We start from the raw sequence: 67,103 nt of genomic DNA, 5'->3' as shown, positions 1-67,103 counted from the left end.
AATGTATTGAAGACCCCTGGCCCCTGTGTGGAAGGGGGCAGTGGGCAGGGGACCCTGCCCAGCCTTGCAGGCTCAGCTTCCTCAACCTGTGCGTTGGGAAACGAGCCAAAAAGCCAAGACCACGCCCTCCGTGGGGTCTCCATCAATACATTTGTGGACAAGCTGGAAGCAACTCTGCCCCTGCCTTGCCCCTTCAGCTGACTTTGTGGCAGGTCCCAGACTTGCAGCAGGTGCTGGAGAGCCAAGAGGGTGGGTGAAACCCACTGGAGGGAGGGGAAATCCTTTCTTTCCCCCTGCTCCTTTGGGAAAGCCTCCTCTCCTGCTGCCTCGCCTGTTCCTGGTGGTTTCTGTGCTGGAGAAACACAGCTGAGGCTCTTGGGGAGGAACAGGTGCCTGCCACAAAAGCCCTGTGTCCCCTCCATCACCCTCTGTCAGCAGCTGGCTGAGCCCTGCCGGCCTGGGGGGCTGGGGAGGGAGCTGGGGGTGTCCCAGCAGCACCTCTGCTTTGCTGGAGGGCCTGGCAAAGCATCCCTTGTCTGTGGCGCCAGCCAAAGCCATCCTTGACTGCATCCCTCTTGGTTGTGCCGGGGGGAGGATGAGGAAGGGGGAGCTTTGCAGCCCAAATGGCTCCGGCACAGGGTCAAATTCTTGCTCTGCTGTGATGAGTGTGCTGGCCTTGTCCCCTGCCTGGGCTGGGGTGCAGGATCTGGCCCCTGGGCTGAGCCTAGCCGAGGATGCCCTCTCCATCCTTTGGCCACCACCCTGAGGGCAGCTGCAGCCCTCAGCATGAGCTGTGCTGTGCGAGTGGGGTGATCCAGCCTTGGCATTTGTGTGGAAAAGCAGAGGGCTGCCCCTCGTGCTGGGACCAGGGGCAGAGGAGGTGCAGAGTGGGGGCTTTGGGGCTGTCCCTGGTCCCCTGGGAATGGCAGACATGATGTTCTCCATCCCTTCTCACTCTCTGTAGGACACAAGGCATTTTTTCCACATCCTAAGGGACAGTGATCACTGTTGCCTGACTTTCCTTTTTGAGTTGTTGTACCAGTTTGTGTAGATCAGGATGTTCCAGCAGTTTTTAACCAGAGTTAACGTGCTATAATGCCCATTCCAGTAGGGTTGGAGACAAAGTGTCATATAACACATCTGACATCCGTTCTGGTGCACGGTTTTTGGTAGGGGATAGCTGAAGTCACACCCTGCTCTACAGGTGAAGTTACAAATACAGATTCAAGTGGTTACACAGCTGGGTCTTGGTGTCATCCACTGTTAAGTTGTCACAAGGGGCTCGTAGACATACAGACCCTTGTCCTATGGATACTGAGATGGATTCGGGGTCATTATCAGGAGACGTTTCGAAATGATAGACACAGCTCTGTGTCCAAACACAGCTTGGGCTGGCCAAGTATTGCTTTCACATATAAACTCCTGTCATTCTCTCACCACACAACCATCTACAGCATGTGTATGCTGTTCATGCATTGCCATGCATGTGTATGGTTGTTCTGAGCCCATGCTCAGTGCTCCAATGGATCTAATCTGATTGCTACCACAAGGATTTGGTGCCTGGTATGTACAGGAGCACTATGTATTGCTAAGACAAAAGCTGTGACCTTACTAGTGATGGGGACATAAGAAAATTTGATTAAAACCTGCCAGGATTGAAATGTCCTTTCAAATTTCAATGAATAAAAGTCCCTTTTCCCATTCTATGATTATCCCAGCACTGTAGAGGTAGCCACAACTGAGCTGGAATACAGCTGAGTGCTGAAGACACTTTGCTTTGAGCAATTCCCAGAGCATCAGCCAGCTGGTCATTAGCATTTGGATATTTTTGATATTTGAAGCTGACCACTGTGTGTTTCCAGGAGCGGCTAAGGAAGGCTTTAAAGGTTGATCTGTAGTGTCCAAGTTATTAATGGTTGCACCCAATTGATCAGTTAGAGTTTCAAGACTGATACTGTTCAATACCCCCATTCCAGTTCCCAATATATCAGTTAAATGTGCGAGGTAACAGCCTCTGGTTTAGCCAGGAAAACCACCTGGTGGAGGAGGTACCTGTAAAAGGTGAATGTTTTGGTCTGATAGCAGAAACATTGGTCTGCATCTCTTTAAGGACTAGGATTAAGCAATATTTGTTATTGTTCAACCAATTTGACCTTGAAATGTTCAGAGTTGATTTTATAGGTTTTTGAGAAGTTTTTGGAGCAGTTGTGGGGGGGTGTGCTGGGCACCCTTAAACCCTCTAGGGTATAGTCAGCTTCTATATCATAAGGAGTTCAGATCAGTTTTGTGTCTTTAAATTTACAGTCATTTAGGCTCATGGTGAGACAGACTGGGGGTATTCCATGTTTTGTGGGTTTGTTTTGGCTGTATCATTCTTAAAATTTCTAAAGGCCTGTACCCAGTGTGTGACAGCCCTGTTCACTGATTGCAGGGAAGGCAGTTGCATGCTGGCCCTTGAGATCTGTGGTGTTCAAGAGTCCACATCTAGGACAGTCTCCAAGCTGGTGACATTTGATAATGATGTTTTTGTCCTCTCTGTAATGGACAAAGGTGCAGGACGTGGTTCCTCAAAGCTTCTTTTGAAATCTCTGCAGATTTCAATCTGATGGGAAAGAGCTTTGGGAGGAGGCAAAAGGCCACATGCCAGGGATTTTAGGACACGAGGTTTAACTAAAACCTATAGATCTGTGTCCCTGTGTGGATCCTGCAGAGGGTTGCAGGGGCTGTCCCCAGGGCTCAGAGCATCCTCTGGCCACAGCCACAGCCTCTGCTGGGGGCAGCGTGGCAAAAGCAGCTTTGGGAAGAGAAACTGGGGAAAGGCATCTGCCAGAAAAGCTGGCACCAAGGGGGGAGGGCTGGGGAGCTGCTGTAGAAAACCTGAAAGCAGGGCTCTTGCTGGTTTAAAGCCGCAGATGCTCCAAGCTGTGAGCAGTGGGCTGGGCGAGCCGGTTGGGTTTCACCAGCATGGAGTCTGGGAGCTGCTCTGCCCAGGGCAGGTCTGCCAGCTGCTGACAGCAGGGCAGACCCCTCCAGCAGCACAAGGGGATGGGAGGTGGGTAGGTACAGGGCTGGTACCCTGCTCCAGGACCAGAGTATGTCCTGCTGCCCCAGCCCTGCTCCTCGGCAGCCTCGCAAGGGTGCACTGAGCAGAGCTGGGTCTCTGCACTGGGGCATTGCAGTGACTTAGGCAATATCAGGCTCTTAATGGGATTTCTGTGTGCATGTACACGCGGTCCTGTTTAATTATCCATCCCCTCCGGGATCTGCAGACTTAACATGCCTCGCTCTCCAGCCTGAGCTCGCCATGAAAAGCCAGTCGAAATGGCAGCTGTCACCTCCCATAAATCAGCAGGCAGCAGGATTTTGTTGCTCCCCCTCTGAGAAAGCCTCAGCCCTTGGCCTTGGCATGCCCTCACACAGTCCCTCTGGCTCCGGACACAGGGCTTAACCTCGCTGGAGGGTGCAGCCAAGCTGCCTTAGGGGTGCACCCCCTTCCTAAGGGCAGCACGCAGCCTCTGATGGGTTTGGTGGTGGGACACAAGCCACAGGCCGAGCTCTGCCATCACCCTGCCCCAGCTGGAGGGTGCTGCCTGAACTGGGAGCCTGCAGCCGGAGAGGAGGCATGGGGGACCCAGCTGCCCCAGCACCACAAGCATGTCCACCCCTCGGTTCCCCTTGGCACGAAACCCTGGGAGGCTCCACGCATGGGGACCCCTCGCCCTGTGCCCGGCAGCAGCTCCCCGGCCCCCTCCCGGACCCGTTCGCAGGCGGCGAGACCCGCAGGCCCCCCGGTCACCCCGTTTGCTCGCTCGTGTGCATGTCCCTGTGTCCCCGCGCCGCCTCCGCTCCCGCCTTCACCATGTGCCTTCTGGTCTCTCCTGCCTCGCAGCCGCCGTGCCGGACTCCTGCCCCATTAACATTGAGGAATAGGTGAGACCCTGAGCCCCCCAGAGCTGCGCCCACCTCGTGCCCCGTCCCCCGGGGGGGTTGGCGCTGGGTTGTCACCCCTTGCTCCGGCGTTGCTGGCGGTCCCCTCACTGCCCAGGCCAGGGGGACATCGCTTTGTGCCTGGCCTGCAGCCCCCACAGGGCACCCTCGCCGGGCAGAGGGGGCACAGGCAGCCCCCCCTTCGTTTGGGTTATTGGAACCCAGCAATGGTCGCGCTGTGCTTGCCGTTCGGCCCTCAGCGTTCCTGAGAAACTGGGGGTTTAAGGGGCTCCCCCAGCCTGGAGAGGTAAGAGCAGGCACCCCCCAGCCCTCGCTGCAGCCAAAACCCAACGGGGGGAGCTGGGGAGTGGGAGTTACTTTGGGACAGTAAATCGCATCCCCCATGGAAAAATGAGCCGAGCGCAGCAGTGGGCTTTGGGAGCCCCTAACTCCCGTTTTCTGCCCCCAGGCCCAGAGGCAGCCAACAACAACGTGGGGCTGCAGCAGACCTGGCCCCGCCGCCTCCCCGGCCCCCGGGACCCGGAGCAGGCAGCGGCCGCCCTGCCCGTGTGAGGGCTCAGCCCCGGCGGGGGCACAGACCCCCTGCCCACCCAGAGGGACCCTGGTGTCCGGGCACCGTGGGCATCGCCACCGCCACCCCTCGGCTGTACCGGGACTGATTTTCAAAAGAAAAGACGGTAACCTCGACTTTTCCGTGGGGGCTGAAAGCCATGTCACTTTGGAGCCCCCCCCCCCCCATTAGCACCTTCCCATTCTCCAGCCCTAACGGGGACAGGCTGGGGTCCCCTCGTGCCCCCCGGTCATCTTACACCCCCAGGCTCCTCTCCTCCAACGTGTGGAGCAGACGGGACAGGGTCACCTCACTCAGGGGGTTCTGGGATGTGGGTGGGTGGGGACAATGGGAGGATGGTGTTCAGGGGTGTGGGTTAAAGGATGAGTGTTGGGATTGGCATCCTCGGTGCATGAGCTGGTGACTTTCATGGGGGCCAACCCCTGCCCCCCCAAGTTTGCTGGCCCATGCCCCTGCCCTGCCGTGGGCTGTCCCCATGCCGTGGGATGTCCCCGTTAATGCACTGGCAGTGATGGTGCCCTCAGAGCTCCCCTCCCTCTGCTCTCCCCCTGAGCAGCACCTGGGCTCCCGGCCCTGGCCCCGAGGTTGTTTTTCCCCAGGGCATGGAGCAGGGTGGCAGGGGTGGGCAGGAGACCTGGTACCGCCCCCAGCCCGGTCACCAGCCCCTGGGGCATTGATAATTTTTCCTCTCTGTCTTCCGCCCTGCTGTGAGCTCAGGGCTCTGGGCTGCGCCCTCTCTCTGGAACAAGTGCCAAAAGTGTCCCCCCCATCCCACCCATCCTGCCCTCCCCATAACACTTTGTAGCAAGGGGTGGATGAGGGTGTGGGAGCTGCCCCCCATCTCCATCCCCATCCCTCTGGCCAGCATTGGGCTGAGAACATAAGCGGGTTTTGTTCCAGGGGCAGACACACAGGGATTGTAAAGGAGTAGGGATAAAGCCACAGACCTTGGGGGCCACTGGCAGAGGCCAAGCTCCACTCCAGAGAGCATCAGGGACAGTAAGAAACCACTTTGAGGAGCATCAGACCCTGCATCCCAATCTACCGGGCTCTGGAGCTGTTTGGGGCAGCCCAGGGTGGGAAGCTGAGCCTCCCTTTTCCCCACCTGGTTTTGTCACACGGCTGTGGTAGCAAAGGCCACCTCCTCTTTGCAGGAGGCAGCTGCGTTTCAGAGCCACCTTAGCACAGAGATGTTCATGCACTGAAGGCAGCGTCCCTGGAGGGGTGTGTGTGGGAAGCAGGTTGCCACTGCCATCCCCACGACAGAGCACGGGCTATGCTGATGATGGCTGTGGCTCCTAAAGAGGGCTGAAGCCCTTTTAGGGGCTGGGGGGGTGTGTTCTCTGCCTGGCTCACAGCCAGGGCCATGGTGGCTGCTTGCTCTGTGGCCCCAGTGTGGGTCCTGCCAGAGATGGGTTTGGAGCCGGCCGTCCCACTGCTCTCTCTTCTGGGCTGGCTGTGCCTCCTGTAAGCTCAGCAGCTCCCAAATTCCTCCCTGGGAACCCAGTGCTGGGTGCTTGATGTGAGGGGGTGGCAACTCCAAAACGCCATCCTGGGGCATGTGAGGTGGGAGCTGCAAGCAGCAGGGAGGGCTGATGTGGCGGGGACAAGCCTTGCGCCCTGTTTGGGGACGTGCTGAGTGTCCCAGCCCCAAGGAGCCACCAGCACCGCACAGGGAGAGCTTTGGAGGTTCCCCATCATGCTGAGCTGAGAAAACCACGGCAGCCATCTCTTCCCTATGTCTCCAGCCTGGGCAGGGGAGAGAAAATCGGGCTGATGCTCCAGGGTCACCTGGTCTACCAAAGCCCAACGTTCCTCATGGTTTCGAAGGGGACAAGGACAGCTGGCCTGGCACCCTGGCACAAGGTGCAACGGTGCTTGTGGCTGCCAGCAGAACGAGGAGGTCCTAGGAGTGACCCTGAGGGTTTTCTGGCTTCTCTGAGCGGTGTCCCCACGGCTACAGGAGCAGGCAGACAAGGTCACGGCGCTGCCCCTCGCTCATAGCACCCGCAGCTGCGATGGAGAGGAGCCGGGAGGATGCTGTGGCCGAGCAGTGCTGCTGCCTGGCTGTGAGCAAAGAATCCATCCTCTGGGTGGCACAGGAGAGACGGGATTTGGGCATGGGTGACACCAGTGCCGTCCTCGGCCACCCAGAAGGGACAAGGGGCAGGCAGGAGCATGGGGTGGAAGGTGACAGCCCTTTGTCTCACGGGGCAGCCCCTTGTTCCAGTGACCCTCGTGTCAGGGATTTAAGGAAGGAAACCAGATTGCTGCTTATGATTTTGCTTTGAGCATGTTTTGGATTTTAAGAGTATGTTTAATAAAGGGTATCTTATGTCGACAAAGTGTCCAGAGTCATTTCGTGATTGCAGGGTGAGGGCAGTCGGGGTTTGGGGGGCTTGGTGTGTAAAGACCCTTTTTGGCTGGGAGCACCCACTCACCTGTCACCCAGGTACCTTCTCCAAACCAGCCCAGCTGCTTCAAATGTCCTAAAACACTTCCCAAGGTCCCTTCCAACCTACATTCCCAACCATCCTAAATCCTGCCAGGATGGAGAAAGGACAAATGCAAACTAAACCTCTGCAGGAAGAGTCTGGCCTGGGGTAGAGGTATCTTCCTGGTGTGTGGTGTGGGTGGCCTCTGTCACTGCTGGGATGGATGAGGACACCCAGAGGGAACTTTTCCTGGGGCAGAAGAGGAGCAACAAGGAGCTGGGAGCTCATGCAAGAGAAATCCCTCCAGTGGTGGGGAAGAAAATATGTGCTGGGAGCTGAAGTCTTAAAGGTGAGGAGGGCTGTAAGGGGGGTTATAATTTGGGTTTAGTTGAGGGGGCTGATGATGGTGGGGGGAAGGAACTTGCAGCTGAGTCAAAAGCAGAATCAATCAGATTGGAAAAGACCTCTGAGATCATCGAATCCAACCCATGACTGAAAAAGCTGGGGGGGGATGGCTTGCACATGGTCAGATCCTTCAAAGGATCCCTCCCTGGCCTCTGTTAAAGCCCTCGGCATGGCAGTGAGGGGGGCAGGGATTTCTTAGAGAAGCCTGTGGCTGTAAAGTTTTGAATTAAATAAAGGCAGACTCCATCCTTTCTTTTTGGAGTCTCCCAGCCCCGCTTCAGCTGTGCCCTCATTGCTGTGGGTGCCTCAGGAGCAAGAAACGGGATGGGGGCACAGGTAGGAGGAAAAGGGCTGGGGTTGCCCCTGGAGGGGCAGGACTCAGGTTTGCATAGACTCACAGAACGGTTTGGGTTGGAAGGAACATTGAAGATCATCCAGTTCCAACACCCCCCACACCACAGGCAGGGACACCTTCCACTATCCCAGGTTGCTCCAAGCCCCATCCAACCTGGCCTTGAACTATTCCAGGGATGGGGCAGCCACGGCCTCTCTGGGCCACCTGTTCCGCCACCCTCACAATAATTTCTTCCTAAAATCCGATCTAAACCCACCCTCTTTCAGTTGGAAGCCATTCCCCTTTGTGCTATCACCACACCCCCGTGCCAAAAGTCCCCCTCCAGCTTCCTTACGGCTCCCTTGAGGCACTGAACAGCCGCGATAAGGTCACCCTGGAGTCCCCTCATCTCTCCGGGGCTGGGTTGGGGGGGTCCCGCAGCATCCCTGGGTACCACCCCCGTCCCCATGGCAACGCGCGGGCCAATGGCGAGCCCGGAGGATGTTTACGGGGCGCGGCGTCGCCGCGGCAACGCGCGAAGCCTCTCGGAGCCGCTACTTAACCCCGCGCCGGGGCGGCCGCGGCTCACGGCGGCTCGGCGGGCACGGCCCGGCCCGGGCACACCGCAGGCGGCCGGCACGGGGCACCCGGACACCCACGGGGCTTCTCTTTCCTCTTATCTTTTTTCTTTTCTTTTTTTTTTTTTTTTTTAATTTATTTTTGTATTTTTTTACCCTACCCCCCTCCCCCCCCCGCCCCCTCCGTCTCCTGTTTTTCCAGAAGCTTCTTACTCTGCCGTGAACTTTGGCTGTCGGGGGCCGACACCGGGACGGGGTAAGGGCATGCGGCGGAGCCGGGAGGGCGCTGGGATGGGAAGCGCTGTTAGGGGCGGTGGGTCTGCGCGGGGAGCGGCTCCTGCCATGCGCCCTCCCGGCGCTCTCTCCTGGCCCAGACACTCGGGATTTCGGGTTTACATCCACATCCCCGACACAGGACTCCCCGAAGTCTGAAGCTGTCGTCTTGCTCTGACTGAGAATGTGCTTGGGGTGGGACCCCGCCAGCTCCCCCACCCCACCCCTGAGTTGTTTCTGGGTACCAGGGGAAGGTAAAAGCAGAAATCAAACTGAGAGAAGCTGCCTGCGAGGGGGGAAACTTTAAAGTATTTTGTCCTGGTGTTGAATGCTGAGCATTAGTCCTGCGAGTGCCAGGTATCCAGAGATGTGTGTCCCCAAGAAACAACCTTGCTTATTGGGATGGCAGGGCTGGATTTTGGTTGTTTGAGGGGGTTTTTGTTGGTTTTTAAAAATTCTTTGTTCAGCCAAGAGCTTGCTGGGCAGCAGCTCAGTGGGTGACACTGAGGTGTAGGAGTTTGAGGGAATTTCCCCAAGGTTCAAGGGTGCTAAAGCCCCTTGGGGGAGGTGTTGCAGGTCCCTTGCACAGCACGCCAGGGATGGGTCTCACCCAGCAGCTCCAGGAGCACCCAGGGCTGTCAGAGAGAGACTGCACCTTGGGGAACCTCACCCCTGTCCCTGTTGTTATTGCAGGATCTGCCTCATCCCTCCCCTTCACGTGCAGCCCGGGGAGCACTGAGGGAGGCATGGCGTGGCCGAGCCGAGCGCTGAAAGCCAAGGGCAAATTGAAGTGCGTGGAGGAAGACCTGGATGACAGCCTGCCAGACCTCATGTGGCTGAGGGACTTCACAGTGGCCCAGACTGGCCTCCCCCAGTTATACTCTGGCTCGGACCCCCAGGACTGTTACATGATGAGTGAGAGTCTGTTCAGCCTGGTTGATTTTGAGTCCCCGTGCTCGCCCCTGGCTGCTGACCCGGCCTGCAAGGGCACACGCCACACTCCCTGCACGCCCGTCTCCTCCTCCACCTCCTCCACCACTCACCACGACGTGGCCATGCCCCCTCATCTCACAGGGGACATCGACTACAAGACCAACCCCCACGTCAAGCCACCCTACTCCTACGCCACTCTCATCTGCATGGCCATGGAAGCCAGCAATAAACCCAAAATCACCCTCTCTGCCATCTACAAGTGGATTACTGACAACTTCTGCTACTTCCGACACGCCGATCCCACCTGGCAGGTAGGAGATGTGGAGCCTTGGCCGCTCTCCCTGCAGGGCTGAGCAGGGCTTTCCACAGCCTCCACCCTGCAAAACAAGATCCTGCAGGGATGCTGGATCCCACCAGGAAAAGAGCGGCACAGGCCGCCAGTGGGGAAGGGACAGAATGGGAAAGAACTTGGCTGGGCACAAATGCCACAGCCACAGGGGTGGCAGAGGGAAGGAGCCGTTCTGGGCGAGAGCCCAGGACCATTTTGGGAGCAGGTTGGTACTGGTTGGGCTCCTGGCACCTGAGACTCCTCTTGGCTTCAAGGCAAAGGCCTCTCTGTCCCTACATTCCTGGAGCTCTTGTGGGGTCCTGAGTCCCTCGGGGTTGAGCACACATGGAGAAGTTGCCAGGTCGAGTGTGCCTGGGTGCTGAGGATGAGGAACAGGAGAGGGATGGAGATGCCACTTGTTGGACAAGTCTCTCACTGGGGAGGTTCTGAGCAGAAATGCTGCTGCTCTCCAAGCAGGGCAGAGCACTGGGCTCCTGGCCCCAGGGACAGGCCACGGAGGCTCCATCACTGGGATGAGCTGGTGACATCTGCAGAGGGAAGACCAAGAGTGGTTAACTTGGGCTGCTGTCCCCAGCTAGCAGGAGCATGTCCCTGGCGGGGATGGGACAGCCCCCAGGCTCACCAGCTTGGGAGCAGCCTGGAGCCCAGGGGCTTTTCCCAGCCACCTTGGCTCGCCACCCTCCTCCATCACGCGAGGGGACCTCTGGCACGTGAGGTTTTCTAGGATGTGGCAGGGCTGGAGGGCCCTGCGGGGCTCAACCCTCTGCTGGGGTCGTTCCCATCCCAAATCCGAAGTGTGTCACTAATCCTGATGGCAGTGCCCATCCAAGCAGGGCTGGAGAGCCCCACTGCAAAGCCCAGGCATTGCCCACCTTCTCCCCAGGCAGGTGGGTCTCCAGTGGCTCTTGAAACCCATCACAGGGAAGGGAACCTTTCCTGGTCCCCCTCCAAGGCCATCTTGGTCCCCCTCTTACACTCAGGGGACCTATGAAAGTGATTTGGAAGCAGGAGCTGGGCGCCAGCAGGTTGACTTTCTCCTGCACACTTCATGGCTGGGCATTCACACCATTTTTAATTAAATGTGTTCATTAAAAAAAGAAAGAAGGTTTTCAATCCCTCTCTGCAGAGATGCAGGGGGTACCCTGGACTGTTGCAGGGAGGAATGATAAATATGTTGACCGGCTGAGTAATAATTCAGCCTGGGCTGAGTGAAGTTTGGGATGAGGAGGAGAGATGGGGAGCAGAGAATTCAGCTTTCAAGTCTCTGATCCTTGTAAAATTTCATTACACAGTAAAACTGGAGTTACCACAGCCTGGATTGTGTGGGGGAATATCTGTGTTCCTCCTTCTTCTTTCTTCTCTTTTTTCTTCTTCCTTTTAAAAAATCTTTTGTTTCTTTTCACTTTTTTTTTTCCCTTCCTTTCTTTTTCTTTTTTTTCCCCCTTTTCTTTCTTTTCGAGGCTGTGCTCTCATCCCCTATCCCGATTCCCGTACGTGAAGACAGCCTGGAAAGGTCATGCCACCCATAGTCTGGGGGGGGAGATGGATATATTCCTGTGGGAGCTGAGTGCTTTGGAGAGGAGCCAACAAACCCAAGGAGCTTCAGCCCAGAGGAGGGTTTTGTTGTGTGTGTGCGTGTGTGTGTGTGCATGTCAACAGCTCTAAGCAATTGAGCCTTGTTTTTCCTATTCGGCACTACGGATTATGGATGAATAAGCATAAAGATATCCAGGCAACATTAAAAAAAACCCACCACCTCTACCATATCCAATCTCTTAGTACAGTCCTGGCTTTGTGGAGTCCAACGCTGGGTTATTTACCCAATAACTGAGTTTCCTTTCTGATTATTCACATCACTCCAGGCACATTCAGGGTTTCAGAACAGCTCGACGGGAGCAGAAACTCCGCCTTTTCTTTTTTTCCCCTCCTCCCCTTTTTTTTTTCCCCCTCATCTTATTTGAGCAGTGGCTGATGAAGATGCAGTGATTTCACACTGAGCTTCCCTGGGCCAGGAGGCACCTCTGGAGACACACAGGGTGGAACAGCCCACGTGTCTTTCTGGGTTCTCCCGTCGGATTTGTGCCAGTGTGGCTGGGGGAAGGCACGGTGCTTATGTTTTGGCCAAATATTTTCCTCTCAACACTAACAATAGACACAGATGAACTCAGGGGTGCCAGCAGGGCCCTGATGTTGCCACCACCCCACAGTGCTGCCTTGTAACATGGGCATAGACACCCACATCTTCCTCCTTGGAATGAAGGAGGATCCAACCTCCTCCAGCCTAGCTCCACGCCTAGAGCAATTCAAGCCAGTTTCACCCAGTGCTCTGCATGATCCAAGGCCCCATGGCCCAAATTTCCAGCCAAGGAGAGTTGCCCAAAAGCTTCCCCCTGGGTGGCAAGTCCTACCTTGAACCCCTTGGCTCCTGCCACCTTTGGCTGGATGAGACAGGAGGCAGGAAAACTCTGCTGGAGACTCAGGGGGGAAAACTCAGGGGTTTGAGGGATTTCCTGCTGGGCATGTAGCCTTGGATGTCTGGATGTTGCCAGTTCTGCTTTGTTCCAAGGTCCTGGCTGAAAACCTCCAGCAGCCTCCCCACGCAGGTAGGTCCCGCAGCAGCAGACAAGCATTCAGCCTTGGTTTCTTTCTCTTTTGGCTCCAGAACTCCATCCGGCACAACCTCTCCTTGAACAAGTCCTTCATCAAGGTTCCTCGGGAGAAAGACGAGCCAGGGAAAGGTGGATTTTGGAAGCTGGACCCCTACTATGCCAACCGGCTCAAGTACGGGACTTACAAAAAGCGGAGGATGTCTCCTGTGCAGATCCACCCGGCCTTCTCTGGAAGAGTCCAGAAAGAAGCACAGCACGTTGGCAGCCCGGCCGCTTCTTGCTGCAGCTCCAACAACGTCCTCGAGGCCAACGTGGCATCGCAGCAGCTGCTCAAGGAGTTTGAGGAAACCACCAGCAGCCAGAGCTGGAACCCGGGGGGTACCAAAGCGGGGCAGAAGCGCAAGCAGTCCTCGCCCCTGCCCACGGCCAAGGCGTCCCGGCTTCCCAGCTCGGCCCTGATGACCCAGGAGGAGCAGACTGAGCTGGGATCGCTGAAAGGGGTCTTTGATTGGGAAACTGTCTTTAACACCAACCTCAACGGAGATTTCTCCACTCTGGTGGATATGGAGCTCCCAGCTTCCATCAACCCTGTCACATGCGAGCCAGACTGGACAGGACAAGGGCAACACATGGAGTGTCCCCAGGGGCAGGAACAGATCGTCACCGAATCCAACCAGTACAGCCTGGACTTTAATGAAACCCTTATGGCCACGACTTTCTTGGAGCACCCCTGGGATGAAGGGACAAGCGATTACCTCTCCAACTGTGTCAACATTGATCAGGTGTTTGAAGACATCGATGCCTCTTTGCTGGCAGATGTCATCAATCTGAGCAGTCTGGCACGCCTCTTGTAAGACTTTTGTAGGATGCTCTCCCCAAGCTGGGACTTACAAGGGACAAGATTTCCTAGAGATGCCCATGGTGACTTTTACCATGAGCTTCATTGTAAGGTTATTCCCAGAAACACCAGAGAAAAAACCCACCACCCCAGGAACTGCCTGCTGTGTCTCTAAAGGGCACCTCAGAAGTCTCTAGTTTTCTCAAGAGGAGGAAGTTAACACTACTTATTTTTTTACATTTTACTTTAATAAAAGAAATGTGAATTACGATGGGTTCTTTTCCATCAGGGCTAAAATTACCTGCAAAATCCCATCTAAGACCTGAGATTCCTGGTGGCTTAGACTTGATAGACTTAAGTGCAATTTCCACACCTCTTTGTCTCTCTGTTTCTCTCTGTCTTTCCTTTTTCTGTCTCAGTGCAGTTGGTAGGTACAGTATGATAATTAGCTGGTAAGAAAATACAGGTCCCTTCTGGATTCTCCAAGTTCAACATCCCAGCTGACTTGTGCCTAGGGAAGAAGAAAAGGTTTATAAATTCAGCAAGTGTGCCTCTTTAGATGTTTTTATATAATCTATTATATATTATATATTCAAAGAAATCTATATTTTTTAGCACTAGAATTTCTTAAGGGGGGAGGGGAAGACTGGAAATGCAGTTTGAGAGTTGTTTTATATTTTCACTGTTTAAAGGTTTTGTGTTCACTGTTCTGTAAAACAAGACCACACAAGGGAGGACTCCTGCACCAACAGGTTTTGTGAAGAATCCAGGAACTGGCCCTGGCAGGAGAGGAGGAGCAGCAGGGACCGGGGTGCTCCCAAAACTGGCTTTTGTATTTTTTGTACCCAAAAAATCCTTGCTGCAGTTGCCAAAGGGTCTGGAGCACCATGAACCCTCTCTTTCACCCGCTGACATAGCCCCTCTCCGCTTTTTTGGTCTGAGGCTGTTGCTCTTCACTTCTCCAGCTCTCCCATCAGGCTCCGAGCGTAAGGAAAACCCCACGGCCTGGCCCTCAGCTGGTGGCGATGGAGCCGCTCCACACTGAACGCTCCCAGGTGGGACCGAGGAGGAAAGAAATCCACATTCAGGCTCCATCCAGGAGCGCAGGCCAAAGACTGTGCGTGCAACAGGCTCTGGGGACAGCAGTGGAAATGAAGTCCCATCCAGCCAAGAGAGACATCAGGATTGACACCAAGAGAAGCTTCGGCCCTTTGGCTCAGTGTGTGGCGAGAGCGTGGCAGGGTCAGTGCAAGGTAACCTGGAAATATTTTGGGAGCTGCTGAAATTTGACTTGAAGCTCTCAAGAACCGGATTCTTTGCCTCTCCTTTGCTGTAGGCTGTGAGAGGTAGAGCAGCCATTAGGTAGGAGCGAGTAGAAGCTGGAATTGTAGTGGTGTGTCTTAGACTTGGCAAAAGAAATGGAAGATTGTAAATAGATTCTGTTTTGGTTACAAAAGCACTTAGGAGGGGCTTTGGGGTCGGTGTAGTTGTTTGTATTGACAATGTTTCTTTTTACTCACTGTTTTTCTTCTGTTTTCCTGCTTTGGGGATTATGTTGGAGAACTACAGAGATACTTGTGCAATTTAACTTTTTTTCATGCAAAGTTATTTACAAATTAAAAAAAAAAGTAATAATAAATAAAGAAAAATGGAGAAGAAAAAAGCCTTTTTGCCTCCTTGTTTCCTTTCCCCAGCCCAGCCCTGCTTGTACACCAGTACCAGGACACAGGAGTTCTCACCCACTTCCACAGCTGTGCAGCAATTCCCTGTGGGGAAACTGAGGCATGAACCACCCTCAGTGAGACAATGGTTACACACCACCTATGTGACACAAGTATGATAATTAGCTGGTAAGAAAATACAGGTCCCTTCTGGATTCTCCAAGTTCAACCTTGCTCAGCCTTGTGTCCTGAGCCCTGGGAGCTGCTCCCAAACCTGGGAAAAGCCTTTCCTGGCCCTGCAGGGAGCTCCTGGGGTGGACAGGGAGGATGCCTCTGGTTGTGCCATGTCTCCACCTGGCCCTGTAGATGCTCCAAGATGCCCAAGTGGCTTCAGAGTCCTTCTGGGTACAGGCTGGGGACAGGAGCAGCACAGAGATCCCCCTCCAGACCCTGCCTGGGGCTCCTCCAGCTTGGTGCTTTGGGTGCACCCACTCCTGCCTATCCCATCCCTCTTGCCCCGAGGACACAGCCCTGGCCTTCTCCCCAGCACATGAGGAGCACCCTATCAGCTTCCCAGTGAGCTCCTGGATCCCCTCAGCACCAGGCACTCCAGCAGCCAGTCCTGATCCAGCCAATCTCAACCCAAAATAAGGCCTGGGCTCAGGACAGACACTTGCCTTGGTCTGTGTGTGCTTTGTGCTGGGAAGGGAGGTTGCTGCCCTTGGGAAAATGTAGGGTTACCCCTGGGGGAACAGCTTTGGTGTGTCTGGGTTGGAATTTAGAGGCAGATTAGGGCTTTCCTTTCAGCTTTGGGATATTGGGGGCCACGAATACCAGAAGGCATTAGGGAATTCCTTGTCCTGGCTTCTCCTCCTCTGGGCTCCTTGTTGGAAGCACTGGAAGAGCTGCTCCCTTCTTCCCCCCAGTACTGGTGGCACTTCAGGGCCGGAAAAAGCTGGCACTTCCCCTGCCCCTCAGTCCACTTCTTTAATTTGTTTTGCCAGGCACAAACATGTAGTACAGTTTTCAAACCCCCTGGAAAAGAGAAGCCTCCAGCATCCCCACCCTGCCAGAGGACTGAAATAAGCAACCTTGCCAGGAAAAAATATTCCAGCCTGCCGGAGCCAGTCGAGGGGTTTAAAGTGAGAAAGGGTGAATATAAAGGAGGCACCAGTCGAGGCCTGAAACAACCCCGTTTTGTTCAGCAGCTGAAAGCAACCAAACCGACTTGGACGTGAATTTTCCTTTCTTTCAGCGAGATAGTTTGGAGGGGGCGGTGTTTTTTCAAGCGGCAGCCAGGAGGTGCGGGAGCCGGGGGTGCTCTGGGCGGTGGCATCGCTTCCCGCGGGACGCGGGACACAAAGCGCGGCTGTGCTCGGGGCGAAGCTCGGTGCCAGCAGCGGGGTCGGGACCCGGCAGCCGCGGACCTGCCCGGGCTTGCCGGTGGCAGCGGGGTTGCAGCCGGGGCTGGGGCCGGTCCAGCCCCGCGGGCTGCCCCGGCTCGCCCGGCACAGGGGCGGGGACGGGATGGGGACCCCGCGCTGGCAGTGTCGCCCCTGCTCTGCTCCCAGAGCACTCCAGAGCTGGCTGCGTTTTGGGGCATCCACCAGCACCCACCGAAGAGGGTCTGGGAAGAACCCAGCTCCAAAAACTCTCGGCAAGCTCAGCTCGCTGCCCTAGTGAGGTCCTTCCCCAGCTGGTTATTAAGCACATGGCAATTATTCCTTTATTATTTATTTCTGCTATTTCCCCAGACGTCCCCTCATCCATCATCCCTCCCTGATGGGCAAACATTGACACCTCAAACCAATCTCCCGCTCACAGAGGGAGAAAAAAATATACACATAAGCCCTTCTTTTCTCTCCCTTTCTTGCCGTGTCTTTCTTTTCCCTCCATTGAGTGTGGGGCTGGCATGGAGCCATTCTGGCAACAGCCGGCTTTCACTTGCTAATCATCCTAAATATTGAAAATCAACCCTAGAATAAACAGCTCAAAGATTGGGGCCATCTCTGCTCTGTTTGGAAATGCTAATCTCGCTGCCTTTTGTTTTCCTTGTGTGGATTTGGTGCCTTGAATTTGGAGGAGGTCACAGCTCATGGGTTCTCTCTTCATCCCCAGATTTCTAAAAAATTTTTCCCCTCTCATCGTAAAAAATTCAGCCCATTTTAACATCCTAGGCTGGGATGGTTGGAGTAGTGAGGGGGGGGGGGAGAAGGGGGAAACAGGATGGAGGAGGGTAGGGAATGGACTCGCCTTGCATAGCAATGAATGAACCTCCAAAGTTTGGGAAAAAACCAGGATCCCAAACGTGCATCCAGGAGTTCACATGGATGTGAAATCTCTTGGGAACCACACTCAAACAGAGAGATCTACTTGGTACAGCAGGTCCCTGGTGGGGATGGGATGGGATGGGATGGAGATGGCATCGGGACAGCCTGGCACTCACACAGGGCAGGGCTTGGGGACAGCTCAGGGACTCTCCATCCCTGTGGTGCTGATTTTTTTAGTGTTTCATACCTGATGGGCTGGAGGTGCCATAGCAAAGTCCAGGCAGGCTGTGCTGAGCCCCACGGCTGGACTCTGATGGCTTTGTCTGGAGGGATCAGGCTGGATGCAAACACCTCTCTGCAGGGCTGCTGGGGGAGGTGGCTTTGAGAACAGAGAGGGGGGCAAAGCTCCTGTCCCGCTTTTCCAGCAGTGACCTTGCACTGCCAACAGGGCCCAGCGGGACCTGTGGCACTCACACAGCCCGGATGGCTCTCAGCACCCTCATGGGGAAACTGAGGCAGGGCTGAGGTGGGTCCGAACCTGATTATCTCAGCAGAACTTTTGAAGCACGTCTGCACCTATTTCAGCCCTGTTCTTGTGCGGTGTGTGGAGTGCTGCACCCTCTGGCATGGAGGAGCACATCCAGCTAAAGTCCTCTCGGTTGCCCGCGTCCCTCTGCGCCTCAGGGAGCCCCGGGATGGGTCAGTGGCTGTTGCCAGTCGCTGTTCCCAGTTGGCACAATGTCCCGGCAGGCCAGGGCTTGCCCCGTGGCAGGGAGGGGGGGGAGAGCCAGTGGCCACAATGCAACAGCCCCTGCGTAAGAGCCGTCACATGGACACGCTCGGCTGCCCCTTCCTCCTCCTCATCCTCAGCCCCACCGTCCCCTCGATGCACGCCCGAGTAGGGGGCTGCAGCCCCACAGGGCTCTTGCCCCTCCAGCCTGGCCCATGCTGTGGAAAGGGGTCCCTGTGGGCATGGGGGGACACATCCAACCCCCCAGTGGAGGGGCTGAGCTGCCGGCGCTGTGCCAGCATTGCCTCCTTCTTTGGGAAACCACGTCACTCCGAGGTCGAAACTTGGCCGGTTTGCAAACAAGCGCCGGGGCCACGGGGATTTCTTTACAAAGGGTGTTTTTCCAGGTGATTTATTTCCAGGTTTGGAGCGTTAGGCCATGTCTTGAGATTGTGGGGGTTTTTCACTGCCATCATGACAGTGAGAAAATGGCTTTAGAAATCCAAAGCAAACACACGCCTTTGGTGTCTGACTCCTTGGGATGGGTCTTAAACCCCTCAAAGTAGGTGGAAGCTGGGGCAGGGTACAAGCTGTGCACTCCCTGGACACAGCTCTCCTAGGGGTGCTGCTGTGGGCAGAGCCAGGCATTTGGAGAATTGCAAATTTGGAGCAATGGGGGCCAAATACTTGCGATGGGCCAGCCAGGATGAGCAGTGTCAGGTGTGGATCCTTTGGGACGCTCCTGTCCTGTGCACAGGGACCACTGGGCTGGAGGCTGGCACAGGCAACAGGAGGGCTCAGGGCATTACCATAGGCGGGTGTTGACCTAGAAATTGCAAAGAATTTGGCCTGGCACCGTGCTGGCGGGCAATGTGCCAGCCTGGCAGCCGAGGGAAGTGCAGCTCTGCTCCGAAACGGAGCTCCTTTTCCCCATGCCTGGCTGGGAGAGGTGACTGCTGCCTGCCCCAAGAGCTCTGGGAGCATTTGGGGCTCACTGGTGTCAAGGGGTGGGATGCTCATCGCTCCTACCAGAGGCATCAGGTTTTGCTCCTTTGAGGAGCCCATGCTCCCACCCGGTATGGGGTGGGTGCCAATTCTCAGCTGGGGAACGGGAGGGAGCAGCCTGGCAAGTGCTGGGGGGAGTAATGCTCCATCCTGGCAGCTTTTGGTTACGAGACACATTAACAGGCAGGAATGTGCAAACATCCAAAGGTCGGCTGTGGTGGCTCCGGTCCCTGGGAGTGCAGCAGATAGAGGGAGGACCTCCTTGTCCTGCTGCAGGCAGACAGGGATGACTCTGCACGGGGCTCATTGGACCTGCACCCCTCAGCAAACCCCATGGCCTCGCTGGGCAGCTCCTTGCCATCCCTGAGTGAATTCTTGCTGAGGGGATGAGGCCAGCTGCAGCCCTGCATGGCCTCCCTGTTCCTGTCACGTGGGGGATGTGTGCCCAGCACCAACCCGCATGGCAAACACCCCCCTTCCTTCCCCAGCAACGTGGCGTAGGAAGAAAATGAGCATCATCCCCCAGCCCTGGCCCCCAGCTCACAAAACACTGTGCCCTGGCCTTGCCCTGTCCCCTGCACCAAGGCTCCTGCTACATGCACACGCATCCCACCCATCCCAAACCCATCTGGGAACCTCCTGCTCCAGGGAGGCTCTGCTATGTGCTGGGTGGCACCTTGCTGGTCCCCCAATATGTGTCAGCTCCTTGGTGGCCCAAGGGGCTTGCCCAGAGCAGGGGGTCTCTACCCTGCTCCCCTGACTCTGGCAGAACACTAAGTAAACAGTGACGAGGGGAACCTCGTTAATCCTGGGTTTTCATTTACAAAAAGCCATTTAGAGCTGGCTCTGCAGGCAGTTATCAGAGCACAGGGGAGGTTTTCCCAGCAGGACCTTAATTCCCTCTGCAAATAAAGCCAGAGGGAGGGAGAGCACAGCTTGTGTCTGTGACAGTTGAAGGCTTGGGGGGCACTTCTGGGGCCAGCCTTGAAGGGGCTGATTGCCATGAGCTCCTTCCTGCAAGGAACAGGGAGGGCTGCTGAGGGATTTCCCTGCCAGGCACTGTTTCAGGGCGATTCCTGCCGCGCCACATCCTTCCCTGGAGCAGCAATGCTGTCATGACCCTTCTCAGGGCCACACAGAAATGGCTGGGAAGCTGCTGAAACCCAGGTGCCAGCCCTTGTCCCACACGGACCTGGTTTTCCGGGAGCAGTGCACATCCCTGTGGCACATTGCAGTGCTCTGGATCAAAGCGAAGTCAGAGGGGCTTGAGGCGTTACCAGGGAGGCAAAGTCCTGCGGTGGATTTGGTTCCTGTCTCATCCCTTTGAGTTCATGGACACGTAACAGCCAAGGGCACGTGCCTGGGTGCATCCCATGCCCTGCCTGTGCACACTCACTCCATCTTTCAGGGGTTCCCTGCTTATAACCCTACCTGGAAGGGAAAACTGGGGGCTTGTCAGGCAGCTCAGAGCTATTGGTTTTCTGTCTGAAGATTAATTTGGCTGAAGATTGATCACTTTTTCTGTCCAGCGAACCTGAGGGGAGACAGAACAGGCTGTGTCTGGGGAAGAGGGAACACCAGTGTTCCCGAGTGTTCCTGCAGCCTGGGGCACTGGTGGGTCACACCATGGGGGAACACAGCCCAGAACAGCCCTGCAGCCCAGAATGGAAGGTTTGTAAATTTGTGTTAATCCTGACTCCTCCATGCTCTGATATCTCTCCTCTCCCACATCAAATGCAAAGCTCTCCTGGAGGCTCCTGTCTGCATTAATCTTGTTTTGCCCTCACTACATCCTCGGGCAGCTCCTGTGGCTTGGGAATGCTTTTGCCCTGTTGCATCCCCGCTGTCCCGTCCTCACTGTCCTCACTCTCTTGCAGGAGCAGGATCAACCCTGCCAGTGGGAGCCAAGAGCAGGCATAATTCATTTTTTTTGCAATAAAATGACTATATTTTAATGCAGGAGCTGTTCCTGGGGTGGGCAGTACCAAGCCACCATGCAAGGGGCAGAAAGTCCCTGCTTTAAGAGTTACTATTAATTGAATTTATCCAAATCTTGTCAAGATTACACCTTCGTGCAATGACCTTTGCCACCATAAAGGCAATCAGTAGAAACAGGAATCTGGGGGATATCTGGGTCGATCCAGCAATCCACTGCCAAGCCCTGAGCAGGCAAAGCAAAACCCCTCTCTGCCTCAGTTTCCCCCCCTGTTAATCAGGCTCAGTTCTCTTTCCTGTGGCATTTTGGGTGGCCAACGCCCTGAACACCTTGTCCTCGGAGAGAAGTGACTGTCACGTCCCCGCCAGCAGGTGCCACTTCCTCATGCCTGTGGTGGTGCAAACTCCCGTTGCTGAACAACAGAGCGATGCCGTTGCTGGAACCCCGCAGCCTCCACACCCCGAAGGTGCTGGGCTCCGATCCGAGCCGCTGTCTTGGGGTTCGGAGCGCTGGAACCGGTTTTGCTTAGCAAATACACTAAAAGGGACTCGTTAACTCTCTTATTACCACACCAACCCCCAAGCGAGCCCTGCACTGAGGATGCACATCGCCTGAATTTCCCACCTTCTGCGCCCGTGCTGACAGTGAAAAATCCCTTCTCCAGTGGGGGGGAAAAAAGAGGCTTTTCCTCTCTGTTGTGCCTCACGGAGGGGGGAGCAGAAGGTGACGCGGCATTCCTGGCCACTGCTGTGTCACCAGGGCAGTCCGTGCCGCACCGCGGCATCTGCGGCTCGGAGAGCGCGCCCGGGCCCGCGGGGAGCGCGGCTGGCGGGGACCGGGCGGGAGCAGCGGCGGGAAAGGACCGGGATTGTCCCGGAGCTGCCGCTCCGCCGGCGGCACCCGCTGCTGGGGAAACAGCCAGCCGTGACCTGGCGGCATTGGCAGCCCGGACAGCCGGGTGTGCTTCGCCTTATTTTAACACACGCTCAAACTGCGGCATTTCTACACTTTAATTTTATCCGAAATAACCCCTTGGACTCCTTACATTTGACCAGGATTCTTTTTTTCCCCTGCTGATTCCTCTTGGATGTGGTGCCGCACCTCACGTTTGCACGGGGTCCAGCAGTTTTTACACAGTGCTGTGCATTTATTTCTGTACATTTGTTCACTCCTTATCACCCCACACAGCTGGCATGGGGGGTGGGCGTATCTATCCCACTTTGCTCAAGGGACTGTCACTCCATAAAGGGTGAGGGAACCTTTTCGGTGGGTTTTCAAGAAATAAACAGCATTACTGGGGGAAACACACACAGCTGCTCCCCAAGGAAGGTTCCTTTCGGCTCTGGCTGCCCTTTGAATGAGGGGGTGAGTGCTGGCAGAAAGAGCATGGAACGCTGTGAAGAAAGAGATGGGTCTGCTGTTCAGGGAGAAAAATCTTTCCTGATCACACCAGCCCAGGGTGGGTAAGCACAGAAGGTGCTGGGAGCTGAGCCTAGACAGGGATCTTCTCTCTTATACCCTCAAGATCCCCTTTATCAGGTGTCCCCACAAAACACAGGCAGGCGGTGGTGGCCACACAGGGAAAACCGAGCCAGAGCTTGGGCACATCCGTGAGCAGCAGGACAGGGAGGGTTGTGAAATCCATTGTTGAATGAAAAAAAGAGCTTCTCTCTGAAGCTTGGGGTGGTTTGACAAGGGGAAGACAGATGGGCACACACCGGTCCCTGCGCGTGGCAGGACCCTTGGAGCGGAACAGGACGGCATGAGCTGGGGCTGGAGAACCTGCAGGTGCTGGAGAACCAGCTCCCTGCTCTGGGCTTGCTGTGGTTTAGGGGGATGCAGAGCTTGAAATGGCCATCCCCACCTGCGCTGCAGGAGGGAGTGGGGGCAGCTCCCCTGTGGGATAACCTTTCTTCCCTGTGGGATAACTTTTCTCCCTAGAAAGTGGATGCAGGACAGGGGTGGGTTGACATAATTCACACTCAAATTTCTATAATGTCACTTCCCTGGGCTCAAAGGCCTGGACTCTCCCTCCGCATCTGTTGTGCACAAAAATCAGATTTGTTACCCCCAGTGCAATAAGCCAATCATGACACCCTCGAGAGAGACATTGATTATTTATTTCAGAGCTGCACAAGCCTGGGTGCTCCCTGGGATTCCACAAATCAAGCCATGACAACAATCAAAATCTTTTACTATTTATACATCTTAGCAAAGGAATCTGTGTTAATTGGCTACGAGTTACATAGTTCTCTTATTAATTATTATTCTATCTTCTATTGGGGAATGATTCTCTCGTTTGCCATGCTAATTAGTCCACGTGCTCAGTCTGTCTCCTCTTTGGGGTTGGTGGGTTTCTTGGATCTGCCCCTGCTGGAATTACCTTTTACCCAGTCAGAGCTGCTTCAGCCTAGTTGCTGAGTTGGCTTTATAGGTTTCTTCCTTATCAAGGGGGTTCTGCTGAATGTCCTCGTGGCCCGTAAATTCTGCATTCTTTCTGCTCACTATCAGTAGTACATCTTTCTTCCCAAGCTTTGTTAACCTACCCCTAAGTCTGAGATAATTGAAAAATGTCTAACCCTAAACCTTGACAAGGCAATTCTACCAACAAGCAATCGGTTTTTCTAACACTTGGACATCGCTTAGAGCTTGTTGGCTGTTACCTCTTTCATGGATTAAATCTCCTTTATTGTTGATTCGGCTTGAAAGTACAGAAAGATCAAACATCAAAGAACATCCTTTCTTAAGAAAATTTTACGCAACAGTGCCACGCTCAGGACGAGAGGACATAGTTTCAAGCTGTGCCAGCAGAGGTTTAGGTCGGAGAAGAAGAGGAATTTCTTCACAAGAAGTGTGGTTAGACAGTGGACCAGGCTGCCCAGGGAGGTGGTGGAGTCACCGTCCCTGCAGATGTTTAAGACTGGACATGGCCCTCGGTGCCATGGTCTGCTTTACAAGGTGGTGCTGGGGCGCAGGTTGGGCTCGGTGACCTCACATTCCAAAATAATTCATCCTGCGCTTCTGGGACCCATCACGCCCTCCCAAGATGGCGGCGCAGCCCTGCCGCCACTCCCAACAGGGCCGCCCGCAGGGCAGTGCGCACGCGCCCTCACCCCTGCCCGCCCTTCTCGAACGGCGCCACTCTCAATATGGCAGCAGCGCTTTCTGCGCATGCCCGGTGCGGCCCGCCGCGCCCATCATGGCGGCGCGGCACTGACGGGCCGGGCGCGGTGGGAGCGGGCGGTGGAGCGGCTGCGGCGCGATGATCCCGAGCGAGGAGGTGTCGGCCCGCAGGAGGGAGATCGAGGACAAGCTCAAGCAGGTGGGTCTGGGCTTGGGACTCGCTGCGTGCACTGCCGGGGCCGGGGGCTGGGCCTGGGCCCGCAGCCCCCCTGGCGTTGCCGGGGAGACGAGGCTGGGTCTGGAGGTCCCCACCGGGCCTGGGGGCGTCCCGGGACCCCTCAAGGGCCTCGTCACCCCCCTCCTGGCTTGGGAGCGCCCCCAGGTCCCCTTCAAGGCCTGGTTTGCAGGGTCGGGGCATCTCTGCTCCCCACCTCCCTTCGTTCTTGGGAGCATCAGTGGGCTCTCCCGTCAGGTTCTCGGCTGCAGCCTGTGAGACCAGCCCCGACAGGCTGCCATTCCCCCTCTGCCTGGGGGCTTTGGGGACTTAAAACCGGCCCTTGGTGGCTGCTTTGCATTGGCCACTTGAGTTCTCGGCGGATTTGGAAGGTGCCCGTGCAACACCTGTGTTGTGCTGTGGCAGGGAAATGTGTGTTCTTAATCGTTGTGCCTCAGTGGGAAAGGTGTTAATTTTATGTTGTGCTGAGGCTCGCGGCGTTGAAGGGAAGCGAGTAATCCATAAACCCCTCACTCATTACATGGTGTGTCCCCACCTTGGGTTACTTGCTCTGGTTTCTGTTAAGAGGTGGTAGTGTTAAAATGTGGCCTCAGCATCAGCCCAAACATGACTTGCAGCAGTGTTTACAAGATTGGTAAAAACCTACGTGTAATGTTTAGTGACTTAAACCTTAGTGTTCAGAATTTAAGAGTGTTTTTTCATCTTACTGACAGGAAGAAGAAACTCTGTCCTTTATCAAAGAGAGCCTTGAGAAGAGTGACCAGCTCACCAAGAACATGGTAGGGAGGTCCTAATGTTGGGCCTGGCTTTACTCTTTCTTAGGTTTTTAGGTTTATTTGTTTTCAAGGCTGTTGTTGTGCCCATCTAAGGGGTGTGGAGCAATGAACCTCTGGGGGCTTCAGTGACTGGGCAAAGGGGAAACCTGAGAAATGCTTCAATCCTGAGCTTCTCTCTTGCTCTGCTGAGGGCTCAGATGAGCTGTTGGCCTCATCTCTGCTACAGTCAGTCCTCTCTCTTGGGGAAAAGGTATTAATAGACCTCAGATTAGTTTGTGCAACAGCATCGTGTTGTTGCTTCATAAATTCAGGTTTTGTTTGGAGTTTTATTTTGCGAGTGTTCTGTGTAAAGGTAAAAAATAATTATTGTGCTGTAATTGCTCATAAGCCCTCAGTTTATGTACTGTGTCCAGTTTTGGGCTCAGTGCTTTAAAAAAGTCATAGAGGCAGCACCAGAGAAGTGTGGAAGACATGACACAGCAGTGAATCTCATAGGAATTACCTTTTGGCCTAGAAAAGATGACACTGAGGCACCCTTTGATGAGCTTGCTATGGTTTTCCACCTTTCAGAAGCAATATCACAGTCCTCTTTGAAACCAAATGTCTGTGGTGGAAAAGGCTTTCACTAGACTGGTCCTTGTGCAGCTCCTGTTTGGGTCTCAGTGGTGTGGAGCAAAAGGGCTGCTGGTTTGTGCTCTTGTTGCTCTTTTTACATGGGGCACCTCCAGGCAGTTCCTGGCTTGATTTTCTGCTGGCAAATAAAATTTTGCTTGTCCTTTATACTGTCTTGGAACATTATCTTCGCTCTTCACAAGCATTTAATTTGGGATTGGCCCATCCCTATATAGCAGGTGATCTGTTTTGTGATTGTTAATAAAAATCAGGGCATAGAGGGATGGAAACAGCTGCTAAGGAGCCATGGCAAGTTAGTAGCAGAGCCCAAAAATAAAAGCTGGGCCTTGAAGATCCCAGATTTCCCTGCTCTAACTCCTACCCCACTGCATGGATCCCTAGGAAGGAAACCCTCAGCTGTTGGTTTCTCTCTTGGTGTGCAGGTTTCCATCCTCTCCTCCTTTGAGAGCCGTTTGATGAAGCTGGAGAACTCCATCATCCCTGTCCATAAACAGACAGAGAACCTGCAGCGCCTGCAGGAGAATGTGGAGAAGACCCTGTCCTGCTTGGATCACGTCATCAGTTACTACCATGTGGCCAAGGACACCGAGAAGATCATCAAGGAAGGGTGAGTTGAGCAGGTAGATCTTGCTGGGAGCTTCATCCTATTAGATTTTTGAGATGGAGGTGGGGGAGCTGAATCCACACACCCATGGTGTGCTTGGTACCCTTCCCACACTCTTTCCTCACCCCCAGTCCACACTGACTTGACCTTCAGCCATTTCCAGAGGGCAAAGACAGCTCAGACTCTGCGCTGGGATCTCTTCCAGATCTTGCAGAGGTGCTGCCATAGCAATCTCCATGAGCACTGGTGGCTTCCCTGTTTTCCTCTGCCCTTTTCCCAAAGGTTTTCCCTGCCCACTGAGATTGTCACCGCATCCAGGATGAACCAGAGCTGTTCTGGAGCCTTCTTCTCTGGGAGGATGTTGGATGGTTCTTCTCTGGGGTGGGATGTGCAGTTCCATCTGCCTTCCCATCAGGGCCTGTCTGGGAGAGGAAAGCAAGGCTGAGAGTTGTGTGCTGCTCCATCATCAGTACTTCTGCACTTGCTGTGTGGATTGGGTATCCTGCTGTGGCACTGAGTGCAGGCAGAAGGGAATTCCATGATCTCCTCCCAGCTGAAGGAAAGGGGATTGAAATTTTCCTTCTTATTTTTATCCTGAGTCTGGTCTGGTGCTTTCATGGTATTTTCTTTGTTTGCTTCTTGGGGCACTACTTTTTATTTCTGGCTTTATTTTTAGCCCCACGGGGAGGTTGGAGGAATACTTGAATTGCATGGACAAAATCCAGAAGGCAGTGGAATACTTCCAGGACAACAACCCAGACAGCCCAGAGCTGAACCGTGTGGTAGGTCATGGACCTGGAACCTGGCATGGATGAGAGAGCAACAGACACAGCCCTGCTGCTTGTGCCCTGCTGGGAGAGGCTGTGGGTTTGCTGCCTGGGGAAGGTGGTGTTTGGGCACAGCTGAAGGAATGATTGCTTTGGCTTCTGTTTAAGCCTGTACTGGGCAGCATTTCTGCTCCTGGCATTTTGCTCTCTCTGTGTTGTGCCAGGAGGACTCTGAAAGCAGCTCTTGCACCTGTGGAGGAGTTGGTTGAACCTCCTCCTGAGCAGCTCTTGTCAGTCCTTCAGCTGCTTGAGCAGAATGGGTGATCTGTTTAAATCCCACTTGAAGACTGAACAACTCCCAAGCAATTTTTTAACTTAATTCACTTTAAAAGTCTCTCAGATACATGCGTGGTTGGAGTTTGAAGCCTGCAGTACTTGACAGTGGTTAGGAAGGCTGTTCTTATGCAAAAATACTCACGAGTGACTGATTACAGAAGTCCTGTTCTGCTTCTGTCCTGCTGTTTTGTGCCAGAAATCCCTCTTTGAGCGGGGCAAGGAATCCCTGGAATCGGAGTTCCGCAGCTTGATGACGCGGCACACCAAGCCAGTGCCACCCATCCTCATCCTGGACCTGATCAGCGGGGATGAGGAGATGGACACGCAGGAGGAGATGACCCTGGAGCACCTCCCGGAGAGCGTCCTGCACGACATCATCCGCATTTCGGGCTGGCTGGTGGAGAACGGCAGGAATCAAGGTGGGTGCTGCTGCCTGTTGTTCCCTTGTGGGCATCTGGCAGCACTGGCAGGACAAGTGATGCCTTAGTGGCACCTTTTAGGTGAATAGTTCAGGATCCTGCTTTTTTTTTTGTAGTGAGACTGAAGCAATGGTTTGTCAGTTGAACAGAATGAGCTGTGTAAATAAAGCACAAATTATGGTAATGCAAAGTCTGTCCTGTAGCAAAAATCCACTGCACTTGCACCTGTAATGCCTTCAGATGAAGCTGCAGCTAGCCAGTGCTCAGGTTTTATAAATGACTTATTCCCATTTGGGAAATATTTATGACCAGAGCTCTTTGTATGAAATGGGCAGGGGGAAAGCAGCACAGACTTTCTTCACTCTGTACATGTCTCTCCTTTCCTGTTTTGCAGCATCAAGAGCTGCCTAGAGCTTTGTAGTCCTTTATTAACTTTTCCTTTGGGATTGAATGACTTTGTAGACTTGTACAGGAAATGTGAACTTTCACATTCATACAGCTCCAAGAATCACCCCCCCACCTCAATGATTTACTCCTGAGGGGGGGATTACTGTGCTTACCAAGTATGAAGAACGTCCTTAAAATCTTCTTAAGAATTTTTCCATGATCAAAGGCAACTCATGCATATAGAGCATATTTTATTAGTCAGTTTGTATTCTGCTTTCAAATGACGAGCACCTCGTTAAATTCCCGAGTGCCCTGAATCCTGGAAAGTGTGTAAAGTCTCTCACGCTGGAAACCGAGCACTTGGATTGACAATGTCTTGCACAAATATCTCCTATCAGTTCCACCACTTGGTAGTGGTAGAATTCATGTTGTGTGTGGTGGGAGAGCTGGAATGAAGATTGCAAGGGAAGAGAGAAGAAGTTTTTGAAGAAAATAGGAGAGGCTCTGGGAGGGAAGGGTGCTGACTTGGGGTCCCACACCAATGCTTTTAAATCCCTGTAGGGGCACAAAGTGTTTGCTTGACCGTATAGTGTTCCCTGTTTGCTTATAATCTTTATTTTTACCTTGTCTCCTCAGATTTCATGACAGTTTACTTCCAAATCCGCTCTGTGCAGCTCGACCGCTCCATCAAGGGGCTGAAGGACCATTTCCGTAAGAACAGCTCTTCCTCTGGGGTGCCATATTCCCCTGCCATTCAGAACAAAAGGAAGGACACCCCCACCAAAAAGCCAATCAAGAGACCAGGTGAGTCCCTGAGGAGGGATCACTGCACTGGGTATTGAACAAATCTTCAGGCCCTCTCTCACTGCTGAGGTATCTCTGTGTCTAAAATGTGCTTTTAGGACACTTAGGTGAGATTTTGGAGGTAAGCACTTCTCTGCTCTGGATTCAGCACTGGGATTACAGACATCAGGTCTGTTCTCTGGGTGCTGTAAAAGGAGCAGAGAGGCCCTGCATAAAGGGAGAGGAAAAGCCTTAACAAAGGAGATGAGTAAAAAGAGCCCTGAGGGGGCTGTCAAAGGATTTGATCTGAGAACACCTGTCCTCAGCCTTGGCATATGGCACATAGTCTGTGCCATAGCAAATAGAAAGCTCACATCTCATAAAAACATCACTTCAGTCATTACCTATGAATAAATTATTGTTGTGCTAGAAAGCAAGAAGTCCCCAGAAGTTGAGACGGGGATTAGGCAGGTGCCTACAAAAACGAGATATGACATTGTCTGAATTTTAAAGGCTCTTAAAGCTCTTGCCTCAGCCTGTCTCAGGAAGAGCTATGAACGTGGCTGGTGGGTTACTCCTCCTCTCCTCACAATGCAGTTTTGCTGCATTTGGTGCTGCTGGTGAGGTTGGTCACTCTGGAGTTCCTGTCTCTGGAATGTGCCATCTAGTGGGAGCACAGCCAGGAGGGACAGCAAAAGCTAGCACGGAGCTATTGTTCCTCTGTGTCCCAGCACCCTGTTGTCTCCTCTGTAACAGTGATCTCATCAGAAAAGTCCATATTTCTGTGGGTTTACGTGGCCAATACTCCCCTTCCCTCTTTTGTCCTGTGTTGCCCAAATACTCTTAGTGGGTTCAGGAAAATAGTAAGAAATGTGGGTAGGGACTGGGAATGGATGGGATGGGGAAAGGGAGGAAGAAGAAATACCCATTTTAATTGTGTTGTGTTTATTTTTATAATCCTGATGTGAATGCAGTCCTCATCCCAGGTAATGTGTGTCTGTGTATGTGTGTGCTGGCCCTGGTGCTCACTCTCTTCACTTCTGCGTGTGGAGAGGCTTTGCTGGGCCTCTTCTTGCTACAGCAGAGGGTGTGCCTGGGATATTTGGAGAGGGGGAAAGCTGTAGCATCCAGACATCACCCCTGTGGTCTTCTAAAATCAATCTGTGCCATTGCTGCTGTGCCCTGGAGCTGTCCCTGAAAGCGGATGGAATTGATCTGTGAATTTCAGTGAATTTTCCCCTGGCAGCAGAGAACCACCTGATAAAGGCTCAGAGGCACTGAAAGGTGCCAGTGGGGATTTGTAGTTGAGCCATGGGAAGCTCAGGTTGCAGATGCTTCAGATTTGGTCATCAGTTCTCAGTTATCACCTGATTCTGAAAAGGTTCCTGTGTTTTTATTGCTGTGAATTCAGCATGGTCAGCAAACATTTCTGAGCAGCCTGACAAGTGATAACATCTCCTCTGTGCTCTAGATAAAGAGTAAGGGAAGGGGGAGATTGTTTGTTTTCATGGGCAGATTATTGAAAAAATCCTAGGGATTTTTTAAAAGAGTCTCAGATCTTGGATGCTCCCATAGAGAGGAGCCCACACGTTGGAGAGCACATGTTCCTACAAACAGGGTTCCTCCAAAGTGGATGCATTTGGGCATCCAGAATTACTTATCATGAGGAAAGTCTCAGCTGTAGATGTGCCAGAAGATTTTCATGTCTTTATGCCCAGTTTAGTTGGATTTTGAGATGGAGCAGGTAGAAGTCACAGAGCATGGTCTGAATGCAGTTACAGAGCTGATGGTGCATGAAGGAAAGAGTGTCCCAAGTGATCCATTGGGTTATTGTTGATGTCAAGAAAAAATAGTGGCTCATTTGTCTCCAGTGTTCTGTGAAGCTGACAGAGAACCAGACTGTAGCTCTTGAAGGACAGTGGATGTTGAACCTCGTACACCAGCCATCTCTTATGACTGCTGAGTTGTACTTAAGTGAAATTAAAAATGGAGAAAAATAGAGTCTTTGGGCAGAGATTCACTGTTTCTTCTGCAGTTCCATCAGCTTTCAAGCACAGCTCTTGAGGTGGAGCTCTCACACCCTCTTCACAGTGGCTCTCTTCAGAGCAGCATTACCTGATGGTGTTTGATTCCCCTGGGTTTAGCCTTTGTTCAGTGTGGACAAAGGTTTTTTTCTGTTCTGTTACTTCATTTCAGTAAGTAAAGCCAAGTTCTGCCAATCTGAGTGTCAGACAAGGGGATTTTCTGACAGTTGCAACAGGAGAGTTGATTTCCTTGATCCTTGAGGAAGAATATCCCAGTGCACGCCCCAATGCATACTTTAACCTCTTGCAAGGGGTAAATAACAAACTAAATCTGATGTGCTATAGCTTTTTTTTTACCACAAAACAAAGCACAAGAGAGGCTCAAGGGAAGGTGAGTTATTAGGGGCAGGGTGACAAGGCAGAGATAGCCCCAGGGACTGTGCTAAATTCTAGAGAACAAGCTCCATATCCATGTGTTGTTTCAGAGGGTCTTCATCCCTCTGTCCCTGTTTTGTCTGTTGATGTACCCCGTGCTGTTTCCTGTTGTTATATCATGCAGTTAAAAATCTGACTGCTGGAGATGCTTCTAAAGCAGAGTTGTCTCCTCTTAAATGACACTTGACAGGTCAAGTTGGGCTGATTTCTGAAGTGTTTTGTGGGCTTTTTCTGGTTTTAGTTTGCTGTTTGGAATGTCAGCACTCTGTCTCAGAGAGCAGGTGTATTCAGGTTCCCAAATCATCCTGCTGCAAGCCTGTGTGCATAAAATAAAGCTTCTTTGTGATACCTGTAGACCCTGTGTTCTCTTTTGGCTTGAGAGCAGCAGGCAGCTCAGCAGCGCTGCATTTTTAGGGAAGGATGGGGCCACCTGGCCTGGCTGCCTGCAAAAGCCAGAGAGCATTGTCTGGTTTCCTGCAGATTCCTGCAGCTGGTGCTTGAGAAAAGAGGACGTGTTGCCCTCCTGCTTGGATAGAAAACTGCCTAATGGAAGAGAGGAACAAGAGAATGAGTTGCAATTGGAAAAACGTGTCTCATGCATGCCCAAATCCCACTCTGTGTAACAACTGGGCCGCAGAAGCAAAGGTTTTGGGTGTTTTTTGACCTTTGGAGGCTCTTTTCAGACTACAGGGGAGCTCTTTTTCAGTTTCCTTAGTGCTCCAGTGGGGTGGTACCTGAAGGCAAGTTGAGTGGCAGAATAAAGAGCCCATTCCTGCTTCCCAGACTTCCTGGCTTGAATGTGATGTTTTCATTAGTAGCTGAAACACAGTCCCATTTGGTTAGGGAGCTGCCTAATAGGGGAAAACAATCCTGGAACAAAAGCATTTGGCTTCCACCAGAATCCATTAAAGCCTAATTATGATGCCAAGTCAGAGGGATCCAGCAGCACTGAAGTGATGCCCCCGGACACTGAACACTCGGTGTGTGTCAGTAAACACAGGTAATTGTGCTTATGCAAATAAAATGCAGTATAATCAGCTCCTGAAATTGAGAAAAAGAGGGGAAAAAAAAGGAAAAAGAGAAGAAACCATCAAGGGTGGGCTGTGAAAATGTCCACTGCATACCTGTGGAGTGAGATCCTGCTGACAGCAGCAGCAGTTGTAGTGTCTTGGTTTTCACACCAAGACACTACTATTTTTATTCCTTTGTATTTTCCCCCTCCCCCTAGATGCTTGGAAGTGGGAAAGATGAAGGAACAGATAGAAGAAGTACCTGGGTTGAGCTGCTCTGCAGCTGCTAGGCCATGGCAGCAGCAGTAAGGAAGGGCCCTCGTTGCTCAGAGGAACTTGCTGGTGTGCCCAAGCTCTTGAGGTTTCTGGAAGTAGCTAAGAATAAAGTGGAGATATGGGGTATAAAGAGCATCAGGAAGCTTGGAAGAAGAGGCACAGCCCTCATTTGATCATATGGCAGAAGCTTAGGAGCAAATGCATCAGCCAGCAAGGGCGTGAGCCAGCCCGTCTCCCAGGTGTGGGTCGAGAGGGGAGAAGTTTTTCTAGAAGAACGTGCTTTATGGATATGATTTATTTTTTTCTTTGCAAAGCAGTTGAGGACACTCTGAACTGGCAGAAGGACAATATTACCTGTGAAATATTACATTTTGGGAACCGTGTTCTGTCATTTAGTAAGTGCACCAGCTTAAGGCAGTTTGGTAATTCAAGGGGAACTTCTTTCTCCTGTTCTCCCCCAATGGCTGGGGGACCTGAAGTTTCCTTTCCCTTGCCATAAATCCCTTTATGGGATGAAGCTGTCCTGCACCCTGGCATGTTGTTCTGCAGCAGTGTGTACTTGGGCTCCCTTCAGCATCTGGGCAGCCAACACTCATTTCCAGGCTGTGCTGTGGCTCACAGTTAGTGGTGGAAGTAGAGATTTTCTGCATGTTTGAAGTATTTATTACTTTATAGGGGAAGAACAAATCTTAATTTTGGCAGCAGCATTTTTATGGTTTTAGCTTCTTCATTTCCTCAGCCTGGTTCTGTTTCATTTGGGTATCCTATAGAAACCCCTTCCACCTTCCCAAAACTTCCAGTTCCCTGTTGTGCAGGCAACAGCAAAGCTCTGCTATGAGAGGGTGTCCGTGTGCTTGTGATAATTGTAGCTTGTTGCATGACAACTAACCTTTTAATGTGGAAACACTGCCTAGGCTTCAGTTGTCACATTAATGCTTTGTTTTGTGCTTTCCAGCTGTATATCCAGCACTGCCTTTTGTTCAGTTCTGTCTGGTTTTTGTGTGTTTCAAGTATAAATCTTTTAACCCAGTGTTATTTTTTTTCCATGGTTTTAATTGATTTGCAGTTCTTTAGAAGAGAAGTGTCTTGGGGATTAGGGTGGCTTAGTGCAAGCTAGACATGGGTGGGCAGCATCCATTAGTCTGGGACTCCTGTGATGGGAATTGCTGCTGCAAAAAAAGCGCAGAGGTTGTCACCCTTTTACTGCTTCCTGTACCATTCCTTGTCTTGGCTCTGGGGCTCCTGATGGCTCTTTATTGATTATGCTCAGAAAATACCCCTTGGAAAGGCACCTCTTACTGAATGACTGCAGTTGTGGCTCCGAGGAGCAGGTAACATGTTGCCAGACAGGAATTGTCCATATGCAAAGCCCTGCTTCTGCAGCTGAGAAAAAGCAGCAAACCTTGGATGCAGGGTACCAACTCCAATAAACCCATTACAGGGAAGGGAGCTTCATGCCTTCCCTTTTCTGATCATGTTTATCACCCAGCTGTACCATGCTGCATCTCCAAACTGATTCTGTATCCCTGCCTGGAATTTATGCCCCCAGCCTCAAAGCAGGGAGACATTCTGGAAATGCCATTGTATCTGCACACTTGGACATGAGTTTGGGGTTCACGTTCCCGTGCTGAGCATCCTCATTGCTGCCCAGCATCCTCTTGCTGGGCCCAGGTGACTTGCTGGTGGAGGGCTGGTGTTCTGGGTTTGTTTTCTTTCACTCATTTTCTAGGTCTTCTTGTCTCTTCTCTCTGGTTCTGGTGACAGGCACGATCCGTAAGGCTCAGAACCTTCTGAAACAGTACTCTCAGCATGGTCTAGATGGGAAAAAGGGGGCCTCTAACCTCATTCCTATGGAAGGTAATCACAGCTCGAGCTATTTCACCCTTGACTTTCTCTGTGTATCAGCCTTGCTTTCCCAGGTGGGGCTTCCATTAGTTCAGTGCTTGGTGGACAGCATTGGATTGGGGAACCAATCCCCAATTTAGCTGAAGGGCCAAATTATTTTTCTTTTATTTATTCTATTTATTCAGCATTTACTATCTGAATTTCAAAGTCTCCATAAGCATGAGTACAGGTGGAGGGAAACGTTACCTTAACACTGACCCACCACAGCCACCTGGGTAATGGAAGCTCTGCTGACATCTGCTTGTGGTGTTCCTGTTCTCTTTTCTTTTTGTCTGGACTTTCAGACATCGAGTTTCCTAGTGACCTTTCCAAACCTGATGCTGCAGTGTTGGACCACAGGTAGCTCAGAGCATTGTGCCTGTACATCTCCTCTGTGGAGACCTGCCTAAATGATTGTTTCCTGTTTTATGACCTCCTCTGCTCCTAGAGGTTGTGCCAGATGAGGGAGAAGACGTTTTAAAGCATCTCTAAGATATTCCTGCCTCCTGCTGTGAATCCATCCAAAGCAGGTCTCTTCAGCACCTCTGCTGTAGCCTGCTAAACCCCAGATGGTGACTGACATCACTCACGTGGGGGAAAATGCTCATGCTGAGCAGGAGAGGGGCTTTGAGTTTGGATTTGTAATGGTTGTGGGTAAAAATTGGACTCTGGTGCCTGCAATCCCATTCAGAACATATGGCAGGAGGTTCAAGGGACTATCGTGGTCCAAGAAACAACTTAACTCACACTTCTCATCAGGTTTCAAAGGGTTGCTACCGCTATATATAGCCCAACAAAAGGATTTGGTCAGGAAGCATTCCTGAGACTGTAGGGAAAAAGATGTCCACCAGATCAAATAAGCCAGGCTTGAAGCAGCTTCCAGCCAGAGTGAGCATCCTTGCTGTGACCACCCTGGATAAATTGCGCCTTCTGTTTGTGCCGGCTGCCATCTCACTAGGTCATGAGCATGACTTACGCGTTAAGCACCTTTCCGATGCCCTGAGCGACAAGCACGGGCCGGCTGCGGGTAAGTACCGGGTTGGCACTGGGCACCAGCTGGTCCCCCCTGCTTCCCAGCATGTCCCACTGTCGTGGTGTAGCCAGGGCTGTTCCTCTCCGTGGGCAGTCCTGAAGCATGAGCCTCCTCTGGCTAAGAAGCTCTGGCTCTTCTCAGTAGAATTCACTCCTACTAATCACACCCCCCGAAGGCCTCAGCCAAGGAACCCAGCTTTGTCCAACCAAAGGTCACCATGCTGAGGGGCATTTTCCTGTAGGTGGCTGGTGGCCTCTTGGGTGCTGAAGCAAAGCAAGCAGGAAAGGGATCAGTGCAGCACACGCTACAGTGTGCGCCACTGCACCATAAGCAGTCTGTGTGTCCTCTGCTGACCAAAACTTTGGAAATACCAACCTGAGGGACCTGTCAGCATAGGGAAGAATTGGTTCTTTCTCCATCAAAAGTTTCTGGGAGGAGAGAAGCAGCAGCCTATAGCATAGAGAAGGCCTCTCTGTGTCATCTTACTGTCTTGCAGGATGGGGTCTGTCCTGCAGACGCATCCAGCAGTGGTTGGCATGAGTTGGTGCTGGTCCTTGTATCACTTCTCATGCCTACCACGTAGGATCTTTGATGGATCTTTGGCCGAGACATTCATATTCTAGGACTCAGGTATTTGCATTTGTATGCAGCATTGTGGCAGATAACTCACCTAGCTCTGCTGATATTCCTGCTTCATAGGATGTAAATGTTCATCAGCCTGGTTTTTATCTTGTTTCTGCAAGTGGGAAGAAGCTGCCTTCCAGGACAGCCTTTATTTCCCAGAAATGTTCATGCCAAATGGCAGTTCTTCATCTGCATGATGGATGGAGATAAGGAATTCTAAAAATACAAGCAGAGATGTTGAATAATTCACCTCAGACCTTCCTGAGTTTAGTACTCTGTGTTCAAGCCCTTGATTAAATTTAGACTGTCTCCTAGAAGAGCTCCAAACTTCCCTTCTGTCATGAGGCTGGAAAGAGGTGGTGCCCTGATGTGCATTTCCTGAACTGCGGGTGACTTTTCCTGCCTCCTGCAGGGTACTCAGAGATTCCCACACACAAACCCAGGGCAGGAGTGGTGAGAAGATGACTCTTGTTCTCACACATGGATGGGTGCAAAGCCAGAACCAACTTTCCCAGAAGAACCTCATGCTCCTTCTGTAAACCAAAGGCATCTTGCCCTTGCAGGGAGGGACGACGTCTTCGACATCGAGATTGACGCATACATCCACTGCGTCAGTGCCTTTGTCAAACTAGCCCAGAGTGAATACCAGCTCCTGACAGAAATTGTCCCAGAGCACCACCAGAAGAAGACCTTTGATTCTCTCATCCAGGTCAGTTGAGCCTCTGTGCTTGTAAAGGATGCTGGCTTGTCCTCCAGGACCTGTTCAGGGAACCAGGGCCTGCACAGAGCCTGGAGAACATGTGCTCAGAGTCCCTCACAGGCACCACAAATGACCCATCACCCAAATGGGCATCTGGAATGGATGTCCTGCCTTGAGCCCTTTATGCTGCCTGAGCAAAAGTCCTGTCCTTCCTCATGAGTCTGTGGCTTTGTTGCAGGAGTCATTGGATAACTTGATCATGGAGGGTGATAACATTGTCTCAGCTGCCCGGAAAGCCATCATCCGACACGACTATTCAGCTGTGCTCACAATCTTCCCCATCCTGAAGCATCTCAAGCAGATGAAGCCAGAATTTGACCAGGTCTTGCAGGTAAATATGATGGGATTGGAGAGGGTCCTGTGGCTTGGGTTATCTGGAGAACTTCTTGAAATGGATTGTCACAGTGGCTTTGAGCAAAGCCATGCTGGTTCTGTCCCCCAGCGTGGACTGAAAGTGACACAAATACAGCTTACTCCTTTCTGTGGAGGTGAACGAGCAACTCAACATCTCTCAGCAGCAACTCTTTTCAGTTCAAGTCCTGACCCTGATGGAGCAGCACAACATCTTCCCTTTCTGCCTGGAGAATGTGGGATTTCAAGTGTTGTTGATGGTGCCGTAAATATTCTTCTGGCACATGGGGAGCTGAGAATGAGATGCTGGGGTGAGGGATGAGGAGGGGTAGGTGCTGGGTGGAAGGTCATATACTATTTGCTTTCCTTTTCTGATCTATTGTGGAACTGTTCCAGGGAACTGCAGCAGGCACTAAGAACAAACTGCCAGGGCTGATCACTTCCATGGAGACCACTGGTGCGAAGGCACTGGAAGAGTTTGCAGACAACATTAAGGTAGGATTCTCCTCACTGGTCTCTGCTCAGGGCTTGGAAGAGGGTTTTTTGGAGCAAAACCCCTAATTTAGCTTTCAGAGACATGAGACCATGTACTTTGTGACTGAATCAGGAACTTGCTGCATTGCTTGGGACAGTCAAATACCAAATGCTTGGTGCTGGTTTCAAACACAGGAGGCCTTTGCCTAACACCCTTAACAGGCATACTACAAGTAATTCGACATGAGCATCAAGGCCTCTGCAGATACCAAGTCTATCTCAGAATTAATCCTATTTAAAAGGAAAGGAAAATGGCTGCCTTGAAAAGTTTTGGAGGACTCATGTTAAGCTGTCCCTGTGTAAGGTGGGCTTGGTGAATGGTAGGTGAGCTGAAGGTGTGATGATCACATGCTGAGCAGACCCCTGAGGTTCTGAGCTGCTGGTGCATGGCAGCTCTGGTTTCTGAGCACCAGGAGATGCCACTGCAAGAGCCGGGCCTGAGGATGTTGGGAGTGGCTGGATAAAGAAGCCTTCAGCTCACTTGGAGCAGCAGTTGTATTGTAGGTGTCTCCCCTTACATGCTCACCTTATGTCTCTCTCTTCCCTTTTCAGAATGATCCAGACAAGGAATACAACATGCCAAAAGATGGGACAGTTCACGAACTCACCAGCAACGTACGTGATGATGATTTGAACCATCCTTTGTGGAAAACAGCTTCTGAAGGAGTTCTAAAAAGAGCAGTAGGGAGATTTCTTAAATTAAGGTGTCTTGGCATTAACAGTTACACAATTACCTGGGTTCCATGGCAGGATGAGCTGGTGACCCTTACTCAGCCATGTGTGGGAAAACACAGCAATTCAAAGGCATGTAGTGATCTGTTTCTTGAATGCCTTCAAGTGTGGGGAGACAAGTGGTCCTTCATGCTCCTTAATAGCAGAGCATAGGATATGTAATGTTGGTTGCTCCTAACTTCCCTCCCTTGCTTCCAGGCCATCCTTTTCCTACAGCAATTACTGGATTTCCAGGAGACAGCAGGTGCCATGCTGGCATCACAAGGTACGTACCTGCATGGGGCTTGCTTGGGCATGCAGTTCCTTCCTCCAATTCCCTGGACATCTTCCCTGAAGTGACATCTTCCCCAAACCTCAGCAGGCACTGTGAGCTTGTTCTCATCCTGTCCTTCACCCTGTGGTTTGTCTTGTCCTGCAATCTGCCTTGACCACATAGTTGGTTATCTGGAGAACTCCAAGGGATGCAGTTTTCTGCTGGCCTTCCACACTTGCTCCTGTCAGGTACCATGAGGATGGTGTTTATTGCTGATGTGCTCTGAGAGAGGATGCCTGGGTCATTTAGCTCCAAGTCTGGCCTTGGCCTGATGCTCTGTGACTGTACTGGAGTGAGGGTGGCTGCTCCAGACGGGCTGTGTGTGGTGAACAGCACCTTCCTCTGCCACATCCTCTGCTTAGAGTACAACAGCAGCAGCAAGAATCTCCTCAGCCTCGAGGCATGGGCAAGCTGGGACTCTGGAGCTATTTGTGTGCCCTATCAGAGAGACAAATTTTAGTTCTGCTCTCCAGGCTGCTGAAGAGTCTCACTGCAGGAATAAATGCATAGATAAGAGTCTGAGAGCTGCTTGTGTAGCAGGGTGCTGCTGCATGTCAGCTGGAGTGGGATTCTTGGTTCTGTGCAGAGCAGCAGCTCCAGGCTCTCCAGTGAGCTCTTGGCCTTGGCAGAGCTCTTGCTTTCAAGGAGGTTGGAATAGAGCAAACTGGAGATTCAGGGGACATAGTGCTCTGAGGGGGCACAGACTGGAGAGGGTTAAAGAGCCCCTTTAGGAGCAGAGGTAGGAGGAAGCTTAGAGCTGCCTCCAGACTGTTACCTGCAAAGTCCTGTTTGGAAATCTTTGCTAATTCTCAATCAACTCAAATTAGGATGTCTCTGTTTCTGCCACATCTCCTCTAGCCACTGCCTTGTGCCTTTTCCACTTGAAAGTTCAGTGTGCTCAGACCCTTCTGGATCTTGACTCTCCTTGGCCAAAGAAGTGGTTTGAACTTTTTCTTGGAACAATCTACTGTTCCCCATGTTGTCCCCTGAATGGTGATGTCAGCACTGTTGTTTAGAAATCTTGACATGTTGTCTTGCAGTGAGATCTGTCTTAGCTGATTGAAAAGTCAGCATAGATTTGAGGTAGCTTTGCCTTGAAAGTGGATTTGGACTGATTTGGAATGAGGTGTCTTGCTAAATACAACCAATGACAATGCAAACAATGTCTCCAGCAGGGGAAGGAGGTTGGACTCTGCCTTTCCTCTGTGATCTCCACTCCATTTGTGGCCTTGGAGGGACTCCTGCCTGCTCTCCTGTGCACCTGCCTGTGGCTGCTCTGTGTTAATATCTGCTTTGTTCTCAAAGGGATGGTGGTCTCTAACCTGTCTTTTTGCACTTTTGCATTTCTTTTTCTCTCTCATCCCTCCCCTTTTCTCTCTGCTCTGCCTAATCTCTGTAGTTCTTGGGGACACATACAATATTCCTTTAGATCCCAGAGGTAAGCAAACTTACCCACACCTACCTGTTCATATTGCCTCGGACTCTGGTGATGTACAGTAATTCTTTATCCTCCAGCAGTTGTAAATAAATTAACACATAATTGAAAAGGGGAGGGTAAATAATCCTTGCCAGTGGGCTGGAGAGAATAGGGAGGGCTTGTCAGCAGCAGACAATGAGGGATGCCACAAGAGCTGAAACAGGCTCAAGACACTCTGATGGCACAGAATCTCTTTGGCACAGGTAGCAGATTGGCCCAGCTGGTGTCGTGCTTTATCCCATGTGCACTCAGCTCCTTATTGTCCAGCTCCCAGCAACAGGAGCCTCGAGGCCTTTCCCATGTGAAAGTGCTGGTGAGCTCGGACCACCCGAGCTAGGTCTGGCTGCCAAACTCTCTGGAGGGGGCAGGAGGAGGTGGCCACCCCACGTGTCCTGTGGGCCCCATGCCCACAAGCCCTCGAGGGCAGAAAGCCATCTCCAGACAGAGGAGCATGTGCCAGCCTGGAGTCACTGTCGCCTGTAGGGGCAGCCTCCTGTGCTGGCACAGTCCCTCCTAGAGCAACCTCCTGTCAGCAACCATGGGGATGGCTGAAGCTGTCCAGAGCCCTTCTGCTTGTTTCAGTTACTGTTGTGTGCTTGCTGTTAACAGCTCCAGCTCATTGTTCTCTGATTGCCAGTTTCTAGTGCTTACCAACCCTTTTCAGGTGGTGGGGGAAGGATGGGGAGGAGGAGTTTAATGACTCTCTTTCTGGTCAGGAGGATGTTCCCTGAGCATCTGGAAGGAAAGGAGAGATTTCTGCCGGGGTGCTCTGCCCTTGCTGCAGACACAAGGACTGAGGGTGGAGAACTCTTGCCCCCTCACCCTGGATGAGCTGCTGACAGTGGGCTCTGAAGCAGGAGCTCATTTCACTGTCCATGGGAGCTAATTCCATAGCAACAGGGATGAGGCTTGTTGGAATAGAGGCAGGCTGACCACACACCCCCTTCCCAGGGCATGTTAATTGGCCTAAGACTTTCCTTTTCAGAGACCAGCTCATCAGCCAGTAGCTACAGCTCAGAGTTCAGCAGGCGGCTGCTGAGCACCTACATCTGTGAGTACCCTGCACACCTTCCTACTTCTGCCCCGTGGACACGCCTTCACTGGGCTCACTCCTGGGTGAAGAGCACAGGCTGTGTCTCTTCTCCATGGGATCTTTCCACATTTGAGCTGGAGTCTGATGGGAGGGATGAAAAAAGGGTCAGACTGGGAGTTTCAGACTGTTAGAGTAGGACAGGGCAAAGCACAGTGCAGCAGCTCACTGTGCTGCAGAGCTGCTGCCTTAAACCACTGTCACCTTCAACCCCATGAAGGATCCCAGCTGCCAAAGGGGGAGTTTAAGAAAGTGAGATCAGTGGTTTCTATCTCTGTTACAATGGAGATCAGCTCCTTCAGCTTCTGTGAGACTTGTGCCTGCGTTGTGGCAGGTCCTGGGACTTCCTCTGAGCCCAAAATGCACCTGTAGTGCCAAGGCATGGAAGGTAGTGGTTTGCAGAGAGGTTTTGGTGACTTGCTGAAGAAAAATCTGTGTAAGGACTGTTAAGTGCATGTGATTGTAGCCTTTGTACAGGCAGCCAGGCCTGAGCTGTTCACTTTGCTGTGGGCCCACAGCTTGATTTGCTTTGTCAATATAAGAAGTTTCAGTGCAAAACTTCTTGTTCTGTGTTTTTCCCTCTTAAGGCAAAGTGCTGGGCAACTTGCAGCTTAACCTTCTTAGCAAATCCAAGGTTTATGAAGACCCAGCTTTGAGTGCCATTTTTCTGCATAACAACTACAACTACATTCTGAAATCTCTGGAGAAGTAAGTGTGTGTCTGAATGAATCTCCCTCAAGTCCAAGGCTGATTGGATGGTTTTGGAGCAGAGCTCTGCCTTGAGAGCATTTACTTTCCAGCCTGTCTCAAATCTGCTTTTTGTTCCATTCTTGAAACTGCTTCTTTGAAGGTTTTGCAGTATTATAAACATCACATTACCTGAGAGTGGAAGATAGAAGCATTAGGAAATGCCTTAGGTTTTAGAGAATCCTTTGATCTTGGGAGGATTGAGGATGTGGCTTTGGAAAATAACTCGGAGTTGCTTCTGTCTCTCAGTTTGCACATTTCAAGGAACATTTTATTGTGAAGGGCTGAAAGGAACTTGTTGATGGGGGTTTGAAGTGATGCCATCCTGAGAGCAGCCCAGAGAGCAGCTGGCTCAGGTGCTTCCTCAGGTTTCCTGCTCTTCCAGGTCTGAGCTGATCCAGCTGGTGGCTGTGACACAGAAAACAGCTGAGAGGTCCTACCGGGAGCTCATTGAGCAGCAGATCCAGACCTACCAGCGCAGGTCAGTGACATCCTCTGCCTTTCCCTTGCTTTTGTCACTTTGGGAGCTCCTTGGGTGCAGCAGGAGAGATTCACCTAAACCAGAAACTTGTCTGAAACCAAAGCAGAGTATTTTTGGTTTACAAGCGATTAATCCAACTTGGGAAGGGGTCACTGTGGGAAGTTTTGGGGTGTGTATTGTCTGAGTTGGCCTTTGGGTCACGGGTGAAGATAGAGATGCTGTGGTAGAGGTGTGAGTAACTCTTTGCTTCTCTCCCATCTCATTGCACGTGCAGCTGGTTGAAGGTGACAGATTACATCTTGGAGAAAAACCTGCCTGTCTTTCAGCCAGGAGTGAAGGTGAGAGGATGGGCTTGACATGACAGAAGTTGCCAGAAACATCATCTCCTTTGTCATATTAAAAAGTTCTCAGAAACCTTCTTTATATCTCATGCCAGTAGCACTCTGCAGAGTGAACACTGTGGCTGGCACAAGTGGAGAGCAGCAGTGCCTTCTGCTCTCCCCTGCCCCAGATTCAGCCAAGTCTTTTAATCTCTGCCTCCGTTCTTCTATCTTCACCTGAGCAGATGCCTCTATTTTGGATTTTCAAAACCCTGAGATCTTCCCTTGGAAAGGGCTGGAAGCATGAAGAAGTCTATTTTTGTGTCTGTTCTGGCTGAAAATTATCCTTGTTAAACCTACTTCAGCTGAGTGTGGAGTGTGCTGGTCTCTGCATCTCTCTCCTCACTACTGTAGGAGAGGGAATCCAGACCAAGTACTGGATATTGCTTGGGTTGGATGGGGAGTTGTGGGCAAACATTGGTGTTGGATATTTATTTCTGGAGATAAAATAAGATCCTTTCCCTCCTTTTTGCAGCTCAAGGACAAGGAGAGGCAGATGATAAAGGAGCGCTTTAAGGTAAGGAGGTGTTGGATGGTGTCAGAACATCCCCTGGTTGATAGGGACACACAGATCTGCCTGAGGAAGAGACCTCTTGGTGATCAGCAGGGGAGGGAAGGACCACAGACTGTGTGGAGATGTGATTGCAGATGGGCTGCTCACTGAGTTGCTCTTTGGACAGGGTTTCAATGACGGGCTGGAGGAGCTGTGTAAGATCCAGAAGGCCTGGGCAATCCCAGACATGGAGCAACGGGACAAAATCCGCCGGGCACAGAAAACTATTGTGAAAGAGACCTATGGTGCCTTCTTGAATAGGTGAGACCTCCTGCAGCACTGTCCTCTCTCTTTGGGTTTACTGAGGTCTTTGGGGCCTTGCATAGCCTGAGCTAAGCTACTTCTCTATTGTCCTGTCCTAGCTTCTCTGCTTTGCACACTCAGACATCCCCAAGCTGACCTTGAGTATTTGCAAACATCTGCTGTCACCCTGATTCCTTGGTCAGTGAGCACAAAGCCCTGAGCCACCCTGGGCTGTTCATGTAAAATTTGTGAGGCCAGTTGTAAGCAGGTCACTTGCTCTTACCTCGTCACATTTGAATGGGATGTGCTGGAGTGGAGCTGGTTTTGTGACAGAGGAGGGGGCAGTGGATATCTTTGCTGGGTTCCAGTTGTTTTGTCACCTGTTTTCTTTTGCAGATATGGCAACGTGCCCTTCACCAAGAACCCTGAGAAGTACATCAAATACCAGGTCGACCAGGTGGGGGAGATGATCGAGAAGCTGTTCGACACATCAGCATAAATTTCCAGCTGTTGCGAACTCTCCAGCTGCCAAGTACAAGCCAGTGCTCTCTCAGCAACCTTTGGGACTCCCTTCCCTTCTCCCCTGCCCCATTGTGGTGGGCAGGGTGTTATACTTGTATTTATCAGATTTATAAACCTGTGGAAACACTAACTCCTGGCTGTCTGTGCTCCAGATCCATGGGATAAGGCAAAGTCTGCCCTGTGGGCTCCTGTGTTTGCACATCTACCTCAGCTGGGTTTGTGTTAATGCCTTGATGTGCAGCAGACATGGGGAGTGTGTTTAAAAAAAAGGAAAGAAAAGCACATAAAATACACCACAAAAAAACCCCTTATGGGTACACCCCTTCTGTTAAGGGCAGGAGGCTGTGAGCTCCAAATGGTGCCACCTGCTTCCCTGATGGATTTGGGGAATCTCAGTTCTGTAGGATCACAAGTTATTTTCACATTGTTAGTCTCAACTGTTACTTAGTTCAGTGATGGGGCTTGATGCTGATTCTGGGGTTTGGGGATGCCTGGCAGGGCTGCAGTCCAGTCATGTACAGGGATATTTTACCCCAAAACCGGACCTGTGTCAGTGCTCTGTCCCACGTGAGGCAGTGGGGTGATGGCAGGGTCTGGAGCTGTGACAGAGCAGTGGGAAGCAGAGGGAGCTCCATGGTGGCCTGGCTGGGTGCTGCTCCTCATTGACCTGAGGCAGAGCAAGTGTTCCCATAGTGATTTCCACTCAGCACCTTCCTCCCATACCTGTTTTTCTTTGTCTCCTGTCTTCCTAAACCTCATGCACCTCTTCTCTGCAAGCAGCCAAGCCCATTCCCTTCATTTAACCCATGGGCATCACGTGAGGAGCAAGTGCTGCTCTCCCATGTGCCTTGGAGCAATCTTGGCAGACTTTGAGACGGGAACTGGACTCTGACACTTTGCACTGAGGCCTTTCAGAGCGTAGGAGCACCTGGGTTGTATCTGTGGTCTCTGGTCAGGCACTTCCTGCTCCCCCCTCCCTCTCTCCTGCTGCCTGCTCCCTTGTTTGCCTGTAACAATTGAAATACAGGGTTTCCATAGTGCGAGGAGCACTCACAGTAGCTGCTGCTTTGCAATTTGAGGCAAATCCATTATTCACCTGAGCAGTGTTTACAGCAGTGTTTGCTGGTGTCCGATTAGCCCAGCTCCATGGAGGAGCTGTTGGGTGTTAGAGCCTGGATGAGAGCACAGGTCCTGCCATGGCAGACCCAGCTGCCTGCCTGGGCTGTGCCTCCTCAGACAGATGTTATTCAGGTAGCTCCTGCCCTTTCTGAGCCCATGACCTCTTCTTCTTCAGCCTGGTGTAGCAAATGCCTGAAAAACAGCAGATGTGACAAGCTTGTCCAGCCCAGAGCTGGATGATGGTGTGAATCCAAGTCTTGACCACTGCACCTGACTATTTTTATGTGTCTGACCGTGCAGGCTCACAGTGCCAGCACGAGAGCCCTGCCTGCAGGGACCTTCCTCCTGCTGTCAAATCTCAAATATCTGTGGAAATCTGAGATCTTGTACTTGCTGTTTGTAACCTCTGCCAGCTCCAAGAGCCTCCGGAGGCCGGCAGGCGCCGGACAGTGTTTTTATACATAAGCAAAGCTCTGCTGACTTGAGTTACATGCAGTGTTGAGTCTGCTGGATACACACTCTGACACTCGCCAGAAGGAGCTGGATTCCATCTTTCTGCATCTGTTTCTGCCACTGCAGAAACAGATGAATATGAATTTCTTTCTTGAGTGCGTGGAATTCACGCTGAGCTGTAAAACATGTTTTATTGCAGCTGATCCCAGGGCAAGGCAATTCACCCGGAACGGTCGCAGGCAGAGCCAGGAGAGGGGAGGGGGAGCTTTGCCTGCAGCATTTCTGGAGCGCCTGAGCTTTAGTGTTTCACCTCCCTGAGCTGATGCTTTTGTGCCAACCAGAGCCCAAAGAAAATGCATGATTGTCTGGGATTGGGCCACATGCTGTTCTCCAGCAGCTCTGGGAACGCCTCTGCATGGCTGGCCCCCACCAAAAGAGGCCTTTCTGGGCCTTGCTGTCAGCCTGTTGCCCCAGGAAAGCTGTAGCAGACGAGGGCTGGGGGAGAAATGCAGCCAGAGATGGGATGCAGAGTGTCCTGCTCCCTCCTGGTCACTCCATTACCAGCACCAGCTGACTGGGTTGTTTCTACCCCAGGGATGCCTTGGCTGCATCTGGAGGAAGGAATGGGGGTAAGAGGCTGCTGGGAGCTGAGAGCTGAGCTTGGTGATGTCTGTGAGGCAGTGAGGAGGAGCTGGAGGTGGTGATTCCCTGGTGGGAATCAAGACCCCCATTTCCCTGAGTTAAATGGAAAGCTGAGCCACCTGGTCCTTGTTTCCTAAATCCAGCCTCCCACACAGCATTCCCTCACTGTCTGCTTTTCCCCTGCACAGGGAATGAATGTGGGGAGCCAGACCTGCTTTGGGAGCAACAGCACATTTTTTCCTGAGCCACCCCTTCCTCAGGGTGGGAGCAGGGGAGCCTCCAGGCTGAGCTCGTGTCCAACACTGCAGCACCAGGGGAGGGCTCCGTGTGCTCTTTGGCTTTTTATGGTAAGGAATGTGTTTGCAACACGTTAATTAAGAGCGACCATGGCAGCCAGCACAGTCTGACCCTCTCACAGCTGAGCCCTTCACGCCCCTCTAAGAGCTGAGAATGGAGCCTGGAGTGGTGCTGACACCGTGGTGAGGGGCCATGGATGGGGCTGAACCCCCTCTGCCTTCCCCACTGCTTCCCCCAAGGCTCCTGTGGGGTTTTACCCCCTTCCCTCACCTCCCGTTCTGCCCTGACCCAGGGAACACTGATTTCCAAGGTTTTCGGGCCAGAGCCCCATTTCTTTGTTGTTTATTTTTTAGTGGCCCATGCTGGGGGCTGTGCCAAGGTCTGGGGGTGCTACCTGCTGCCTCCTGATACTGGGGAGCAAGTTTGGCAGAGGAAGTGTTTGACAACAAACCCACAAACCAAAATAACTTCTCTAAGTTATAAATCTGTGTATAAATCTTCCCTAGTGATAAATCTGTGTGGAAAGCTCACTGGAAAACTCATACTAACTGAGCTTTCAGCCAAGTATCCCTCATCTTCCTGCTCACCCTTAGGCTTGATGGGAGCTGAGTTTAGCCTATTCATTTTTCACTTCCAGTTAAATATGCTTTTCTTAAATTTTAACTGGAACATGGGGACTTGTAGTGCTCTTAATTTAAGATAAAACCTCCCAAGGGAATTGACTAGGAGCCCATTTCTCTCAGCTGGGAGTGTGTTGAGTGTCAGCAGGTCCTGATGCTCTTGTCTTTTCCATCTGAGCCTGATACGCCCTGTTATTTGAGGGGGAAAGTAGCTTCCCCATATGGTTTTGTGTTGGCAGAAAAACCTTGTGTTTGCCCTTGGAAGGCTCATCAAGGCATGGGCTGGGTGTGAGGGCAATGGTTTCCTCCTCAGATGAGCAGGGACAGTGTCAGATAAGCTGGAGGGGGCTTTTTTCTCAAATTCTGTATATGCTGTAAACAGTGCAGTGATCCAGCAGCTGGCCCAGGCTTCACTCCTGCAGACAAGTGAGAGCCAGTGGATGGGTGAGGATCCATAAAATGAGGAGAGGGCTTGGATGTGTCACAACACAGAGGCCTGACCTTGTGAAAGCCCTGACCATGCTGTCTGACCATCACCAAGCCCCTTTCTGCTCCTGGAGAGGGTGAGAGCAGCCATGTAAGCCATGGTGCATGTCAGAGGGGATTTGGGGGTGCTGGAGGCAGCAGTGAGGTGCAGACCCCCAGGCTGGGAGCTGTGCAGAGACTGCCCCCAGCCCACTGTCACCCTTTGGGACCTCATTGCTGAACAGTGACCAGAAACAAGCAGGTGCCAGTGATGCCCATGGCCTGGGAGAGGGGCCACGGTGATGCTTTGGGCTGGGAGCTGAGTTAGGGTAGGGCAGGGTCAGCCGTGGGCCTGGGAGGCTGTTGGAAGGGCTGGGGTGGGACGGATGGGGGAGCAGAGTCAGTGTCTCCTCTGATGCCATGAAGGGACAGGGGACACTGCCAGCACAGGGACCTGTGTCCTTGGGCAGTGCAGAGGCGGTGGGACAACATCTCCATCCCCAAGGTGAGCTGATAACCATCCAGGAGAGTGGATTGAACCCCTCGGTGTGTGTGGGATCCATTGGAGACAGATCCTGCAGCTCTCCAGGCAGAGGTAAATGAGGGCAGGAGGAAGATAAGGCTTTTAGCTGTGTTTGTGCAGCTGAGTCAATGTTTTCCCTGGCTGTGAAGGGTTGAGGGGGGAGATAAATGCAGATGTAATTAATGGAGCTGTTTATATGCTGCTCTCTGTGACTTACGCTGGGAACAGGACTAGACTAAATATCACCGTTACTGATAGGAGGAGGTGGCCAATTTATGGCCCTCTCCCCACAGAGAGGAAGATCTGGTTATAATAACACTCAGCAGGGGAAAAGAAATGTTTTACAGTCAAAAGCTTCTTAAGCAAAAAGGCCAAACACTGGGGCTGGGTGGAGGAGGGCTGTGTCAGGACCAGAACCCCAAGGAGAGCCAGGGTCCTGGACAGAAATATCCATCCCAATCCTGGAGAGCTCTGCCGTGGGGATTCACGACAGTGAAATCTGTGCAGGCAGACTTAGAGCCTCTGGAAGTTTATAGAGACCTGACCTTCATGGGGGCTGTTGGGGTACACACCTAGGAATTGCAGGGATGCCCAGCACAGCTCATCCCAGCTCCCCAGCACTTTTAACACCACCTCTGGCTGTGCTCTTGCCACGGGGCTTTCAAAAGGGTGAATTGATCCTAGTCCAGTGATGCTCTTCTGGTGAAAAGAGAAAGATCTTCACTTAAAGCCCTTGGCTGGTGGCAGTCACAGGGCTCAGGCACCTGTTGGAGCCTTTGCAGGGTTAGGAAGTGAGGGTGTGAATCACAGCAGCCTCTTGTGGGCAGGTACAGCTGCACTCAGCGGCTGCAGTGCCATTCCTGTGTTGCAGTGCTCCCCCTCCAGGGATGTGCTCGGACGTGACCCACATCTTCCATCCCCCCCCAGCTTCCCTGCACCCAGCAGGTCCCACCACCCCCAGCACCTGCCTCTCCTCCGCTGCAGCTGTGGGGCTTCTCAAGGGAGCTGGACACAGCAGGTGGGATGGAGGGCCTTTATTGAGGCTTGCCCAGCTTGCTGGGCACTGCCAGCTCACACAGCCCTGGCTGTCCCACCCAGGGGAGCAGTGTCAGTGCCCCGCTCGTCTCCAGGAGCACCTCGCCTGGTTGAGATGCTGAGCTGTCCCCAGGCTGTCCAAAGGCATTAAAATCCTTCCCCTACCATGGGGCTGTGGTCCACGGCTGTGCTTCCCTGGCAAACAACCTCCCTCCTTGCTGGTCCTTGGTGACCTTCTGTGCTTTGCTCCTGAATTCTCCTGCCTGAGCTGGGTTTGTGTCCAGCGCTGCCCTGGGACAGCGCAGCTCCTGAACCAGGACACAAACCAAAACTTTCCAAATGTCCCTAGAAGTGCACCCGCTAACTCCAGATGCTGTGCTGGTTGGAGGGACCAGAGCTTTCCACAGGCTCTGAGTGTAGATGCAACAGGGAGTCCATCCATGACAGGGGAACGGGTGTTTATACATGGCAGTGGATTTTTGGGTTTGATCTCTCTGCTCTCAGCAAGTGCTTGGTGGAAGCAAATTCTGTCCTTGGTTGGTTCTTGGCTGAGTCTGTATCAGCAGCATCACTGTTATGACATCTGGATGCATTTGAATGAAAAGGGTTCAACTGGACCCATTTCAACCCAAAATGTAGCCCGGTCCCAGGCCTGCGATGCTGCAGGATACTGCAAAGCCGCGGGGTGGGAGGAAGCTGTTCTAGCTGATGTTGAAGGTGACAGAGGAGCCATCTGCTCTCTGCTGCTGTCCCACCAGCTCTACCTCCTCCCAGGGCAGTGTGGGAGCCCTGCAGCGCGCGGCGGAGTGGCTGGGCAGGGCTTCGCTCAGCTGGCTCCCCTCGCTGAGCTCTGCCTCCAGTGTGCTGACTGTGTTGGCAGCCTGGGCCATGTGCACCTTGTGCGCTGCCTTCTTGTGCAGGAGGCAGCTGAAGATCTTCTTGAAGCCCTTGCGGAAGCGTTTGGAGACCAGGGCGTAGACGATGGGGTTCACGCAGGAGTTGGCGTAGGAGATGACGTGCGAGAGGATGCGGAGCACGTACGTGGAGTGGTTGAGGGGGAAGTACCCGAACCACACGCAGAGGATGACCAGGTGATGGGGCAGCCAGCAGAGGCAGAACAGGACAGCAACAATGATGATCATCCTTGTGACCTTCCTCTTGGCCTTCTTGGACTCCGACATGTCTTGGAGAGGGTCCACAGACCGCCACAGGTAGCGAATAGTCCGCATGTAAGTGAGGCTCAGGATGAGCACGGGGATGATGTAGCTGAAGATGAAGGTGCAGATGTCCATGACCTTGCGCTGGGAGATCTCCCAGATGGGGTGGCAGACGGTCAGGTTGGCCAGCTGGAACTCCTGGTAGTAGCTGAGGTAAGGGCCCGAGAAGATGAAGGAGACCCCCCAGATGAGGCAGATGGCCAGGAGGGCATTCCTGGGCGTCCTCAGCTCCCTGGAGTGCAGGGGGTATCGTATGGCCAAATACCTGCACGGGAAAGGGAGAGGGACACAGCTGCAGTCCTGGGGAGGGCACAGAGAGAGCACCTCCAGGAGCAGATTGGAGAGAGGGCAGAAATGATGGATTTGAGCTTTCCAGGGCAGTTAGTCACACAACTGATTCCCTGGTGCTTCTTAGGGACCCTGTGCAGCACAAAGGATTGAGGAAGATTCTGTCCCTGGCCCCATCCCATCACCCTCTGCTCCTAGCAGTGGTTGTGGGGACAATGGGGATGGTCTCATTCTGTCCCTCCCCTAATCCAGCAGACCCTCACTTGATCATCACTGTCTGGCACAAGTGATTGGAGCAGTGAGGATACAAAGGCAGGAGCAAGTCCCCAGGATCCCCAGACACAGCGTTCCTCGTACTGGCACATGTGAGAGCACATCTCCCTTTTTCAGTTCTGTAATTAGCTGGTCCATTAATTAATCTGAGGCTTGTGCAATCCCTCCCTTGCTCAACATGTCTATTCCCTCCTGCTCCATGAGGTGCAGGAGGAGAGGCAGTCCCTGGATGTGTTTTAGCTCCTGGGGGTGCTGTCAGCAGCCAGTGCAGTGCCATGCTGGGATGGCAGGACACATCCAGCCTGGCTCTAGGGCCCCCCAGGGGACTTTCCACATCCCATCTCGCAGGTTTTGGGCACTGAGTGGAGCAGCACCAGGAGCTCCCAGCCTCTCCACCAGCCTTGCAGAGGCAGGGACTGAGGTAAAGCACAGGCAGGAGCAACAGGCTTCCCAGCAAAACCCACCCTGGAACAGGCTGGGATAATCACTGGGACAAGGGACAGCATTGGGACAGAAAGGGGCTGCTTGCTAATAGAAGGGGAGGGTGAGAAAATCAGTGTCTCAGCTCAAACACAGCAATGTTTTTCCTCCTCAAAGTCTGCCTGCTTTGCTGGGGGCTGTTGGGAGGGAAGGGGCTCTCTCCGTGCATCCCAGGAAGAGCCAGAGCAGCGCAGGGACTGAGCTTTGCTTGTCTCTTATTTTTCATTCCCATTTCACTGCCAGAGCCTGTGGACAAATCCAAGTCCTACAGCTTCTGGGTCTGAAAGCTTCCTCCAGCTGGGCACTGGGGCCAGGGCTCCCCATCCAGCCCTCTGCAGGACCTCATACTGGGTGGTTGCACTTCCTTGCACACATCAACTGGGAAATGCTCCTTGATTCCCCCAGGAGTCCCGGGAGATCGCAGGAATCAGGATTTAGCTCCAGGGGATTTTGTCCCCTCTCTGCCCATGTGGGACCCAGAGGAAGGGGAGCCTCAGGGTGCAGGGACCCCCCCCGTTCCCTTTCCTACCTGTCGAGGGAGACGGTGGCCAGGGTGAAGCTGCTGGCGTACATGGTGAGGTAGATGAAGAAGTGGACGGCCTTGCACATGAAGGGCCCGAACACCCATCCCTCCAGGGTGTAGATGGTGGCTTGGAAGGGGATGCAGAAGAGGATGAAGCAGAGGTCGGCCACTCCCAGGTTGAGGATGAAGAGGTTGGTTGTGTTCTTCACCTGCCCATTGCGCAGCAGCACGGCCAGGACCAGGCTGTTGCCCACTGTGCCAACGAGGAAGATGACGAGGTACACGAGTGGGATGATCACGGACTCGGGCTGCCAGCCCCCCTCGGAGCTCGCCAGCGAGCCGTTCATGGCCGGGAGTGCACGGACAGGGGCTGGGTGGGGGGAGCGTGCGTGGAGAAGGCACCGGGGGGGGGCACACAGGGTGAGGGGGTGCACAGAGAGATCAGTGAGGAGCGCACCAGGGATTGCACGGGAAAGGGGGTGCAGGGAGAGCACGCTGGGGAGCACAGAAGGAAGGAAAAGGAAAAGGGGGTGCAGGGAAAGTTCAATGACGAGCGCACCAGGGATGCACAGGAAAGGGGTGGACAGGAAAAGAGGTGCAGTGGGGAGTGCAGCAGGGATGCAAAGGAAAAGGGGGTGCACAGAGACCACGCTGGGGAGCACGGAAGGGATGCACGGGAAAAGGGGGTGCAAGGAGACTACAGCGGGGAGCACACCCGGGACGCGCGGAAAGGGGGAGAAGGGGAAAAGGGGCGCACGGGAGATGCACGGGAAAGGGGGTGCACGGGGAGCCGCAGGGGGAGCCGGGCGCCCTTCACCTCCTCCGGGGTCTGCAGGAGCCCGCGGGCGCTCGGGGCGGCTCCGGCGGGGCGGCTCCGGCGCTCTCCGTGCGCCGGCGGAGCGGGGGGGCCCGGGGGGCTCCGGGGCGCGGCTCCTGCCCGGCCCCGCGCATCCCGCCCCGGGGAGGGGATCCCGACCCCGCTTTGCCCTGGGATGGGGTAAAATGTCAGTCAGTGCTGTTATCCCCCGCGAGGGGCTGGGGCACCCCAAAAGGGAGCTGGACACCCAAAGTGAGGCATCTGCGGAGCCTCAGTTGCGGGGGTTTTCTTATCGCCTCCCCCTTCGGTAGTCACTGGAAGAGGGTTTGTTCAGCCCCAGGGGCTGCAGGGCTGGTTTTTAGGAATGGGGGTCCTCGTACTGCGAATGTGTCCTCATTGTCCAGCGGGCAGCTAAACCCGTGCACCAAAACACCCGCGGTGAGCCCCAGTTTTCAGGAGAAACTGTGTTTCTCCCCACGGCTGGAAGAGCAGCTGATTCACTGCAGAGAGAACAAGTATTTTTCACGCCGTGTCTTCTTTTCCTGCAAAACTGCCTTTTTGTTCCTGCACAGATGGAAGTCCTGGGACCGGCCGGTGCATTCAGCTCTTCGAGGACTCTTCGTCTGCCCCCACCCCGGGCTGCCTTGCTTTGCTCCTGAGGAGAGAGAAATATCTAATGCATCGATTACTCCTGTAACTAACCCGCTCCACAGCGTCTCAGGTCTCTTAATGGGCGTTCAGAGCTGATCCTGCCGTGCTGGGAGCTCTGGGGACACTCACAGCCCTGCGACATTGCCTCCACAGGACACGGAGCCCTTTTCACCCTCGGCCGCCCACGAGGAGCCCCACAAAACCAGCTCCCGTTTGGACGAGGTACGTGGGGAAGTGAACAGACCACTTCGGTGTGAGGATGCTCCGTGTTCCCGATGACATCCCACAGGGAAAAGCGGGCAGTTAGGAGCAGCACAGCGGAAAACCGGCCACCCTGCAGGGCTCAAGGAGTGCTGGAGCACAGCTCTGCCTGCCTCTCCTGATCCCAGGCTGGCCACCTGCCCTCAGGTGATGTGCCACATCCCCAGCCACGACCATGGAGGTTGCTGGGACAACTCGTGGGGAAAGCCTGGCCACAGGGAGGTTTTACCCTGTGGGAGTTGCCCCAGTTCCAGGGAGGTTTCACCCAGTGGGACCTGCCCTGTGTCCTCAGACACCGCAAGGCACTGGCATTTGGAGGATGGCACCGGTGGAGCTTTGGTCAGCCTGCAGAGAGGCCGGGTCCACCCTTACGCTATAGAGTGAGATTAAAGGGGGAAAAAGCGAGGGAAAACACTCAGTTTCTTCTCAAATATCAGTGAAACTCGCAAGTAGCAGGATAAAAATAAATAGCAGCAAAATAAATTCTTGTCCTGAGACATAGACGGGTTATTCGGGCAGGGGTGCAGGAGAATGATCCAGATCCCCAAAAGCAAGATCCTCTGGCCAAAATCCATAGGAAAAGGCACGCTGTGGAGCTCCCAGCCCTCACAGGCTGCAGGGCTGGCTGGCAGAGGGATGTGAATGCCTGCAGGCCGTGACTCTGTGGATTTACTCTCTGCAGCAATCCCGGTGACACCAAAGGCAGCTCAGCCTCGCGGCAGGGCTCCCCTCCAGGCTCTGCTCCGTGTGGAGCTGCAGGTTTGTGTGGTCCTCCTGTCCCTCTGCCCTGGGGGAGAGCAGAGCCAGCCCTGCAGGAGGAATCCACGCAGCCAGCCTGCGGCTGATGGTTTTATCCTCCTGTTTCCAGATTCCACAGGAATCCAGAGGAGCAGCAAAGCTTTGTGCCGGTGTACAAGAAAGGTGGTGCGGTAGAAATGTGCCTGTGCCACATCTGGTGGCTGGCCTGACACAGGAATAGGTCCTTTGGGGTGGTTTTTTGGGGCACCTGAGGGTGGGTGCTGCCGTGCCAGCCTAACCCGAGTCTGTCTGAATCACCAGAACGAGAGAAAGGAGCTGTTGTTTGTAAAATAGGCCTTAACTGCTGTGCCTGCTTAGTTCAGCATCATCCTGGAGCACAGTTTGGTTCAGATGGGGAATGAATCTTTGGGAGATGCATTTGGAGCCCGGAGCAGACAGGAACAGTTTAAAAAAGAGTTGTCACAGCAAGCTGCAACTTGAGGACATGGTTGATTTTTATCTCCTTTTTTTTTTTTTCTTTTTTTCCCTTTGAGCTTTCCTGTCTATGAGAGGAAAGGAGAACTTTGAAATCAGGAATAACAGATCACAGCTGAGCATTTGGAAGGGGAGAGGAGCCAAATCGCTTCTTGCAGTATGACAGCAAAGTGCAGCCAGGCAGGCAGAGCCCAGGGCTGGCAAAGATGGGTCTGGGGGCACGAGCCCGGTGGCAGCAGCTCCTGGAGCAGTTTGTACTTATATGTTTATGTATGTTTATGTAAATATTACTATTAGGTGCTCAAATAAGTTTGGTGTTTGTCTCGAATGAGCTATTAAACCCCATGTGCAAAAGGACCTGGTCTGAAGTGCTTAGACCATGAAATCACTCCAGGATTAGGTGAGATGACAGCAGAGTCTCTTCTTTTATCAGTTTTATCAGAGTATCTTCTTTTATCCACCCCGGCTGGAGGTGGGAGGTTTTTCGGGCTTGGCCTGGGGGAATTTAAAGCCCCTCTCCCGAAGGGCTGCCCAGGGCAGCGGCTCACAGGTATCCCGGGAAGGTGCAAAGGGATGGATGGAGAGGCTCCCCCGGGACTGCCACAGCAGGAACAGCATCGCCAGGTGTGGGGTCACCCTGGGGCTGGGCTGGGGAGGCCAGGCTGGGGGGGATGGCCCCGGGAGCTGATTTGGGGGTTGGGGGGGTCGGTTCTGGGGTGAGCGAGCGGGGCAGGGTTTGGGGTGGTGACTCTTGCGGCTGATTTGGAGGTCAGTTCTGGGGTGGGTGGGTGAGCGGGGCAGGGTTGGGTGGGTGACCCTGGGGGCTGATTTTGGGGTCAGCATTGGGGGGTGGCGCTGGGGCACAGCACTGCGACGGAGCTGGGGGGCTCCGTCCGGGATGGATGAGCGGGACAAGGGCGCACGTATCCAAACCTTGGGTGAGGCCCATCCCCGGGAGGCGGCCGGGATTCCCCCCATCCCCCTTCCCCCTTCCCGAATCCCCCGATCCCGATGCCGATCCCGATCCCGATGCCGGCCTCCCCCCCCGGGTCCTCCCCGTTCCCGGCGGCCCCCGCGCGGCCCCTCGCGCCGCTCCCCGGCCCGTGATGCCCCGCGGCCCCGGCGCAAGATGGCGGCGGAGCGGCAGGCAGGCGGCGGCGGCCGCGGGGCCGGGGCGGAGGAGAACAAGGACCACAAGGACGGCAAGGACAACAAGGAGAACGAGCGGCCGGCGGGGCCGCAGCCCGGCGGCCTCGGCGACAGTCTGGGCCTGGAGAGCATCCTGCGCAGCGGCGGCGGGGGGACGTGGCAGGCCCGGCCCCGTGGGCGGCGGGGGGGACGTGGCGGCAGCGCGGGGCCCGGGCGGGCAGGGACGGCGGGGACTCCCCTTGCTCCGGCCTCGGGCCCCGTGCAGGGCCACCCCGGAGATGCGGGCGGTGTTGACCTGGGCCTGCGTGAGGGTTTGGATAAAACGCGTCAGCCTGGCTTTTCCGAGTTATGGAATTATCTGTGCTGCTTCTCCTTCTGAACCGCTGGCGTCAGTCTCCACAGCGGAGTTGTGTGCTGGGCTCTGTGGTTTAGAATAAGAGCAGTATCGTGAGCTGCTCGTGGTGATACTGTAGCTTGAAGTGAGCAGTAATAGGTAAAAAAATCTTTAACAGGCGCGCTGAGGTGGCAGACTGGCTCCTGCAGATTTAGCACTTCTAAAATCTCGGCGTGTAAAGCTCGTGGGGTTTTTGTAGGTGAAACTTCGATGTGAAACCAGTCCAGCTGCGCAGCTGTGATGGGGCTGAGTTTTATCTTCTAGGTCAGAGGAAAACCCGAGGGAAATCAGGTTGCAGTTTTCCACGTGGCATATAGCAGGTGTTGTGCAGTCAGTAACCGTTCAGTAAGATGCAGATATGGCAATTGCCCTGGTAATGTTGGGAATGTTTAAGTCAGTGAAAAAAATTTAAAAATTCATGGGCTATGAATTCAGCAAGTAACTGTGCAGGATAAAAGAGAGTCCTAAGAAAATCTTGGGTAGACAACAGGGATGAGGAGGGCTGTGTTGAGACATTGCATTTCGACTTGGTTGTTCTGCAAATACAGAATAATTCAGTGTAATAACTATTGGTGCAAGTTTTTAATACTTCAGAGACTTTCTTTTAGGTGTAGTCCCAAGAAAACACCTTGATAGACACCTGACATTTTAAACTTTAAGTGTTTGGTTGTTTCTTTAGGTATAGTAACAGTGGGGCTTTTGTTGGGGTTGTTGTACAGTCTCTGTTGTGGGGGTTTTTTTAAAGGCTTCTTGATGCATCTTAAAAGGGAAATTTTAGGATGTGAATATATATATAGCACAGAAATTTCTTGTTTGTGTTGAGATTTTATTTCACAAAATAACCTGCCTTGTAAACGGAATGAAAACCATCAGGTCTACTGGAATGTGGCATGATTTTATTTATTGGGAATAACTGAGGGAATAAAGGAAGTGCAGGAAATCTGCAGATAACATTGAAGGATGCAGAGACTGGATGGCAGTGATGAAGTGGGGGTGTCACGGGGCACTGCTTTGTGTCACAGGTATTTGTTACTAGAAATGTGCTGAAAAATTGAGAAAATCAGCCCCCTGAGTTATTTCCAAAAGCCCTTTTATGAGGTTCTGTGCTCTGTGGAAGCTGTGCTGGGCAGGCAGCAGTGATTCTGTTCAGGCTGGTTTTATCCTTTTCCTGGGAGGGGGGACGTTTCAGGGCAGGAAAGCTTCTCTCTGCCTGAATTCTGCCGGTAAAACTGTGTCACAAGCGTGGCTGGGCAGTCATGTGTGTTATCCTGGATGGGTCTGTTGGCACAGCTGCTTATCCCAGAACGAGCTCTGGGGACAGCAGCACTCCCCTGGATGTGGAGGAGGAGGTGCTTGAGGTTTGTCTTGGTCTCTGCTGACAGTCAGGAGCTCTGGAGTGAGCCACGGACTCATGAGGTGCTTTAGAACCATCAGCTCCCTCAGCTCCCTGTTTTTAGGAGGTTTTGGGGTGCCCCCCTGTTCGAATTGCGTTTGTTTAATGGGACCTATGGGGTTCCCTCCTGTTATTTTGGGGTGGAAGGAGGAGCTGGTGCCAGCTGCACTGTGAGTGTGCCTTAACACGAGTCGCAGTCCTGCAGATCGTGAAGGAATCGCAGCAGCAGCACGGCCTGAGGCATGGGGACTTCCAGAGGTACAGGTGAGTGTTGGGAGCTGCTCCTGGGACTTGGCTTCACTTCATTTAAAGTGTAACCCACCTGTAGCAAGCAGCAAAACCCGTCTGCCAGGTGAATACCCCTGACAGGCTGTTGCACCTGAGGCTATGTGTGCTGATCTCCCTTGGCTGTACTGTGCTATGGCTGTGCATATTGGCTCTTGCATCTCCACTGCCCACAGGAGCTTGAGTTCACACCTCCCTTATAGTCACTGTACCCTCCAGAACTCGGTGTTCAATAAACACACATAAAGCAGTTAGTAATGAGAGCATCACCCTGATTTTTTCAAGGTCGTGCATAACTACACGTCTTCTTATCTTGTTTTCTAGTAATTGCTGCTTTACAGGTAGTTCTAGAGCTACCATATGTCACACATGGAGTTTTAGTTGTTAAAAAACATTGCCTGGCACAACCTTCAGCCTTTTTTTTTCTGTTTGGATAGAGCAGTAAACAGAAGCAAAGTTGTCCTTTGGCCAAACTGACTGTGGTTGTCTTTTCTTTAGGGGTTATTGCTCCCGCAGGCTGAGGCGGCTCCGCAAAACTCTCAACTTCAAGATGGGCAACAGGCACAAGTTCACTGGGAAGAAAGTAACTGAAGAGATTCTCTCAGACAACAGGTACAAGGATTGGATGGAATTGAGAGTTCAGTATGTTACTGAAGAGTTTCTTTCAGTAATTTCTGTTTCAGGTGGAAAACTGTTCTGTGCAATATCATCCAAAATACTTCTTTTCAGAGATGTGTGTTGTTGATATTAATAAGAGTTCAGGCTGCAGTGCAGGTGCAAGAGACACTGCTCAGATCCAGCTTCAACCAGTGTGATAATCAGTAAATTCCTATGACATTAAAGAAGAGATGCTTATTCAGGTCTGTTGCAAGATAGCCATGGGAGTTCTGGTAATGTAAGCGGTGTAGCCAGCAAGGTTGTGGTTGGAGATGCAATCCCTTCCCTTTGAACAGAAATACTGCATTGCAAGTTTTACTTAAATCTTCTAAGTTTGACAGAATGCTCATCTGACAGAATGTGTGGAGAATAGCCAGGATTTTGGGCTCACTTCCCATCTTTTAGGAACACTTGAAATGTCTCCTTCTCCCACCTTTTCTTGTGGGAAAACAGCACATGATGCTGCATTCACCCGTGTTGTTAAGAACATATTGAACCAGTTTGAAGAGTGGCCTAAAATGATAAATCCCTTGGCTTTGCAGTGTCTATGGTGCTACAGAATGATACCAAATTCTCTTCCTCAGTGGGGTAATGACACTTCTGAGTGAAAAACACAGCAGAAACCAGTCAGGAATAACAAGACTCTCTGTGCTTGGAACGTTTAGAAGTAAAAGCATCTGCCTAACCAAGCTGAACTTCTGCTACCGAACTTCGCAGACGAAATGGCAAAGAGTGGTGGTGATGCAACTCTTGTCTGAGTGTCATTATTCTCCCATGGATCCTGCTGTGCCCTGCAGGTATTTGCTGCTGATCCTGATGGATGCAGAGAGGGCCTGGAGCTATGCCATGCAGCTGAAGCAGGAGGCCAACACAGAGCCCCGCAAGCGCTTCCATTTGCTGTCGCGGCTGCGCAAGGCTGTGAAACATGCTGAGGAGCTGGAGAGGCTCTGTGAGAGCAACAGGGTGGATGCCAAGACAAAGCTGGAAGCTCAGGTAACCACTGATACTTTCAGCTTGTTGTACAGCAAAGGATGAACAAGAAACCTTTGGATTTGGGGTGAAGAAATGATTACTGTCTCTCAATAGGTAATAAAAGTACGAAGAATTGAGGGTGACTTAAGATGGTGCAACACAGCCTAAGAAACTGCTTATCTACTGTTACCTTTTTGTTAAATGTGCTGAAGTAGCCACCTAGAACACAAGATTTGGGGGTTCACTTCTGGGAAAACAGCAAACAACTGTTGTGACCTCTCTGAACAAGGGGCTGCGGTGCTGTACTCAGTTAATTAAACTGCTGTTGTATAGCATATTGCTGGGAAAAAAGTTTTGTGACATCAGTGGGCCATTGCATAACAAGCCAGAAATATCTTTGCTTTAATTTCTGAGCAACCTTGTCTCGTGGAAAGTGTCCCTGTCCATGGCAGGGGGGTTGGAACTAGATAATCTTTAAGCTTCCTTCCAACCCATTGCATTTTGTGATTCGATTTTATGATTGTATTTTATGATTCTGTGGTTCCTTAGAAATGTAGCAGAGTCAGTTAAAGGAGAAAAGGTAGGTAGCTGTAACCTGTCATCCAAATCAAATCAGTTGTCTTCTGTGGGAAGCCCAAATGAAAAGGGCAAAGCTTAGTCACTCACTGCAGGAGTCACAGCAGCCTTCATGCTGAAGGTGGCACTAATTAGGCTGTTGATGGTGGGGAAATGACCTTGCTGTTGCTCTGTGTGCAGGCGTACATGGCTTATCTCACTGGGATGCTTCGCTTCGAGCATCAGGAGTGGAAGGCAGCAATGGAGGCTTTCAACAAATGCAAGTGAGTCCTTTGCTTCACCAGCTTCGTTCAGTAAATAGTGTTGGATCACTTTAGTTATGTACAGCACCTCTGTGAGTTGTTTAGTTAATTGTGCTTAACTGGGAGGTACTACTGAAGAAATAGCATCCTCCAGAGCAGAGACACAAACTGTTCCCTTAGGATAGCACCTCCCAAGTGACACACACTGCAGTGTTAGCATTTGTCCTTTGCTGTAGGACCATCTATGAAAAGCTGGCCAATGCTTTCACAGAAGAACAAGCTGTGCTGTATAACCAGCGTGTGGAGGAGATCTCGCCCAACATCCGCTACTGTGCCTACAACATTGGTAAGGGAAGGGGGGGCTCATCTGTTCACAGGAAAGCAATATTGATTTAATTAAATCCTGGTCTAAGTGACACCGAGGCTGTAGTATTTGGGGCAAATTCCACACGTGTTCTGGGACAGTTTAGCAATGGAGAAAGGGCCTCATTTCACAACAGCACCTGTGGTTATGTGTGGAAAGACAGATTAACAGTTTGTGGTAGCTTGCCTGTGAAGTCAGAATGAAATTGCAAGTTTGTCCTTGAATAGACAGTATAAACTCTAATGATTAGTTTTTGTATATGAAAGTAATTTTGAAGTCAAATGAAAATGTGATCTCAATTTGTTGATTCTTTCAGGTGACCAATCTGCCATGAATGAGTTGATGCAGATGAGACTGAGGTCTGGTGGCACTGAAGGTCTTCTTGCAGAAAAACTGGAGGTAATTTATTTGCATGCTTTAACTTGAAATACTCATTATCACTGTGCTGAGCATGAATATTGCTGCAGCAAACCATTCAAGAGCTAGAATAGAACAGAAGTGAGTGAGCAAGCCTAGGCTCTGTGGGAAACAACACTTTCCCAAAAAGCCCTTTGATTTCAAAATAGTCAAGTCTAACATGAATTCAGGAGGTTCAGTTTTGCATCCCTGTAAGTTCAGGCTCCTAAGCTCAGTGTGTTCTGTGCAGGCACTGATCACTCAGACTCGGGCCAAGCAGGCAGCCACGATGAGCGAGGTGGAGTGGAGAGGGAGAACTGTCCCTGTGAAGATTGACAAAGTGAGGATCTTCCTGCTGGGGCTGGCTGACAACGAGGCAGCAATCGCTCAGGTAACCCAGCAGCCCTCTCCATCCTGCCCTTCTAACCATCCTCTTTCCTTCTGTGCTAAAAGCTATCTGAGCTAAAAGCTTTTGAGTAATCTTCTTTTTCAAACTTGGGGCTGGAAGGCTAAAGGTAAAAGTGGGAATACTGATTATAACCCACAGCTGAAGTGTCAGCTGGGGATAGCTCTCACAGGCTGCTGAGTGGGGTAGTCTGGGAGATCTGTTCTGAGTGTTCCTGCTCCTTGGAACATTCTGTGCTGCCTTTCAGCAGCAGGGTCATAACCATTATTATTAGTATATCACTTGGAAATGAAGGTTACATTTTTAAGAGTAACTGGTTTTGAATTACTCTTCTAATTTCTTTAAGCATCTTGCTCAAATGCTCCAACTTCAGAGTAGCCAAAATAAAAAAGATATGTATTGACCATGGTTTTTTCAGCCATTTACCAGGTGTAGCAGGTGCTATGTGATTTATTCCATTCTCTTATTGCCTTATGGAAATCTTCAAAAGCAGGAAGTGGATTAATAAATGTCAGGATGTAAATCAATTTCACATGTAATGGTTCTGAAACACTTCATATAATCATAGAATATCCTGAGTTGAAAAGGACAAGGATCATTGAAGTCCAACTCACTGGAACTTGAAGTGGCACATGCTGTGCATGTCTTTAGTATTGTAGTCAAGTTTTCCACAGGTATTTTTTTCCTTGGAAATGGTGACCACATGGGGTATCCTGCTTTTCAGTGGCTACACGCACACTCAGAGTTTGAAAAGGCAGTGAAAGGATCTTCAGTAATAACTGTTGCCACTAAAAATGGGATTTTTGCATGCAGCATTAAAAACCTTTTATCACCAGGAGAGTAATGACGATAAATAAAAATATAAATTATAAAGCAAAAGCCCTACAGAGGGGTAAGACCAGAGCAAGGGTTAGTGGTAAGAAGAGTGTGATTAGGATAAACAGGATGTGGCTGAGTTGGAAACCTGAGTGTTACCCACTCTTGCCATACTGTTAGGAATTGGATGTTGCTGAATGGAATTGGTTTCAGGAAGCACATAAGTGTGGCCAGCAGGTGGAAGTACAGCTCGGAGTTCAGTGTTCCGTCATTTAACTTCCATCCTGGTGGCTGATAGTTGGACTTTTTCAGTTTGATTGCTCTCTAAAGCAGTGGCAGAACAGCTGGAATTTGTTCTCGTCTTGCTTTGCATTCCTGGGAAGCTCTGACTAAACAGAGGAGTTGAGTGGACTGGTGAGAGCTGAGCATGCAGCAGCACTATTTACATTCCCAGAGGGCTAAAACTTGCCCTTTTGGCAGCACTGCTGTAGTTGTGTCAGCTGTGATGGGCAGTCCAGCTTCAGCTGAATGAATTGTGCTTCCTGGGATCTTTGGCACCTTTCTGCTCATCTTCACTGAGCTGAAACCCTGATGTAACAGCAGTGCTCTGCAGGGTTTAATTAGAAGTAAAACCAGTCTGTTTTGTGTAAAAATGGAGTCTCCCAGTGCAATTATCCTATTGCCTTTGGTGCCTTATTGGTAATGGGAGGAACAGAACAGGTAAGCCAAACTGAAACAGGAATCCTGGTTTAAAATTGCTTATGTCAGTCCTTCTGTAGATTTGAAGGCGTGACTTTGAGGGCCCATTGGCTCTCACCAGGTAGAAGTGACAAGGCTGCAGGGCAGCATGACACAGGTGTGCTCCTACCTGGTATTGCCTCAAGGATTCTGTGCTCATCTCCAGATTGCAGCAAAAATGGGTGGTAATAACTGTCAGAGATGTTACACAGTGGTTTAGACCAAAGAAAAACTGACAGCTGAGCACTCCACACTTCTGGAGCTGGGTTCAGTGGGATTGGTTTCCATGAACCCTCTAACATGAACCTGTGCAGTTCTGTCAGGACAGTTGAATCACCTGCTGTAGCACTTGTATCTCAGCTCTATGATCTAATATCTCCCAAATCAGAGCATGTGTATTTATGCATAGAATCAGCTTAAGGAGTTTTTGCTTGGAAAGGAAAGCCTTTGTTTCATTGCAGGGCCCAGCCCTTGCCCTGTTTGTGCCTGAATGATGATCTGGCCATGTCTGTTTTCATTTTTGTGCTTACAGTGAAATTGCTGTGCTGCTCTGGGTGAGGTTGAGAATGCAGTCAGACTCGTCTCTGGTTATTCTCAGGAGTCAGTCCCACCTTAAAAATTCTCGCAGCAAATCTTAAATTAAAAACAAAAACAGAAAAACCAAACCCAAGAAACTGCCTTCATCACAGGATACCTGAGGCTTTGTGAGGGAGTAAAAATAACATTCCTGATGGGGTTTGTAAATGTAGGAAGTGCAGAGGCAGAGAGCATAGAGCTGTACAGAAGATAAACAAGTGAGCATGTTTTTAGACAGTTTTTTATTCATTTGGACAATTGCAAATTTATTGCAGCAAAGCTCATCTTGCACTGTCACATGACATGGGAGTGGTAGAACATGGTGCTGGTGCTCTTGAATCCTCCTTCAATCCCTGAGGTTGAGGTTTGCTTCTGAGTAGTTTTTTCTTACTGAATCAGTGAGAGTCTTGCAATCCCCACCTGGTTTCCTTCTCAGCATCTGAATAAAGGCTGAGTTTGAGTTTGGGAGCTTGTTTAATTGGGTACACGATATGCCAGTAAATTAGGCAGAGATCAGGCTTCAACTTGTTTTTGAAACGTTGTTTTCAAGTTCTGGTTTTGGGGCAGAAGGCCAAAAGCTGCTTCACTTTTTTTTAACAAAACTTACGGCGACAGCAGAAAAGCGCTCGGTCACTCCTGCTGCTAAAATATAGGGTTACTGTAAAAAATGCTTCAAACAAGCAAGTTATTTCCACTGTGAGCATTGCTAGAGTGGGAGTGGAGGGAAGATAATCATCTGCATGTTCTTACCACATGGGAAAAATTAAATCAGCATAACAAGAGCTGTCTGCATTGGTAGTTTGCCAGTTCAGGACTGCTCAGTTCTTCTCTTGCTGGGCCTTTCCCACAGTGCAGTCCAGCCTCAGCTCAGGGAGCGGTGCAGGTGCCATCCAGGAAGGGAAGGGAGTTGCTGGGAAGGAAGGTGGCTGGTGCAGGAATGAGGCCATGGGCTGTGTCTGCTAGGCCTTCACTGCTGCTAAATTCTCAGCACTGACCCCATTCCCCACCATTTCTGGCAGATTTCCCCCAAGAATGCATTGCAGGCAGGCACACATCGGAGTCCTAACTACCCATGGACCGTAAAGACATAATTTGGGAGAAACTTTTGTTTAATTTCCTCAGTTAATTCATGCATCATACAAAAATTTCTGATTTCTAATCTGTCTTGAATCTCCTTTGCTCTTAGGCAGAAAATGAGGAGACAAAGGAACGTTTGTTTGAGTCTTTACTCAGTGAGTGCAGAGATGCCATTCAGGCTGTTCGGGAAGAATTGAAACCAGACCAGGTAAGCAGCAAACATCAGTTTCTACTTCCAGTGACACGGTGTTTCCTTGGAGCTGATTTAGTGTTAAACTTGCTGGGATCTCTTTAATAAAGAGCTGCAAAATTTGAATTTATTCTCTTCAGAACTGGAGTGGAAGAATAGCAGTGGAGAAGCCTTCCCTCTCTTGCCTAGAAGTCTGTTACAGCTTCCATGGTTTACCCAAACCTTGAGTTCTTCTGTGTTTTTTGTCCCTTGGCTGCCAGTTTTAAGTAAATCATGCAGTGTTTTGTCTCCATTGCCCACAGAAGCAGCGAGAACACTCTCTGGAAAATGATTCTGGGAAGGTGTCCAACATCCAGTACTTACACAGGTAATAGGCAAACATTGCTGCCAGTGCTAGTGTGAAGAAACCGTGTTCTTATGTCAAGATTTTATTTTTGTTTGGTTTGTTTTATGGGGTTTTTGTTCTGGGCCTCTGGGATCCCAAAGGATGACTGTACAGATAAGGATCTGATTGGGGCAGCTCTGTCAACATTTGACTCGCAGACTCTCACGTCGACCAGTTCAGAACACAGAGTAACGTCCGAGTAGCTCTGACAGTGCTGATGGGATTTTTCTCTCCTCTCCTCTCCTCTCCTCTCCTCTCCTCTCCTCTCCTCTCCTCTCCTCTCCTCTCCTCTCCTCTCCTCACAGTTATTTGACCTACATCAAGCTGTCCACAGCCATCAAGCGCAATGAGAGCATGGCCAAGTCCCTGCAGAAGGCCCTGCTGCAGCAGCAGCGCTCCGACGAGGACGGCAAGCGCTCGCCACGGCCGCAGGACCTCATCCGCCTCTACGACATCATCCTGCAGGTAGTGCTGGAAAAACACTTCAGCTCTCCAGTCTAACCAGGCAACTTGGCTCCAAAAGGTTATTGTAGAAATACAGCCGTGCAAGGGAATGCCATGAAGTCTGAAGGGCAGCTGAGTACCTTCAAGTACCTCAAAGATGTTCAACATCTGCATGAAACACAAAAAAAACCTCTTGAATGGGTGTCCTTTGTTGTGCACTCTAAAACAGTTTTAAAATAGTCTTTCTTACTCTTACACAGCATGCTTAGAGCTGCCTTAGTTTCTGCTGGCCAGGGAAAGTAGCAGGTAAAACTACTTCTCAGTTTCTCCCATAATTTTGCAGTTAACTGAGGGAGCCATGTGAATGGGAGAGGGAAAGGGAGCCATGTGAATGGGAGAGGGAAATGCCTTATGAAAGAATTAGTTCATGGGAAATCTAAGGAGTCTTTGTCCTAATTCCTGTTTGTGTCAGGAAGTCTGTCCTGAGGGCAACTTGCACAAGTTTCAATGAGAGTCCGTCACAAGGTTAGAAAACTGATAATTAGAAAACTGGAAACTATTTCCCTGGGAGTGTGCTGTTGACTTGTCAGAAGGGGCAGCTTTCTCTTAGACCAGCAGATTCCAGAGGAAGGCAATGCCTGCACTTGTTACTCTGACTCTCTTTTGCACAGAACCTTGTGGAACTGACACAGCTTCCTGGCCTAGAAGAGGACAAGAACTTCCAAAAAGAGATTGGATT

General features: G+C 51.9%; 5 protein-coding genes across 24 annotated transcripts in view; 4 read left to right on the top strand and 1 right to left on the bottom strand.

Annotated features, from left to right (window-relative positions):
• RNF157 (ring finger protein 157) overlaps positions 1 to 6,864 on the top strand; it is a 24,510-nt gene extending 17,646 nt beyond the window's left edge. For 3 of the 8 annotated variants that reach the window (XM_042032622.1, XM_042032620.1, XM_042032618.1), the window contains 2 exons: positions 3,890 to 3,930; positions 4,397 to 4,483. In XM_042032622.1, the coding sequence (XP_041888556.1) occupies positions 3,890 to 3,930 (41 nt within the window). In that variant the 3' untranslated portion in view covers positions 4,397 to 4,483. Of the gene's footprint in view, positions 2,992 to 3,889; positions 3,931 to 4,396 lie in introns of those variants that run through there. The other 5 variants (XM_042032617.1, XM_042032615.1, XM_042032616.1 and 2 more) reach the window with 2 other exon arrangements.
• A 1,578-nt stretch (positions 6,865 to 8,442) lies between these two features.
• On the top strand, positions 8,443 to 14,921 carry FOXJ1 (forkhead box J1). Its single transcript, XM_042032614.1, has 3 exons — positions 8,443 to 8,527; positions 9,238 to 9,788; positions 12,489 to 14,921. The coding sequence occupies exons 2-3, from the start codon at positions 9,291 to 9,293 to the stop codon at positions 13,287 to 13,289; spliced, it is 1,299 nt and encodes a 432-aa protein (XP_041888548.1). The 5' UTR covers positions 8,443 to 8,527; positions 9,238 to 9,290; the 3' UTR covers positions 13,290 to 14,921.
• Positions 14,922 to 24,020: 9,099 nt separating this feature from the next.
• On the top strand, positions 24,021 to 44,537 carry EXOC7 (exocyst complex component 7). Of its 13 annotated transcripts, XM_042032597.1 has the most exons (22): positions 24,021 to 24,197; positions 24,947 to 25,012; positions 26,065 to 26,249; positions 26,923 to 27,028; positions 27,546 to 27,768; positions 28,792 to 28,959; positions 29,913 to 29,924; positions 34,448 to 34,540; positions 35,526 to 35,594; positions 36,788 to 36,933; positions 37,163 to 37,315; positions 37,732 to 37,830; positions 38,422 to 38,484; positions 38,800 to 38,866; positions 40,314 to 40,352; positions 41,377 to 41,442; positions 42,069 to 42,189; positions 42,614 to 42,709; positions 42,984 to 43,047; positions 43,565 to 43,606; positions 43,770 to 43,903; positions 44,282 to 44,537. In XM_042032597.1, the coding sequence occupies exons 1-22, from the start codon at positions 24,138 to 24,140 to the stop codon at positions 44,382 to 44,384; spliced, it is 2,175 nt and encodes a 724-aa protein (XP_041888531.1). In that variant the 5' UTR covers positions 24,021 to 24,137; the 3' UTR covers positions 44,385 to 44,537. The 13 variants fall into 13 exon arrangements, with proteins under 13 accessions (XP_041888531.1, XP_041888532.1, XP_041888538.1 ...); XM_042032598.1 differs by lacking the exon at positions 29,913 to 29,924; XM_042032604.1 differs by lacking the exon at positions 34,448 to 34,540.
• A 5,008-nt stretch (positions 44,538 to 49,545) lies between these two features.
• Positions 49,546 to 53,033, bottom strand: GALR2 (galanin receptor 2). The gene is made up of 2 exons (XM_042032612.1): positions 52,349 to 53,033; positions 49,546 to 51,043 (listed from the first exon to the last, which is right to left on the bottom strand). Exons 1-2 carry the CDS (start codon positions 52,687 to 52,689, stop codon positions 50,263 to 50,265), a joined length of 1,122 nt encoding a protein of 373 aa, XP_041888546.1. The 5' UTR covers positions 52,690 to 53,033; the 3' UTR covers positions 49,546 to 50,262.
• Positions 53,034 to 56,402: 3,369 nt separating this feature from the next.
• Positions 56,403 to 67,103, top strand: part of SRP68 (signal recognition particle 68) — a 15,076-nt gene continuing 4,375 nt past the window's right edge. Inside the window, exons 1-12 of the mRNA XM_042032611.1 lie at positions 56,403 to 56,581; positions 58,438 to 58,504; positions 59,024 to 59,137; positions 59,980 to 60,175; positions 60,911 to 60,993; positions 61,209 to 61,318; positions 61,653 to 61,735; positions 61,983 to 62,123; positions 65,455 to 65,553; positions 65,838 to 65,902; positions 66,226 to 66,385; positions 67,036 to 67,103. The exon at positions 67,036 to 67,103 is cut by the window's right edge and continues 27 nt beyond it. Coding sequence (XP_041888545.1) covers positions 56,434 to 56,581; positions 58,438 to 58,504; positions 59,024 to 59,137; positions 59,980 to 60,175; positions 60,911 to 60,993; positions 61,209 to 61,318; positions 61,653 to 61,735; positions 61,983 to 62,123; positions 65,455 to 65,553; positions 65,838 to 65,902; positions 66,226 to 66,385; positions 67,036 to 67,103 — 1,334 coding nt within the window. The 5' untranslated portion in view covers positions 56,403 to 56,433. The remainder of the gene's footprint in view (positions 56,582 to 58,437; positions 58,505 to 59,023; positions 59,138 to 59,979; positions 60,176 to 60,910; positions 60,994 to 61,208; positions 61,319 to 61,652; positions 61,736 to 61,982; positions 62,124 to 65,454; positions 65,554 to 65,837; positions 65,903 to 66,225; positions 66,386 to 67,035) is intronic.

Source organism: Corvus kubaryi, unplaced genomic scaffold (genome assembly GCF_017639235.1).
Source record: "Corvus kubaryi isolate FWS band 111438036 unplaced genomic scaffold, C.kubaryi_AGA036_p1.0 37353, whole genome shotgun sequence".
Taxonomy (NCBI): domain Eukaryota; kingdom Metazoa; phylum Chordata; class Aves; order Passeriformes; family Corvidae; genus Corvus; species Corvus kubaryi.
Note: the sequence above shows the minus strand (reverse complement) of the source record. Positions and strands in the feature narration are given on the sequence as shown.

What these genes read in the sequence shown, in the direction of transcription:
- FOXJ1 (XM_042032614.1), top strand. Translation starts at nt 9,291, where the DNA reads ATGGCGTGGCCGAGCCGAGCGCTGAAAGCCAAGGGCAAATTGAAGTGC. An exon ending in ACGCCGATCCCACCTGGCAG is followed by an intron (nt 9,789 to 12,488) that starts GTAGGAGATGTG and finishes TTTTGGCTCCAG; the next exon opens with AACTCCATCCGGCACAACCT.
- GALR2 (XM_042032612.1), bottom strand. Translation starts at nt 52,689, where the DNA reads ATGAACGGCTCGCTGGCGAGCTCCGAGGGGGGCTGGCAGCCCGAGTCC. An exon ending in GCCACCGTCTCCCTCGACAG is followed by an intron (nt 51,044 to 52,348) that starts GTAGGAAAGGGA and finishes TTTCCCGTGCAG; the next exon opens with GTATTTGGCCATACGATACC.
- EXOC7 (XM_042032597.1), top strand. Translation starts at nt 24,138, where the DNA reads ATGATCCCGAGCGAGGAGGTGTCGGCCCGCAGGAGGGAGATCGAGGAC. An exon ending in GAGAAGATCATCAAGGAAGG is followed by an intron (nt 26,250 to 26,922) that starts GTGAGTTGAGCA and finishes CTTTATTTTTAG; the next exon opens with CCCCACGGGGAGGTTGGAGG. An exon ending in TTCACGAACTCACCAGCAAC is followed by an intron (nt 38,485 to 38,799) that starts GTACGTGATGAT and finishes CCTTGCTTCCAG; the next exon opens with GCCATCCTTTTCCTACAGCA.